Source organism: Mya arenaria, chromosome 12 (genome assembly GCF_026914265.1).
Source record: "Mya arenaria isolate MELC-2E11 chromosome 12, ASM2691426v1".
Lineage (NCBI taxonomy): Eukaryota > Metazoa > Mollusca > Bivalvia > Myida > Myidae > Mya > Mya arenaria.
Window position 1 is genome coordinate 713,259 of NC_069133.1, and position 72,089 is coordinate 785,347.

A 72,089-nucleotide genomic window follows, 5' to 3' on the forward strand; every position below is an offset into this window, starting at 1 on the left:
AGTGTCATAAGGTAGAAATACAGTGTTTTCTGCACATTTATTTCAAATAAAACTCGTTATCCTTCATAAGAACCATCGTTTTCGACCTATATCTATCCGTTAGGTATATTAAAACAATCGTTTTAATTGTGGTCAATCTTATTTGGGAGTAATAGTACATTTACAACATATTCCTTAAGGACGGAGATGGACAAAGGTCACGAAGTAGGTATGATTCTTTATAACCTCCAAAAGACTTTCGACACAATGGACCACTCGATCCTTCTTATGAAGCGTCGAACAGCAGGACTTGTTGATGACATTTAGGATGGTTTTAATCTTATCTTTCAGATAAAAAGCAACTAGTCTCTAGTATACAGTCTGCTACTGCTCCTACTACATGTGGAGTTCCTCAGGGCTCCAAACTAGGCCCACTTTTATTTTTGATTTAAGTTAACGATATATCAGCCGTGGTTTACAAGGTCTTGTTATGTGCTGATAATTCTGGCATAATTATTTCAGGTAAATGTAAGTTTTCTGTGGCCACATCCCTGTAAGATGACCTGCATCTTGTCGGTTAGTTTATAATAAGTTGTCACTTCATTTAGGTAAAACTGAGTTAGTTTTATTTAGGTCTAAACATGAAAAAAGGTTAAACTCAACATTTGATAGTACATGGAATGATACCACTATTGAACAAGTTTGTGCTGATTAATATATTGGCGCAAAATTGATCAGACCCTATTTTTTTAATTTAAGGCTCATTCCATATTAAACAAGCTAATGTTAAGTTAAAATATATTTATATCGGAGGAAAGGTTACCTTACAAAACACACCAAGAAACTCCTTGTCATGGCCTTAATTCTGTTTAATTTTGATTATGTCTGTTCTATTTGGTATCATGGTCTGATCAATTTACTTTAAGCCAGGCTCCAAACCCAAAATAAAATAATGAAGTATGTCTTGGATCTTGATGCAAGGTCGCACATTGTCCCCGAACACCCGAACTCACTGAACTAGTTACCTGTCGACAAATTGGCATAGTCCCGGACTACATGGGAGACAATCTCCCAAGACACTGTCGTTCACATAGGACAAGATTAAGTCAGAAAGGGGTTTTTGCTATTCCAAAAGTTAAAATCCTTCTACTTTTCTGATATTTCCCTATTTTGATTTAATTCTTCTTTTTCTTCTTCTACTTCTTCTTCTTCGAAGGGGATGATGCTGATACTGATGCTAATGCTGATGATGAAAAAGAAGCTAACGTTGCAACATGGACTGTTACTAGAGCTACTGTTTTATAGTGAAGTATTAATAGTATAATGAGGAAATATTGCACATCGATAGCATGACAGATGCGTGAAATCGTAAACAACCGACTCGTTTAGGCATTTATACCGTAATGTACTGCATCATAAGGAGTTTCCTGTCCATTGTATAAAATGAACAATAACTTTCTTCGCTGATTATGATCTTAAAAGCCTAGTTCACTTAAGCATCAGACCGCCTAATTAATGACAATATTCGTCCATATAATGGAATTAAAACAAAGTCCTGGGTTATGTTTTTTGTGTATATATATGTTTGGTACAACTGACAACTGGCAATTTGTGACAATAATTATTGATATACATTCCTTACCTTCGTATGGTATGTAAATTATGCAGTTATTCGCAAAAAAAGCTCGACAAACACCCTTGAGGTTTCATATAACTATATCCTAAACGCAAATCAGGACGCAATTAATCCTACACAACATTACTACTTAACGTGTCATTCTATTCACAAGAGATTACTATTTTGTTCGTTTAATGATTAAATTTAAGAACTATTGTCGATGCAGCCAATAAAATCACGACTTGCTTAATCATATTTTACTCTTTTTTTTTCTATTTAGCACAAGGTGACATGAAAGTCATGGTTCCTATTCGTCATCTACATAAACGTGCATAGACTTTATTCAAACGTCACATTGCGTGACGTTTGTTTTCCGACATTTGATTTTGGCATCGTTGTTTGTTCTTTCCCATAAACAGCATGGTGAATATATACAAACCGTCAACCGTCATGCAATATCCACCTTCTATGAAAGAAAAGAGATATCAAAATGATACCTGTTAAACAAATCGTATTGATCAAGTGATTGTGATAACTACGAGGAATTTCTTCTCAAAGACTGAGCGTATGATGTATGCTCGGTATTAAGGTATTTAATTGTAACTCAGTGAAAGGGTTCTAAATTCAGAGATCTGTTTTGACACGACGTAAAATAAAAATTGTAGATCAGTCTGCATCAAGAAAAGAATCATTCTATGTTATTGTTCAGTCTTTCGTCAGGGAATCTTTGACGAAACCTATCTTCACGGCAACCGCCTTAACAATGTCAACATTTTATGATGCAAGAGACTAAAATACTCAAGCACGCCTCGAACATGCTGATTAAGGACACCGTAAGAAGATTTTTGGCTCTTACCATAATCTAGCATAGTAAAGTGCGGCATGAGAAAAAACATTATTCTTTAACAAGTGGAATAAGACTTACCATTCTTAATATCGAGGCAGAATTGTTACTTTAAACAAAACTGATGTGTACATCATTCAAATGGATCATACTCAAATGATCCGTTATACTGCTCTTCGTTGCCAGATTCAAATCTATGATATCTCTGGCATGTTTTTTCTATGTTCAAACCGAAACTCGTCCTGCTTTCTAACTTTCCGTTTAACTAGTTTTTGGAGTGCAAGAACAGAAAAGATAATATTTAGAATACATGTTGAGAATAGCTAACGACAAGCGAAATATTTGCCTTGCACTGTCTTGAAAAAAGAGGGGAACAAGTTAAACTGTAACCATATAAGACAAACGATATAAAGCAATCACAATTGCAACGGTGATATAAGAAATATATATGTTACCATCTGACTCAAATTTAAATAAAACAAATAATCAATTTCCTTTTTTTTATTCTTACACTATTTTGACTTGAATCAGATATATCGATTTAGATATGGAACGAACAAGATTTTTTGAGTTAAGTATAGACTGAGATTAATAGCGAGGTTGCTGGTGTGTTTGTCGTTTTTGTTGTTGCTGCTGTTGTTTTTCTTGTAAAATACTCTTATTTCAAGCAAAAGTGAATGCACAATGATCACCGTATACTTTATTCAGAGATGGAGTATGTATCTTAACCACCATCTCACACCACAATCAATAACATCTGTTTCAATATTATTGAAGAAGGTTGAATACAAATACATGTGTATAGATAAAAAACTTTATTTCAAATTTATAAATAAAATACATTAGATAAATGTTGATACAAGGCATAAACGAAACACACCACATATCAGTCTAAACATTAACACAACTACATGTACATACACATTTTTAGTTCACTTTTTAAAGTAGTCCGTATATTAAATAAATGTTGATGCATAGCATTAACAAAACACACCACAGATCAGTCTGCACATTTACACAACTACATGTGCATACACATTTCCCGTAATTTTACTCCGTCTTTTTGCCTTTGGATTTCCATTGCTTTCATATTCCTCCACAATTTCACGCTTACGCTTAAGTAAGAAATTGATTTGAGTCCGTCCACAGTTAAAATCCATGGCAACATTCTTTCATTACGGCCGTTTTCTAATAACTTTACACACTCGACACGTTCTTTTAGAGTCAAACACTTTCGATTAGTCTTTTTTTCAGCCATAATGAAAGTTAAAAAAAATATCAAGAACAATGCATTGTAAAAATCTGTTCGTAGAAATATAAATCCGTGCACTTAGAAAAAATAATATTGAAGTGAATAAAAATCGTAACTCGTTTCACGCCGTCGAATGACAATGCACACTGTGAATTCATAATAAACCGTTGTTTTTGTCTTTATTTAATAATTAACTTCTTATCTTAATTATTTAATTATCGTATTAATTGTGTCATTAATTGTGTCAATTCTGATCAAAACATTCGCCGACGTGTTATAAACATGATTTCTCGATGAGTAAACACGCATGGCAATCGTGTGATGCAATATTCATTTTCATTGGATGACGGAGATACCCGAGGCCGTCGTTCTTTTCCGTAAACTTCTATGCGCAATTAAAGCTGTATATTGGAAAAAATTATAAGCGGAAGTGTCAGTGACAAGGGATTAGTGGCCGCTAATTAGTGATTATATGGCTTCATGGGGACAAAAATTAGTGGCCGTGGCCGCGTTAGACAGTTGGCCGCTTAATGCACGTACATTATATAGTAAAAACGTACGGGGGGAATTTGGAGTGGCCCGTTAAGGCAGGTGGCCATTTAAAGCAGGTGACCGTTCAACCAGGTTTGACTGTACATAGAATATAAACATAAATTGTTTTCCATTTTGTTCGTACCGGTATAACGACCAATGTTATGTTGTTGTTTTTACGCACTATGTGAGGCGAATCAACATTCTACACATGTGCTTAATGTTCATATTGATGTGGATACAATAAATATAACGTGCTATTTCATAATTTGTCACATTATGACTTTCTACGCGATGTATCATGAACTTAATTGTTTTGGTCGAGTTTCTGGTCAACAACTTATTAATGTCCAACAACGTAATAGATATGTGTTAATGTTAAATATTGACCGAATATTGACCGAAACTATTAAATGTAGTGGTTTTGTTCGGTTTTAAATGAATTATTCGACTTTAAAATTGCAACAATGAAGAACTATTACTATATAACAAGAATTTAAAAATAAAAAAGGTAGGAAAAATGTGGACATCGATCCTTGATTGTTCTTCACACATAATTTTAAGGTAACTCAATATTATTCACGTACATGCTTTTGACTAGTATTCTTTATTCATTCTTTAAAAATAATATTAGCATTATTGTTGGATTGTTTATAACTTTGGTGATATCGTGTTGGATAGTTTTATAAAACTTTTGTGTTCTTCATTACTTATTTCATTGAATGTGTTATCATTGTATAAATTAATTTATTTTATACATCTGATTAACAAGCACCTATTCAAAGTCACGGACATCCGGATTTATCAATTTGCTTGTTTAATATGTTCTTTTTTATGTTAAGGTCAAAACATAGCTCTTTTAGTTATATACAATTGTTCCAGAATTTATTTAGTTATCACAAAAAATATTTGTTTTATAAATTGCATGATATAGTGTAGCATCCGGTATCGGGGTGCACAACAAATATTTAAAATATTGACGTAGCTTTTGCATCAACAGATTTGGAAATAGTTGCTAAGTATTCTCATTATTTTAAGCATTTCTTAAGACCGACTAGCCTTCAGCTAGATCAGATACCACAATCAACCTCTGTGCTATGCGAATATCACAATAATACTTATAATCAATATCAAATGTTGAACTTTGTCAATCATTTATTTTCTATTTAAAATATTTTTTCAGAGGAATTAGACAACGAATGCCATTGAAACTTATTATTAAAAATGATCGAACTCATATTTTTAGATGTATGGATTAATTTAATTGTGTTTTATAAATTTGATATTTTACAATACCAAATTGACGATTACATGATCGATAATTAAATCACTATAATTCTATTTTGAAACTGACGAAATTGTTATATGAAAATTAACCAATTACGGAATCATATTTAAGGCATTTCTGCAACACATTTCTTTGCCAATACACAATAAAACATTACAATTACAATGCTTTGTTAAAACGTCAAGTAAAACCCTTTATTAGAGAAATGAAACACGAAGAGAAAGATACCACAGTGAAATAGTAAAGAAAAGTTGTGTGACGTTTTACGATGTAAAAGAATTGTTTTATTACTCCAAATATAAAAAGGCATTTAAAATAACAAGCTGCGCGAGATTTGTTATAAAATATGTGCTATTTTTTGAGAGGCTGTTTTGCATGTCGTATACACTTCAAAGCTGATCTTTTTCATCAATCACAGTGAAATTTCTTACTATCAATAATAAAATCTAAAGGTAACATGATACAATTTAGAAATAAATATCGAAATAATGATTTCAGGTTGTTATTAGATTGTAACCCTAATTATCTAATATAGAGAATACTTAGCAGAATGTTGTTTGTTGTTACTTTTTACTTTTCTAACGCTTTATTTCGAGTATTTATGTTTGACATGTGTTTGATTTTATATGTGACCGACATTGTTGCCTTTAAATTGAATGTTTAAATTGAATAAATGTGTTTAATTTTTAAAATCTAATATAAAAAGAGGACCTTTTTATTATAGTAGGAGGGAGGTGATACGAAGTTAGAATTTAAGACAATATACTTAATTAATACAATTTATACAAAAACTTGAAATGATTTAAATTCAATTCAAGTTACAGTCAAACTGCGGTCGTTCGAGAACTGGCGGTTGTTCGAGAACTGGCGGTCACTCGGTCCCGAACATTTTTCTTTCTTTTTTCATATAAAGTATACTGACGCTGCATCGAACCTAAATAGGTCGAGGAGTCGAGCCGGTCCCAAATACACAAATCATGCACAAAACCTTATGGCTCCCTTGAGGTCATAATTTCACACTTTATCCCGAATGCGTGTTCCAAAATAAATAAACAATTGCTAGGTGTTTTCGCAAGGTGTAGAAATTGCAATGACAATTAAAAGAAAATTCGATAAGGTGTGAAAAACCGTGTATCACTGTTTACGCATGACCGATGAGAGTTGATAATGAAATTTGAGAAGATAATTATGAGTTTGGACAGTTATGACTGATGCCATAAAATGAAGTGTCATATTTAAATATTGGCTTGTTTCGAAAATGTGTTTTTTGTACAAGTAAACATAACTCTTATTCATTTATAATTGTATTTTTTCTTTTACATTTCGTATACCACAGCCTTTGAACATATGAGAGATTTATACAACGCAACACATAATCGGTGTCGTAGTAAACAGATGGTGAAATCCATTATATTTGCTTCATTTATAAATGCCAGTCTTGACATTAAATTTAATTTATATGAATTGGGAAAATGTTTGTATTTGCTCCATTTATATATGCCAGTCTTAACACGTTACACGTTCCTTGTTAGGACACGGATCAACATCAATGTGTTATTTTAATAATATGTCATTATTGATTTACCATTAACTTTTTGTATGTTCATGTTTAATAAAATAGGTTTTTCTTGTTAATCTTGAAGTTGTATCTTCCCGCCAACGGTTACGGATTGTAATACAATTCCGGTACGTCTTAAATGACGTAAACCAACACTAACATCTGGGTAAACCAAGCGTAACAGATATATCCAATTGAATTAGGAAGGTTTTTTAAATGAAATGGAAATACCGCTAAATTAATTGAAGAGCTTTCTAATATAGTTAATTTTGAGGTATCTTTAATTGAATTGGAGATATCTTTTATCAATTGATGCTATCATTAATTCGATTGGAGCTGTCTGTAATTGAATTGAAGACGTCTACAGGTATTTTAAAAGCTCGTCAATAACTTGTGTTTATGTAGGATTGGCGCACATTCAATATACATGGTTACTTTACTCAACTAAAGCTAGGCGTTCAAGAAAACCGAGATGTTTTGATAATAAGATACGCTGCTTAGCAACGTTTTTCAAGGGGAAATCTATGAATTGTATTGAGCTTACCGGTAATCCTATGTCCGAGTCTGTAGCAAGATTTCTCTTTCTTATCCATGGCCGATTGAAAAGGCATAGTCATCTCACATTCAGTTATAATTCTTACGTGGAGAAGGATCTTTATAATTTCCATCTCAAAGCAAATCACAGATAATGAGCAAAATTGGTATCCGCGATATACAACAGTTGTTTCACTTACACGGCAAAAGAAAAAAAAATCCAATTATGAGACATTAAAATAAACTTGTAATCTATACCTCCTATTCGGAAAACCTCGGCAATTATCCATCAGAAACAACCTGGGATGTATATGGACGGCTCACAATGTAAGAAATATTTACATTTAACTACGCTGCAAGTAGATCACGTAGTAATTTGAATTTAGCATATACACTCAATGACTTTACTCTATGGAAGCTTAATTATTAATGCAAAAGTTGAAATATGCAAAACGTATGCAAAACTTCACTGACAATTAATTCAATCTTAGTTATCTAAAATAACAGTTAAAACATTACAATAAATCAATATTATTATTAAAAAGTTACGAACTACTACTAATGATGTACCGGCATACATCCGAGTTTGTTTTCGATGGAAAATGGCCGATAAGTTCCAAATGAATACCTCCAACTAACCAGTAATATTCTATTTTCTTTTAGATAATGCGTCAAGAAGTTTGTAATTTTAGGACCCCTTCTTAGTTTCTATTCATATGACCAGTATTGAATGACGGAAGTCCTACATGAGAAAGCCTTAACAGATTCATGCAAAAACTCGATAGGACTTCAGATTTTTCAAATTCTAATGATTTTCATTTAGATGTTCATCAATGGTTATGAGTTTGACGTTTACTTAAAACAATACGATGAATACCAATACATTATCAAATATAAATATCTAAATATAATAAATATCATCTCCTTGTAAGAGGAAGGCTGTAAATCTCTTAAAGGGACTGTACACCAGATTGGCACCATTTTTTTTATTTTCTGTAACGAATCTCCGGTCAGTTATTAATAGAATGTTTTACCCTTTGATATCATAATTGTAAAAAAACATACCAACATTAAAAAAATCGAGTCGGAGATCGGGTTCGACCGGTGTCGCCAAAATTGCAGTTCAGTGCTGTATCCACTGTGCTATGTAGGCTTACTCTAAACACTTGGAATATTTAAGGTATATACCTAACATGGTCATATCACGTGATAACATCGACTAGCCAATTACGCATAAAGAATGAATTCTACAATTTAGACATACCTAGAAATATTTTTAATGGAAAAATACTGCGAAAAATTAATTAATTGTAATTTCATGTATATCAGTTAGTAAGTTCCAATTTATTGTACACATCGATACCAAGTTTATGTCAGTTTTCGAAAATTTTCTCTTTTTTTTCGCTGTTTTATCATACGGAGTACAGACCCTTTAAAACAGGTAACAGGTAAAATATGTGTTATATCTTTAACGCTTCAAATTATCTTAATAAGTTGAATTGTGTCTTTTGTACCTTGCAGTGTATGAATGTCACCCAAGTAATTCAATACTTTTGCAATTTAATACTACAACGGATACGATTCGCGTTTTAAATGTGCATTATGGGATAGCCTCACTGTGTTTTAATGGAGCGATTTAAAATGTCGTTGATTCACACATCAAAGAAAATCATTGCCGTCGGCTTGCTCTTGACCAGTTTAACCTTTGTGATAATGTTTGAATACATTGACCGGGTTCATGTAATACGTTTACACGTACATATGCCGCCTAGCCGACCATTTCGACCCGTCGACAACATTTTGGCAGTCATAAGAACCTTAACAGTAACACCGGAACACCTAAGGACCATATCATCAAATCCGGACCTGATCGACAAAATCAACGCATCATCGGGTGTCCATTATCCAGTGACTTTTAAAAGACCCTATCTGATTGAAAATACAAAATTATGTTCATTTGTGCCTAATTTGGCTGTGTTAATCATTGTTCATACCGCTCCAAACCATTTTGAATTAAGAAATGCAATGAGAAGAACTTGGGCTAATGATACGCATTATGAATCTCTAGGAAAGGTAAGAAAATTGTTCCTTCTTGGTACAGTCAATAACCAAACGCTTCAGACAGAATTGGAAAAGGAATTTAAAGAAAACCAAGACCTCTTACAAGGAGATATCGTCGATGCTGACAGTAATCTTACACATAAAGGTGTTATGGGGTACATTTGGGTTTCTGAGCGGTGCCAGAATGCTAAATACATCCTGAAAGTTGACGATGATATCGTTGTTGATATGTACAGACTATTTACTAAAGTTATACCAAACTTTAAAAACAAAACAAAACAAATCCTTTGCAGTTATATAACACCAGGAACTATGCTTATTACTCGGAAAAAGAAAAACAAGTGGTATGTAAATGAAAACCATTTTCAGGGACAACAATTTTATCCTGAATATTGCAGCGGATTACTGGTCCTCTTTACTAATGACGTCATACCAGCAATATTTAAATCTGCATCGGTGTCGCCATTTTTCTGGGTGGATGACGTAAATTTGTACGGCCTTGTGTCAAACCATCTTCTAAGAAATAATATCAACGGCTTAGTGGAAAAGGACCACCTGCTGGACGGACAGAAGGCCTTAAAGTGTTATAGAAACGAAACAATGAATCGGCAGCATAAATGTAATTATCTTGTTACCGGGTCCCGAAAAATACAAGTTTTAGTAGACATATGGTCGGAAATGACTAAACAGTACGAAAATGAAAAAGTAGAAAAAATTGAAGAAGCCGTGACATCGACAATTACTTCCAAAACGATGATTCGGCCAGCCGGAGACTTGGCAGCCATAGGGACTTTTACAGTAGACACTAAAGACCTAAGGGCTATATCACCAAATCCGGACCTGATCGCCAAAATTAACGCCTCATCGGATGTCAAATATCCAGTGACATTTAAAGGATCATATCTGATTGAGAATCCAGAATTATGTTCATCTGTGCCTAATTTGGCTGTGTTAATCATTGTTCATACCGCTCCAAACCATTTTGAATTAAGAAATGCAATGAGAAGAACTTGGGCTAATGATAGGCATTATGAATCTCTAGGAAAAGTTAGAAAATTGTTCCTTCTTGGTACAGTCAATAACCAAACGGTTCAGACAGAGTTGAAAAAGGAATTTAACGAACACAAAGACCTCTTACAAGGAGATTTTGTCGATGCTTACAGGAATCTTACTCATAAAGGTGTGATGGGGTACCGTTGGGTTTCCGAGCGGTGCCGGAACGCTAAATTCATCCTTAAAGTTGACGATGATATCGTTGTTAATATGTACAGATTATTTACTAAAGTTATACCAAAAATTAGAAACAAAACAAAACAAATTCTCTGCCATTATATACTTCCAGGAACAATGCGTATTTTACGGGAAAAGAAGAGCAAGTGGTATGTAAATGAAAACCATTTTAAGGGACAGAAATTTTATCCTGAATATTGCAGCGGGTTTCTGGTCCTCTTCTCTAATGACGCCATACCGGCAATGTTCAAAGCCGCATCGGTAACACCATTTTTCTGGGTAGATGACGTGTATCTGTACGGCCTTGTTCCAAGCCATGTACCAGGTATTACATACACTAGTTTAGAACAAGAGGCCCACATGCTAAACGGCGATAAAGCCTTAAAGTGTTATAGAAACGAAACAATGAATCGCCTGCACAAATGTAATTATCTAGTAACTGGTTCCCGAACAATGCAAGTTTCAGTGGATATATGGTCGGAAATGACTAAACAGTACGAAAAGGTAAAAGAAAATGAAAAAGCTGTGAGTTCGACAATCAATCATGAAACGATAATTCGCCCAGCCGACAAACTTTTGGCAGTCAAAAGGAACCGTACAGTAGCCCCCGAAGACCTGAGAGCCATATCACCAAATCCGGACCTGATCGCCAAAATCAACGCCTCATCGGATGTCCAATATCCAGTGACTTTAAAAGGATTTTATCTGATTGAAAATCCAGAATTATGTTCATCTGTGCCCGATTTGACCGTCTTAATCATTGTTCATACCGCTCCAATCCATTTTGAAAGGCGCAATGTAATGAGAAAAACTTGGACTAATGATACGCATTATAAATCCTTAGGAAATGTAAGAACATTATTCCTTCTCGGTACCGTAAATGACAAAACGGTTCAGACAGAATTGGAAAAGGAATTCAAAAAACACCAAGACATCTTACAAGGAGATTTCGTCGATGCTTTCAAGAATCTTACACATAAAGGTGTGATGGGGTACCGTTGGGTTTCCGAGTGGTGCCGGAACGCTAAATACATCCTGAAAGTTGACGATAATATCGTTGTTCATATGTTCAGATTATTTACTAAAGTTATACCAAAATATACAAACAAAACGAAACAAATCCTATGCAATCATATTTTTCCAGGAACTATGCTCATCATTCGGGAAAAGAAAAGCCAGTGGTATGTAAATGAAAACCATTTTAAGGGACAGAAATTTTATCCTGAATATTGCAGCGGGTTTCTGGTCCTCTTTTCTAATGACGTTATTCCAGCAATATTCAAAGCCGCATCGGTGACGCCCTTTTTCTGGGTGGATAACGTGTATTTGTACGGCCTTGCGCCAAGCCATGTACCAGGAATTACATACAATGGTTTAGATAAAAAAGACCACATGCTTGACGGCGACAAGGCCCTGAAGTGCTATAGAAACAAAACATTGAATAACCAGCATAATTGTAATTTTCTTGTTACTGGTTCCCGAACAGTACAAGTGTCAGTCGAAATATGGTCGGAAATGACTAAACAGTACAAACAAGAGAAAGTAGAACATTTTGAAGTAGCTTTGCCTTCGACAATCAAATACAAAACGACGAAGGATTCGGAATGACGGTTCGTACTTGTGTTATGTGGAATGTTTACTCTTGAGTCTCTAATTCAGTGACGTTTTGGTCCCTTGCATTGTGTCTCTAAACAGGGCTTATATTTGAATTTTTGACTTCTTGCCTTGTTCTTTTAGTTTTCATTGCATCGTAACGTAAGTCATGAACACATTCAGAACATAACTCTTTGATATGATTTCGTTGGATAACCGTTTTATACCATGATGTAAAATGGAAAAGGTGTTAAAATGTTCGTATGTTTTAGATTTTAGGAGATTAAGACTGGTGAAACTATTTTTATGAGAGCACCCAATGCTTTACTTTAATGAAAGATGCATACTTACCCAATTTGAAGGAAAAAATAAAAGAAAATATAAATAAACATGCATGCAGCCTAATGTAATTGCTCGATTTGTCGGTTGCTTTTACTTTTGTACAAAAACTTAAAATCTCAAAACTGTAGTAACAAACACCTTTTTTTACAATTGCCCAGTTATTTTATATATTTATCTGAGATATTTGTATTTTCAGAATTGTTCCATACTTATCTCAGACTGTTTTTTGAACCCAGTTACTGAAGGGATGGACTTTTGTTTCAAAGGGAAATACTTTTCTAAGAAGGGAATATCAAATTTAAAGAATTTTTTCGCAACCCTTACAGTGCAAACATACCATTTTTGAATAAACATGAGTTAACATAACCTTGCTAACTTAAAATATTTAGTGTCTTTTTTAAAAGACTAGCATTCACTTATCGATCATTTTAGGTAGAGGGAATATGAATAAATGTCCATCAATTTAATATCATATTTGACATTAATTGAGCATGCTCAATATATATACCCATCTGTTTCTTATGTCAGTGTTTTTTCCTAAATTAATTTGGTTAAAGCTCTGTATAATTATGTAGACACTTTTTGTTTTAGCCTTTCTAATTCAATATTAACTGTATTGTTTGTCTGGCTGTGGTAATGGTATTCAAGATAGCTTACATAACACCGATTAACACATTTTTGATATGCATAAATATAAACTTTTATCTCTCATTTATATACTGAGGCCCTACAATAAATCTAACAATATAGCACATGGCGTTATGTTACCTTTTTGGGGGAGAAAACATTTCTGTATTGAAAAAGTCAGGAGTCAGAAATTACCAAATAGCAATTAACCCCAAAACAGTTATTTACTTAACGAATTGTAATCATTCGGACACTAGTCATCCTGCTGGTTTACCCCAGTTTTGTATCTGTTTAACAGTACTTTTTTTTTCATTAGTAATGATATATGCATACTATTAAAAACACATTTGTAGATTAAAATAACCGATTAGTTGTATGCAGTTTTGATTTTGCTAACTTGTCTTAACTTAGTTGTATTTATATAAAATCCTTCTACTTTTCTGATATTTCCCTATTTTGATTTAATTCTTCTTTTTCTTCTTCTACTTCTTCTTCTTCGAAGGGGATGATGCTGATACTGATGCTAATGCTGATGATGAAAAAGAAGCTAACGTTGCAACATGGACTGTTACTAGAGCTACTGTTTTATAGTGAAGTATTAATAGTATAATGAGGAAATATTGCACATCGATAGCATGACAGATGCGTGAAATCGTAAACAACCGACTCGTTTAGGCATTTATACCGTAATGTACTGCATCATAAGGAGTTTCCTGTCCATTGTATAAAATGAACAATAACTTTCTTCGCTGATTATGATCTTAAAAGCCTAGTTCACTTAAGCATCAGACCGCCTAATTAATGACAATATTCGTCCATATAATGGAATTAAAACAAAGTCCTGGGTTATGTTTTTTGTGTATATATATGTTTGGTACAACTGACAACTGGCAATTTGTGACAATAATTATTGATATACATTCCTTACCTTCGTATGGTATGTAAATTATGCAGTTATTCGCAAAAAAAGCTCGACAAACACCCTTGAGGTTTCATATAACTATATCCTAAACGCAAATCAGGACGCAATTAATCCTACACAACATTACTACTTAACGTGTCATTCTATTCACAAGAGATTACTATTTTGTTCGTTTAATGATTAAATTTAAGAACTATTGTCGATGCAGCCAATAAAATCACGACTTGCTTAATCATATTTTACTCTTTTTTTTCTATTTAGCACAAGGTGACATGAAAGTCATGGTTCCTATTCGTCATCTACATAAACGTGCATAGACTTTATTCAAACGTCACATTGCGTGACGTTTGTTTTCCGACATTTGATTTTGGCATCGTTGTTTGTTCTTTCCCATAAACAGCATGGTGAATATATACAAACCGTCAACCGTCATGCAATATCCACCTTCTATGAAAGAAAAGAGATATCAAAATGATACCTGTTAAACAAATCGTATTGATCAAGTGATTGTGATAACTACGAGGAATTTCTTCTCAAAGACTGAGCGTATGATGTATGCTCGGTATTAAGGTATTTAATTGTAACTCAGTGAAAGGGTTCTAAATTCAGAGATCTGTTTTGACACGACGTAAAATAAAAATTGTAGATCAGTCTGCATCAAGAAAAGAATCATTCTATGTTATTGTTCAGTCTTTCGTCAGGGAATCTTTGACGAAACCTATCTTCACGGCAACCGCCTTAACAATGTCAACATTTTATGATGCAAGAGACTAAAATACTCAAGCACGCCTCGAACATGCTGATTAAGGACACCGTAAGAAGATTTTTGGCTCTTACCATAATCTAGCATAGTAAAGTGCGGCATGAGAAAAAACATTATTCTTCAACAAGTGGAATAAGACTTACCATTCTTAATATCGAGGCAGAATTGTTACTTTAAACAAAACTGATGTGTACATCATTCAAATGGATCATACTCAAATGATCCGTTATACTGCTCTTCGTTGCCAGATTCAAATCTATGATATCTCTGGCATGTTTTTTCTATGTTCAAACCGAAACTCGTCCTGCTTTCTAACTTTCCGTTTAACTAGTTTTTGGAGTGCAAGAACAGAAAAGATAATATTTAGAATACATGTTGAGAATAGCTAACGACAAGCGAAATATTTGCCTTGCACTGTCTTGAAAAAAGAGGGGAACAAGTTAAACTGTAACCATATAAGACAAACGATATAAAGCAATCACAATTGCAACGGTGATATAAGAAATATATATGTTACCATCTGACTCAAATTTAAATAAAACAAATAATCAATTTCCTTTTTTTTATTCTTACACTATTTTGACTTGAATCAGATATATCGATTTAGATATGGAACGAACAAGATTTTTTGAGTTAAGTATAGACTGAGATTAATAGCGAGGTTGCTGGTGTGTTTGTCGTTTTTGTTGTTGCTGCTGTTGTTTTTCTTGTAAAATACTCTTATTTCAAGCAAAAGTGAATGCACAATGATCACCGTATACTTTATTCAGAGATGGAGTATGTATCTTAACCACCATCTCACACCACAATCAATAACATCTGTTTCAATATTATTGAAGAAGGTTGAATACAAATACATGTGTATAGATAAAAAACTTTATTTCAAATTTATAAATAAAATACATTAGATAAATGTTGATACAAGGCATAAACGAAACACACCACATATCAGTCTACACATTAACACAACTACATGTACATACACATTTTTAGTTCACTTTTTAAAGTAGTCCGTATATTAAATAAATGTTGATGCATAGCATTAACAAAACACACCACAGATCAGTCTGCACATTTACACAACTACATGTGCATACACATTTCCCGTAATTTTACTCCGTCTTTTTGCCTTTGGATTTCCATTGCTTTCATATTCCTCCACAATTTCACGCTTACGCTTAAGTAAGAAATTGATTTGAGTCCGTCCACAGTTAAAATCCATGGCAACATTATTTCATTACGGCCGTTTTCTAATAACTTTACACACTCGACACGTTCTTTTAGAGTCAAACACTTTCGATTAGTCTTTTTTTCAGCCATAATGAAAGTTAAAAAAAATATCAAGAACAATGCATTGTAAAAATCTGTTCGTAGAAATATAAATCCGTGCACTTAGAAAAAATAATATTGAAGTGAATAAAAATCGTAACTCGTTTCACGCCGTCGAATGACAATGCACACTGTGAATTCATAATAAACCGTTGTTTTTGTCTTTATTTAATAATTAACTTCTTATCTTAATTATTTAATTATCGTATTAATTGTGTCATTAATTGTGTCAATTCTGATCAAAACATTCGCCGACGTGTTATAAACATGATTTCTCGATGAGTAAACACGCATGGCAATCGTGTGATGCAATATTCATTTTCATTGGATGACGGAGATACCCGAGGCCGTCGTTCTTTTCCGTAAACTTCTATGCGCAATTAAAGCTGTATATTGGAAAAAATTATAAGCGGAAGTGTCAGTGACAAGGGATTAGTGGCCGCTAATTAGTGATTATATGGCTTCATGGGGACAAAAATAGTGGCCGTGGCCGCGTTAGACAGTTGGCCGCTTAATGCACGTACATTATATAGTAAAAACGTACGGGGGGAATTTGGAGTGGCCCGTTAAGGCAGGTGGCCATTTAAAGCAGGTGACCGTTCAACCAGGTTTGACTGTACATAGAATATAAACATAAATTGTTTTCCATTTTGTTCGTACCGGTATAACGACCAATGTTATGTTGTTGTTTTTACGCACTATGTGAGGCGAATCAACATTCTACACATGTGCTTAATGTTCATATTGATGTGGATACAATAAATATAACGTGCTATTTCATAATTTGTCACATTATGACTTTCTACGCGATGTATCATGAACTTAATTGTTTTGGTCGAGTTTCTGGTCAACAACTTATTAATGTCCAACAACGTAATAGATATGTGTTAATGTTAAATATTGACCGAATATTGACCGAAACTATTAAATGTAGTGGTTTTGTTCGGTTTTAAATGAATTATTCGACTTTAAAATTGCAACAATGAAGAACTATTACTATATAACAAGAATTTAAAAATAAAAAAGGTAGGAAAAATGTGGACATCGATCCTTGATTGTTCTTCACACATAATTTTAAGGTAACTCAATATTATTCACGTACATGCTTTTGACTAGTATTCTTTATTCATTCTTTAAAAATAATATTAGCATTATTGTTGGATTGTTTATAACTTTGGTGATATCGTGTTGGATAGTTTTATAAAACTTTTGTGTTCTTCATTACTTATTTCATTGAATGTGTTATCATTGTATAAATTAATTTATTTTATACATCTGATTAACAAGCACCTATTCAAAGTCACGGACATCCGGATTTATCAATTTGCTTGTTTAATATGTTCTTTTTTATGTTAAGGTCAAAACATAGCTCTTTTAGTTATATACAATTGTTCCAGAATTTATTTAGTTATCACAAAAAATATTTGTTTTATAAATTGCATGATATAGTGTAGCATCCGGTATCGGGGTGCACAACAAATATTTAAAATATTGACGTAGCTTTTGCATCAACAGATTTGGAAATAGTTGCTAAGTATTCTCATTATTTTAAGCATTTCTTAAGACCGACTAGCCTTCAGCTAGATCAGATACCACAATCAACCTCTGTGCTATGCGAATATCACAATAATACTTATAATCAATATCAAATGTTGAACTTTGTCAATCATTTATTTTCTATTTAAAATATTTTTTCAGAGGAATTAGACAACGAATGCCATTGAAACTTATTATTAAAAATGATCGAACTCATATTTTTAGATGTATGGATTAATTTAATTGTGTTTTATAAATTTGATATTTTACAATACCAAATTGACGATTACATGATCGATAATTAAATCACTATAATTCTATTTTGAAACTGACGAAATTGTTATATGAAAATTAACCAATTACGGAATCATATTTAAGGCATTTCTGCAACACATTTCTTTGCCAATACACAATAAAACATTACAATTACAATGCTTTGTTAAAACGTCAAGTAAAACCCTTTATTAGAGAAATGAAACACGAAGAGAAAGATACCACAGTGAAATAGTAAAGAAAAGTTGTGTGACGTTTTACGATGTAAAAGAATTGTTTTATTACTCCAAATATAAAAAGGCATTTAAAATAACAAGCTGCGCGAGATTTGTTATAAAATATGTGCTATTTTTTGAGAGGCTGTTTTGCATGTCGTACACACTTCAAAGCTGATCTTTTTCATCAATCACAGTGAAATTTCTTACTATCAATAATAAAATCTAAAGGTAACATGATACAATTTAGAAACAAATATCGAAATAATGATTTCAGGTTGTTATTAGATTGTAACCCTAATTATCTAATATAGAGAATACTTAGCAGAATGTTGTTTGTTGTTACTTTTTACTTTTCTAACGCTTTATTTCGAGTATTTATGTTTGACATGTGTTTGATTTTATATGTGACCGACATTGTTGCCTTTAAATTGAATGTTTAAATTGAATAAATGTGTTTAATTTTTAAAATCTAATATAAAAAGAGGACCTTTTATTATAGAAGGAGGGAGGTGATACGAAGTTAGAATTTAAGACAATATACTTAATTAATACAATTTATACAAAAACTTGAAATGATTTAAATTCAATTCAAGTTACAGTCAAACTGCGGTCGTTCGAGAACTGGCGGTTGTTCGAGAACTGGCGGTCACTCGGTCCCGAACATTTTTCTTTCTTTTTTCATATAAAGTATACTGACGCTGCATCGAACCTAAATAGGTCGAGGAGTCGAGCCGGTCCCAAATACACAAATCATGCACAAAACCTTATGGCTCCCTTGAGGTCATAATTTCACACTTTATCCCGAATGCGTGTTCCAAAATAAATAAACAATTGCTAGGTGTTTTCGCAAGGTGTAGAAATTGCAATGACAATTAAAAGAAAATTCGATAAGGTGTGAAAAACCGTGTATCACTGTTTACGCATGACCGATGAGAGTTGATAATGAAATTTGAGAAGATAATTATGAGTTTGGACAGTTATGACTGATGCCATAAAATGAAGTGTCATATTTAAATATTGGCTTGTTTCGAAAATGTGTTTTTTGTACAAGTAAACATAACTCTTATTCATTTATAATTGTATTTTTTCTTTTACATTTCGTATACCACAGCCTTTGAACATATGAGAGATTTATACAACGCAACACATAATCGGTGTCGTAGTAAACAGATGGTGAAATCCATTATATTTGCTTCATTTATAAATGCCAGTCTTGACATTAAATTTAATTTATATGAATTGGGAAAATGTTTGTATTTGCTCCATTTATATATGCCAGTCTTAACACGTTACACGTTCCTTGTTAGGACACGGATCAACATCAATGTGTTATTTTAATAATATGTCATTATTGATTTACCATTAACTTTTTGTATGTTCATGTTTAATAAAATAGGTTTTTCTTGTTAATCTTGAAGTTGTATCTTCCCGCCAACGGTTACGGATTGTAATACAATTCCGGTACGTCTTAAATGACGTAAACCAACACTAACATCTGGGTAAACCAAGCGTAACAGATATATCCAATTGAATTAGGAAGGTTTTTTAAATGAAATGGAAATACCGCTAAATTAATTGAAGAGCTTTCTAATATAGTTAATTTTGAGGTATCTTTAATTGAATTGGAGATATCTTTTATCAATTGATGCTATCATTAATTCGATTGGAGCTGTCTGTAATTGAATTGAAGACGTCTACAGGTATTTTAAAAGCTCGTCAATAACTTGTGTTTATGTAGGATTGGCGCACATTCAATATACATGGTTACTTTACTCAACTAAAGCTAGGCGTTCAAGAAAACCGAGATGTTTTGATAATAAGATACGCTGCTTAGCAACGTTTTTTCAAGGGGAAATCTATGAATTGTATTGAGCTTACCGGTAATCCTATGTCCGAGTCTGTAGCAAGATTTCTCTTTCTTATCCATGGCCGATTGAAAAGGCATAGTCATCTCACATTCAGTTATAATTCTTACGTGGAGAAGGATCTTTATAATTTCCATCTCAAAGCAAATCACAGATAATGAGCAAAATTGGTATCCGCGATATACAACAGTTGTTTCACTTACACGGCAAAAGAAAAAAAAAATCCAATTATGAGACATTAAAATAAACTTGTAATCTATACCTCCTATTCGGAAAACCTCGGCAATTATCCATCAGAAACAACCTGGGATGTATATGGACGGCTTACAATGTAAGAAATATTTACATTTAACTACGCTGCAAGTAGATCACGTAGTAATTTGAATTTAGCATATACACTCAATGACTTTACTCTATGGAAGCTTAATTATTAATGCAAAAGTTGAAATATGCAAAACGTATGCAAAACTTCACTGACAATTAATTCAATCTTAGTTATCTAAAATAACAGTTAAAACATTACAATAAATCAATATTATTATTAAAAAGTTCGAACTACTACTACTGATGTACCGGCATACATCCGAGTTTGTTTTCGATGGAAAATGGCCGATAAGTTCCAAATGAATACCTCCAACTAACCAGTAATATTCTATTTTCTTTTAGATAATGCGTCAAGAAGTTTGTAATTTTAGGACCCCTTCTTAGTTTCTATTCATATGACCAGTATTGAATGACGGAAGTCCTACATGAGAAAGCCTTAACAGATTCATGCAAAAACTCGATAGGACTTCAGATTTTTCAAATTCTAATGATTTTCATTTAGATGTTCATCAATGGTTATGAGTTTGACGTTTACTTAAAACAATACGATGAATACCAATACATTATCAAATATAAATATCTAAATATAATAAATATCATCTCCTTGTAAGAGGAAGGCTGTAAATCTCTTAAAGGGACTGTACACCAGATTGGCACCATTTTTTTTATTTTCTGTAACGAATCTCCGGTCAGTTATTAATAGAATGTTTTACCCTTTGATATCATAATTGTAAAAAAACATACCAACATTAAAAAAATCGAGTCGGAGATCGGGTTCGACCGGTGTCGCCAAAATTGCAGTTCAGTGCTGTATCCACTGTGCTATGTAGGCTTACTCTAAACACTTGGAATATTTAAGGTATATACCTAACATGGTCATATCACGTGATAACATCGACTAGCCAATTACGCATAAAGAATGAATTCTACAATTTAGACATACCTAGAAATATTTTTAATGGAAAAATACTGCGAAAAATTAATTAATTGTAATTTCATGTATATCAGTTAGTAAGTTCCAATTTATTGTACACATCGATACCAAGTTTATGTCAGTTTTCGAAAATTTTCTCTTTTTTTTCGCTGTTTTATCATACGGAGTACAGACCCTTTAAAACAGGTAACAGGTAAAATATGTGTTATATCTTTAACGCTTCAAATTATCTTAATAAGTTGAATTGTGTCTTTTGTACCTTGCAGTGTATGAATGTCACCCAAGAAATTCAATACTTTTGCAATTTAATACTACAACGGATACGATTCGCGTTTAAAATGTGCATTATGGGATAGCCTCACTGTGTTTTAATGGAGCGATTTAAAATGTCGTTGATTCACACATCAAAGAAAATCATTGCCGTCGGCTTGCTCTTGACCAGTTTAACCTTTGTGATAATGTTTGAATACATTGACCGGGTTCATGTAATACGTTTACACGTACATATGCCGCCTAGCCGACCATTTCGACCCGTCGACAACATTTTGGCAGTCATAAGAACCTTAACAGTAACACCGGAACACCTAAGGACCATATCATCAAATCCGGACCTGATCGACAAAATCAACGCATCATCGGGTGTCCATTATCCAGTGACTTTTAAAAGACCCTATCTGATTGAAAATACAAAATTATGTTCATTTGTGCCTAATTTGGCTGTGTTAATCATTGTTCATACCGCTCCAAACCATTTTGAATTAAGAAATGCAATGAGAAGAACTTGGGCTAATGATACGCATTATGAATCTCTAGGAAAGGTAAGAAAATTGTTCCTTCTTGGTACAGTCAATAACCAAACGCTTCAGACAGAATTGGAAAAGGAATTTAAAGAAAACCAAGACCTCTTACAAGGAGATATCGTCGATGCTGACAGTAATCTTACACATAAAGGTGTTATGGGGTACATTTGGGTTTCTGAGCGGTGCCAGAATGCTAAATACATCCTGAAAGTTGACGATGATATCGTTGTTGATATGTACAGACTATTTACTAAAGTTATACCAAACTTTAAAAACAAAACAAAACAAATCCTTTGCAGTTATATAACACCAGGAACTATGCTTATTACTCGGAAAAAGAAAAACAAGTGGTATGTAAATGAAAACCATTTTCAGGGACAACAATTTTATCCTGAATATTGCAGCGGATTACTGGTCCTCTTTACTAATGACGTCATACCAGCAATATTTAAATCTGCATCGGTGTCGCCATTTTTCTGGGTGGATGACGTAAATTTGTACGGCCTTGTGTCAAACCATCTTCTAAGAAATAATATCAACGGCTTAGTGGAAAAGGACCACCTGCTGGACGGACAGAAGGCCTTAAAGTGTTATAGAAACGAAACAATGAATCGGCAGCATAAATGTAATTATCTTGTTACCGGGTCCCGAAAAATACAAGTTTTAGTAGACATATGGTCGGAAATGACTAAACAGTACGAAAATGAAAAAGTAGAAAAAATTGAAGAAGCCGTGACATCGACAATTACTTCCAAAACGATGATTCGGCCAGCCGGAGACTTGGCAGCCATAGGGACTTTTACAGTAGACACTAAAGACCTAAGGGCCATATCACCAAATCCGGACCTGATCGCCAAAATTAACGCCTCATCGGATGTCAAATATCCAGTGACATTTAAAGGATCATATCTGATTGAGAATCCAGAATTATGTTCATCTGTGCCTAATTTGGCTGTGTTAATCATTGTTCATACCGCTCCAAACCATTTTGAATTAAGAAATGCAATGAGAAGAACTTGGGCTAATGATAGGCATTATGAATCTCTAGGAAAAGTTAGAAAATTGTTCCTTCTTGGTACAGTCAATAACCAAACGGTTCAGACAGAGTTGAAAAAGGAATTTAACGAACACAAAGACCTCTTACAAGGAGATTTTGTCGATGCTTACAGGAATCTTACTCATAAAGGTGTGATGGGGTACCGTTGGGTTTCCGAGCGGTGCCGGAACGCTAAATTCATCCTTAAAGTTGACGATGATATCGTTGTTAATATGTACAGATTATTTACTAAAGTTATACCAAAAATTAGAAACAAAACAAAACAAATTCTCTGCCATTATATACTTCCAGGAACAATGCGTATTTTACGGGAAAAGAAGAGCAAGTGGTATGTAAATGAAAACCATTTTAAGGGACAGAAATTTTATCCTGAATATTGCAGCGGGTTTCTGGTCCTCTTCTCTAATGACGCCATACCGGCAATGTTCAAAGCCGCATCGGTAACACCATTTTTCTGGGTAGATGACGTGTATCTGTACGGCCTTGTTCCAAGCCATGTACCAGGTATTACATACACTAGTTTAGAACAAGAGGCCCACATGCTAAACGGCGATAAAGCCTTAAAGTGTTATAGAAACGAAACAATGAATCGCCTGCACAAATGTAATTATCTAGTAACTGGTTCCCGAACAATGCAAGTTTCAGTGGATATATGGTCGGAAATGACTAAACAGTACGAAAAGGTAAAAGAAAATGAAAAAGCTGTGAGTTCGACAATCAATCATGAAACGATAATTCGCCCAGCCGACAAACTTTTGGCAGTCAAAGGGAACCGTACAGTAGCCCCCGAAGACCTGAGAGCCATATCACCAAATCCGGACCTGATCGCCAAAATCAACGCCTCATCGGATGTCCAATATCCAGTGACTTTAAAAGGATTTTATCTGATTGAAAATCCAGAATTATGTTCATCTGTGCCCGATTTGACCGTCTTAATCATTGTTCATACCGCTCCAATCCATTTAGAAAGGCGCAAAGTAATGAGAAAAACTTGGACTAATGATACGCATTATAAATCCTTAGGAAATGTAAGAACATTATTCCTTCTCGGTACCGTAAATGACAAAACGGTTCAGACAGAATTGGAAAAGGAATTCAAAAAACACCAAGACATCTTACAAGGAGATTTCGTCGATGCTTTCAAGAATCTTACACATAAAGGTGTGATGGGGTACCGTTGGGTTTCCGAGTGGTGCCGGAACGCTAAATACATCCTGAAAGTTGACGATAATATCGTTGTTCATATGTTCAGATTATTTACTAAAGTTATACCAAAATATACAAACAAAACGAAACAAATCCTATGCAATCATATTTTTCCAGGAACTATGCTCATCATTCGGGAAAAGAAAAGCCAGTGGTATGTAAATGAAAACCATTTTAAGGGACAGAAATTTTATCCTGAATATTGCAGCGGGTTTCTGGTCCTCTTTTCTAATGACGTTATTCCAGCAATATTCAAAGCCGCATCGGTGACGCCCTTTTTCTGGGTGGATAACGTGTATTTGTACGGCCTTGCGCCAAGCCATGTACCAGGAATTACATACAATGGTTTAGATAAAAAAGACCACATGCTTGACGGCGACAAGGCCCTGAAGTGCTATAGAAACAAAACATTGAATAACCAGCATAATTGTAATTTTCTTGTTACTGGTTCCCGAACAGTACAAGTGTCAGTCGAAATATGGTCGGAAATGACTAAACAGTACAAACAAGAGAAAGTAGAACATTTTGAAGTAGCTTTGCCTTCGACAATCAAATACAAAACGACGAAGGATTCGGAATGACGGTTCGTACTTGTGTTATGTGGAATGTTTACTCTTGAGTCTCTAATTCAGTGACGTTTTGGTCCCTTGCATTGTGTCTCTAAACAGGGCTTATATTTGAATTTTTGACTTCTTGCCTTGTTCTTTTAGTTTTCATTGCATCGTAACGTAAGTCATGAACACATTCAGAACATAACTCTTTGATATGATTTCGTTGGATAACCGTTTTATACCATGATGTAAAATGGAAAAGGTGTTAAAATGTTCGTATGTTTTAGATTTTAGGAGATTAAGACTGGTGAAACTATTTTTATGAGAGCACCCAATGCTTTACTTTAATGAAAGATGCATACTTACCCAATTTGAAGGAAAAAATAAAAGAAAATATCAATTAACATGCATGCAGCCTAATGTAATTGCTCGATTTGTCGGTTGCTTTTACTTTTGTACAAAAACTTAAAATCTCAAAACTGTAGTAACAAACACCTTTTTTTACAATTGCCCAGTTATTTTATATATTTATCTGAGATATTTGTATTTTCAGAATTGTTCCATACTTATCTCAGACTGTTTTTTGAACCCAGTTACTGAAGGGATGGACTTTTGTTTCAAAGGGAAATACTTTTCTAAGAAGGGAATATCAAATTTAAAGAATTTTTTCGCAACCCTTACAGTGCAAATATACCATTTTTGAATAAACATGAGTTAACATAACCTTGCTAACTTAAAATATTTAGTGTCTTTTTTAAAAGACTAGCATTCACTTATCGATCATTTTAGGTAGAGGGAATATGAATAAATGTCCATCAATTTAATATCATATTTGACATTAATTGAGCATGCTCAATATATATACCCATCTGTTTCTTATGTCAGTGTTTTTTCCTAAATTAATTTGATTAAAGCTCTGTATAATTATGTAGACACTTTTTGTTTTAACCTTTCTAATTCAATATTAACTGTATTGTTTGTCTGGCTGTGGTAATGGTATTCAAGATAGCTTACATAACACCGATTAACACATTTTTGATATGCATAAATATAAACTTTTATCTCTCATTTATATACTGAGGCCCTACAATAAATCTAACAATATAGCACATGGCGTTATGTTACCTTTTTGGGGGAGAAAACATTTCTGTATTGAAAAAGTCAGGAGTCAGAAATTACCAAATAGCAATTAACCCCAAAACAGTTATTTACTTAACGAATTGTAATCATTCGGACACTAGTCATCCTGCTGGTTTACCACAGTCTTGTATCTGTTTAACAGTACTTTTTTTTTCATTAGTAACGATATATGCATACTATTAAAAACACATTTGTAGATTAAAATAACCGATTAGTTGTATGCAGTTTTGATTTTGCTAACTTGTCTTAACTTAGTTGTATTTATTGGGTTGTCTAGGAAGTTGCCCCCTCTTTCCATTGGTTTATCTTCTTTTTGGGTTTTGAGTCCCCTTTGGCCTCATTTGGTTTGCCTTGGTTTAAGGTTGTTGAGTCATAAAGTCGCTCAGGTCTTGAAGGTGGCTAATGGGGGTAGTTTTGTTATGACATCAACGTGACCCTTGAAAGTAGAGAGCTGATTGGCTGATGGCAGACCCTTGGCTGGATACCCGGAGGACCCGTAGATCCAGGTATCAGACCAGTTCCTGTACGTAGCTTTAACTTACTAGATTCCAGTCAACATGGACGGTGAGATTTTGGTCACATACCATTGTATTACGCTCAATTGAACTGCTATTCATAACCTCATTTGTACATTATTTTTATTAGTGCTATCAAAATATATAGGTCTACATAAAGCAGTTATCACACAGTTTCAAAAAGCTATGTTGTACATGTGATAAAGTATTGCCTAATGTTAAACAAGCCGTTTTGCTTTCATGGAACACTTTCGCTGTAGTGTTAAGGTAGTGTTCAGTAACTTAAAGGTGACATATTCATGCTGGTTTAAGCTGCTCAATATACTTCAATATCAGCTCCTTACCTGAACTTAAATAAGAAAAATAACCATATATCAGTTCTGTTTACCAATTTAAGCCAGTGTTTTCCAGTGGAAAAGCTGGCTGTTTATCGGTACGCATCATATGTATAGTTTATATTTATCGTCCATAAAACTAGTATAATTATATTTACTTACAATATACGAAGGTCATTCAATAAATATGTAGACCTACAAAGTTATTTAGTCTTTAACAATGTATGAACATTTTTGGTTATTAAATTCATCAACACATTCTTTTGAAGAGACCTATATTGACATTTGGTATTTCGATGAGTGTTTAACAATAAATGAGTAATCGACTCTGATGACGTCGGAATGAGTACGGCAAAGCAATCTTTTACAATGTTCATAAAATAGTAATTTCTGTAAAGTTTTCTGTTAAGTAGTGCTAAAAATACATGTAGGTGCAGCAATACTAGTTAATATTATTTAAATATTGCAATTTGAATATTTTTGCAAATGGCATGCACTTTGACATCAACAATGCGAACAAATCTCAATTGCAACATACACAACATAAAGTTACCAGTTTATCCCAGCGTGCTGTGCTTCATATACAAACATACTTTTTTAACGAAAGGAACTGCAATGGTTTTGTTTATAAAGCGACTAGACTTCAGATGATACAATTAGACGAAAAAAGTATATGTATACATCTAAAATATAAATCCGTTTAAGATTCTTTTTATATTTTTCCTGAGAATAAAATGCATATGAACGCAGATGAAAACTTGTACAAACTATAAAAACAAGCAATATCTGAACAAACTTTTCAAGTTGTAGCAGTATTTACATATGTACAAATTTCTATTTCAAGCGGGGTTCCTTTATTATAGATATAAAAATGATAATCAATGATTTTGAAATGCAAATACAATAATAAGCATGATCAAATTAAAAAAGGAATGGAATTTCTTAACAAAAGAATGTTTTTTCTCAGCTTATTTAAGGGTTGTATTTTCATATTTGGGGGATGGGGTCGGGCCCTTCATTAAGTCATTATTTTTTCTAAAAGGCGAATTATACAAGTTGACAGGGATAGCAACACAAAAATGATATTGAAAGCAAATTCATGTAATCAAATTATTTTAAAACAAATTAAATATATTGAAATGCCAATAATAAATGAATAAAATTGTTCTTTTCAATTGACTTGCAGTTGCAATTAGATAAAGCGTGACATTTTGACTACATCTCTAACTTGCATATGGTGCAAATTAAATTGCCCTTTTTAAATTGGACTTTCTGATTAATTCTGATTAAGATTTTGCATGTAATCTAATTTTACAGTGATCCAGGCATGTTTCACCAAAGCTTGCCAAAGGCTGTTCCAGTAAATAACATAAGAGTGGAGTCACTTAGGGGGTGTTACCTTTAAACTGCTACCTAATTTAAAATTTAATTGCTGTTGTTATGGAGTTATATTATGTACACATATATCTTGAAGACATTGAAATATACACTCTCATCGTGTTTAAGTTATAATCTACTTTAGAAACACATCAATCAATCAAACATATTATTATGTAAATAGATACATTGAGCGCGAGTAACTGTTTTCTAACTAGTCCAAAACACTCTTGATAACGATAAAGTTCATATGTTAACCACCAACCCTTCTATAACTTGAAACTGTATGGCTTACATTTGATAAAGAAGAAAGACATCTTATAAAGAATTCTTGGTCACGATCACTTAAATATGCTTCATCGGTGACCCTTCTGTAACTTGAAACTATATGGCATATATGACATATCAAAGTGAGAGCTTGAATAACGTGAAAATTGATACTTTTAGCAAACATTTATACAATATGATCTGTTTGCTTCTCTCACTAATCTGATATATATTAAAACACTTTTGGCACATGTATGACGATTAAAGCATGAACCTTATTAGTTAGAGTCTGGTTCTCATTATTCAAATATGTAGTATGTGTTATATTGGTATTCAATTTAAATAACACTAATATTTACACATCAAGCCATAACGGCACTTGACGATGACATTTTAAGTATATGATACAAATACATTTACATAACACAGGGATTTATTTTAAATAGAATTATATTAATTATTGTATGATAATTCAATACTATACAAAATGACAATAAAGATAAGGTAAATATAACACCTTAGATAAGGTAATCTTGACAATAAAGATATTGTAAGTATTTCATGTTTTTTTTTTTAATATATGATCTAATGTCATTACTGAAAAGGAAAGAATTACTTCAAAAGAAACAAAGATCTGCAGCAGAAAATAAATAATTTGGTAAAAATATAACATTTAATTTAAACAAGGCGCTAGTCTGACATATAGGAAAAGTTAGCGTCTTATCGTCTTAACAGTTTAATCGATCAAAATGTGAAAATTGAATTTTATCAATTGACATTCCTCAATAAGTTAGTCAAAATAAACTTATTGCTAAAATCAAGGTGACCTTCGTATTAAATAAAAGAGTTGATTATAATTTGATTGATTTAAACAAAAAACACACATAATTCATAAGGGATAATGAAATATACATGAATTCCTAAATTTTGGGGCAATTACTGAGGACGAACAGCAAGAGCGTTACATAAATATTTTGATAATAAATAATGAGAGTATAGTGCATCAAAGAAAAAAAGTGTGTATTTACAAAAAAATAACAGATTGATGGAAAAGTCTGCGTATGCTTTTTGTGGATAACATAAACTAAGTTGGATTAGAATGAATAATAAAGGCGGTCAGAACGGTAATAATAAAGAAGTTAAATAGCCACTCATTTGGCGATGTTGCCATTTCTTCCACAAAAGGGAAACACACTCCCAGGTTCATGTCATGTCAATGACCCAATTATAAATCATTTTGTGATAAAACAATTAATATAAATGAATACTAAGTCAGAAAAATCTTTTAGACAAATCTTTGCAAAGCATTTAATTGCTAAACCTGTAACTTGTGCAGTATATGAGGTTTAGTGTAAAAACCTCTAGTGTGTAGTTACGCAAACTTAAGTCTAAAGCTTAAATTCTTGTCATGTAGGAATTATTGCAAATAAGATTTATACTCTTTCACGATTGTAGTTAAGCGCTCAACAATTGCGAAGATCTCATACTAAAACAATTTAAATATACTTGTACAGTGTTTTGTATAGATTTATAGATACTTTATTTAATAAAAAGGTAACAACAAAATATTGCAAACATATTTAAATGAAAATGTCAAAATGCATATCTCATAAGGAAATTTAGTCACATATTGTTCAGATATTTAAAGCGATAGAAAGATAATACACATTGTCATAATGCAATTTTTGAAACTATTGTTGACATTTTCTCAACGTTCGATGCAGCGAAGTTCGATTTTGATCGTAAAATTTTGTTTGTTGCAACAGTTCCATTTTAATATGACCATCAATACATAGCTTATAAAGGATAGTGCTGCCTGCTTAGGAAATAAGTGGATGCCTAGTTATTTAATGATAGCTATCGTTTATTGTAGAGATATCAAGGCATTGTCTGTTGTTTGTTTCCATTGAGAAACTGGAATTCGACTAATATGGAAGTCAATGGTTGTCAAAGAAGTAATTGCTTGCTGTGGATACAATTTGTCATTAAAGAGATGTAAAAAGTACAGGTATGACTCAAACTTTATCAAATGCCTTTAAAAAATATGCATTTATTTTACTTAGAACAGTTTCGCGGTCAGAATTGACGAAAACATCTCCATTCTGGAAGAAACTGTTCTATATGACATTTTTTTACAGAATGGTTTATTTTGCGTTTCCACTATTTACAGATACTTCATACTTTTATACACAAAATAGTTGTGAATATTTGTCACTTCAAGAAAAAAAGCTAACTACTTTAAGAAATAAAATTTATTGCAAAGCTGTCCTACTTGAAAATTTCAAAATAACCTCCATACGTCAATAAGGGTTTTGAACAGATTAAACGTCTATGATATATATGACTTTAAACTCAAACTATTTTTCAAAATGGAATATTTATATAAAAAAACTCCAGAAACAAGGTCAGAAGCCGAAAGTTTAAAAATAAAACTAGAAAACTGAAGTAAATAGTTGAAATGAAATATCACATAAATTTAGGAAGATTTGTAGGGAAAACATATATATCTTAATAAACATTTTTCCTAAGTCGAATGAACAAATAATATAAAATAATTACTTTCTTGAACCTTCAAAAACCAACTCTGCACTTTATACGGTTCTATTTAAGTTTTCAGGTGACAAGTATTTTGTCCATAATCCACTCCTTCTGGCTACCATGATATTGCACATTGCATGACTATTCCAAATACTAACCGTTTGTATCTTCAAAATCTTATGTTAATTATCAATAATTCTGAGCAGTTTTCTTTCATCTTGGTCTGCCAAACAGGTATCTTATGTTTTCTCCTTGACTCCATGACATAACGCCTTCAACTGTTTTCATCAGAAGTTATTGTATGAGTATTGCGATGGTATGTTTTCTGAATCAAAAAAACATTTCTTTCGAATGTGTCATGTTGACAATGATTGCGTAGCTTATCCATTCTGAGGGCTCAGTTTTACAAACACTGATTCTGTTTAATTCCATACTATACAGACAGTCTTGAAGAACTAATCTTAGTTTTACTGGAACGTTTTACATAACATCAATGCGGGTCATATGTTTCCCGGGCAGACACTAAATGCCCTCAAAACGTCCTTTTTTGTGATGTCACTGTTGTTTTTGTTTATTAATCACTTTTAGACCAGTCAGTCCGATGTTAATACATGTAATTGTTTCAAGAATTGTGGATACTTCAGATTGATCAGTTGAATTATTTTAGTGAGTTTGTGATCTGTTGTTGGTGTTCATTTTTGTTTTGGCCCTTGCCTTGTGTCCATAATCAGAGTGTATATTTAAAAGTACGACTACTGCAGGAATTTATGATTCTGGTAAGCTTATCAATGTTATTGTCCGTCTCCGTGTATGAGCCGCACATGGATTTATTCCATGTTCTTGACTTTTTTTGTTGTTATTATGGAATATAATTGATGCTTATAAAAGACGTATATGTTTTCGTCAAGACAAAACATAACAAGCGTGTAAAACGTGATTTGGCAAACAAAATATGTATACCCTAAAATATCGATGGAAAACAACAAAGTTCTATTTAGCAGTGCGAACATTTTCTGAAAACCATAAAATATTTTTTTTCTAAATCTATGTTTATCGTTTCTACATCAATACGAACATTTAGCCAATGCAAATGAAATAAATTAGGCCCTTATACTCCGTAAAACAATACAACCTGATAGAACCACTACAATAATCTATATTGAAGTACTTACAAATGTGAAAACAATTACAAAACTGTTGAGAAAATGACATGAGGTTTGTATTCGAGTTTTTCGTCAAGCCAAACGCTTAAATGTGTTTCAAAAGATAATTGTAATGCGCAGTATGTTATTCCTTACAATTGAATAAAAAGTTTTATTAAGCGCGTAAAATATGAAATATATCCCTTATTATATGTTTATATACACAAAATAGCATATTAAATGAACAGTAAGGTACATTTGTTAATCCAAATAATTCGATGACCAAAAAATTCAGACATTTTCGCTGTACGAGAAAAGTCACAAATATTTTTGTTTTCGTTATTTTAGTGTCTTAGTCAAAACCTTCACAATTAACACGTGTGCAGGTAAGGTTTTTTTGGCAATCACCGTGAGTACAGCAACAAAAGATGACTGTCAAACAACAGAGGTATGTTTTGCATCTCCAAAAAAGTTTAACACACTTGATTAATTTTATTTGTTATGTATCGATTCAAACACAAAATATTGGAATTGAAATCAACAAATTACTATTAGTTAAAAAAATTAGAACAGAAAATGCAGCTTGTAAAAACACACAAATCTAAAAACAAAAAAGCGAACCGTTCTGTTCCAACTCATACAAAATCCGCTTTAAAGTGATCAGAATAAAACTAGTTCACCGTCAACCCTTCTGTAACTTGAAACTATATGACATATTTTTAATACAAAAGAGAGTGCCTAAATTACGAAAATTTGATACTCTATACAAATGTTAAAACAATAAAAAGTTTGTTTTCCTTACTATTTATATTTAATGAAATTCTTTAGAAATGTGCTGCAAGAGTAAAGTATATATACTACTAGTAAATGAATGTGTTTCATTTGTTTTCATTGTTCGAATATTTGTTTATAGATAGATTGGTTTTGAAGGCACAAATACTAACATATCTAACCTAATGGTTTTTGACAATAATGCGTTATAAGCTATTGTCGCTTATTTATAAACAAAACCAAGGATATGTTTTTAATTATTGCTATAAATAATTGGAAAACAAAATTATAACAAGTATAAAGTAAAAATGGACTAAAGTGGAAAAGTTCTCGGAATAAGAAATGGACGTTTCCTATATTCTGTTATGGGGGTATTAGGTAAGTTTGATTTGGAAAAGATGTTCAAGTTTGATAGAAGTAGCAAAAACGCCAGAACATCTGTATGTATTGAAATTGATATTTTTCCAACCACTGTGTATCTGATATCTTATGAACTTTTTTTGTTTTATTGAGATGCTACTATATACTGACGTGATATATTTTGACGACATTTGGCATTTGACATTTGCATTCTCTGTTGGTTTTGGTTAAAATGAAAGTCCTGTTTGTTTACTTATATTGACTGAAATGTTTTAAAGCCATGCGAAGGTCAGGACTAAATAATAAAACGTGTGTAACCAGTTGTTTTGTCATAAATAGTTTGTAAACCGACACACACGCCTACTAAACGCAAACTCCAAGGTGTTCATATTATCGGTGTTGCAAATAAAATGAGCTGGCAATACTTCTATGGTGCAGCTCCGGCTTTTGTTTTTGCACACACGTGAGTATATCTTATAATTTTATTTATCTTATTTTTTTTTATCTGGACATAGTTCGAAATTCGGAAAATATTTTTCCTTGTATGATCATTTTTATTTTAGATTTGCTGCGATTTCGTTTCAATATTGTCCGAACTGTGGTGCATTTAAACACGTGTATAATTGGATACCTGTTTGCATTTTAAATACACTTCGGTGCATAAAAACGGCGTAAAACATTCTGAGACAAGGACATAAGCACTTTTATTTATAGTTCTTACGCCAGAACATATACAATCTTAAAGAAAATATGCAAGTATAAAAAGTGATGGTGCTGTTACTTTGGCAAAAGTGCTGTGAAGATGTGATGGCGCTATCGAGTATGATTTGTGCTCAGGGCCCTTTTAAATCCCGAAATACCATAGTTCGTTTTGGAGACTTTGTGTCTGAAAGAAAAGGTATTTTATAGTAAAAGATACCGACACGCAGACGTCTGTTTTCAGAATGGTATTCACGTTACTTAAGGTATTTGAATAGCCTAATGTTTTCGCAACAAAAGCAAACCTTAATAACGATGCATGTAAAAAAGTAAAAATGCTTTTTGTATTCATAAAAAGGCAACGAATCATAAACTGTTAGTGCAAATCCTAGTTCAAGTTAGAGTTTGTAATGATGATGCTAAACTTGATTCGATTGTTATCGTACCTTCCGTTTACTGTTTAAAACTGTGTGATCATAGAGTTTCATAATAAAAAGCAACATTGAATTAAAACTGGGAACAAATAAAGAAAACATTATTAAAAATAAAAGCGACATGTATTAGAGAATATTTCCTTCCAAATTATTTGAAAATGTAAAATAATTGAAGAAAATTAAGTCACATGCCAAACACTCCGAGTCAGCCAAAAAAGGTTTTAAAGATCTTCATAAAGTCAAAGGACTGAAAGCTTGGTTATGTAAGGATGCTATATATGTAGTTGCATTTTGAAAAAAAAATATAAACGTGTCTAAATGCTTATAGATTTCACATACAATTTATAAATATAACGCTGTTGTTACTTGTCAAGGTGCCGATTAATTCTTGATTTGTGACATCCGCATCACGATATACGTTTTCTTTTTCTGAATTATTTCGATAACGTCAATATTTGTCCTGAACCTTTCTTGACTTTACAAACTGTGAATTAGACCTGAGAAGACTATACTATTGTGCGGCTTGAATGATCAAGTGTTATAAGTGTAGTTACAAATGTGTATACTTACTTCTTGTCGGATTCTACATGTTAGTTTAAACATATTTTATTCATCAACGTATACACACATATTATAAAGACAAAGAGAAAACAAATGTACAATCTAGAAAAGGATTAGAACGAAAGATAAATATATCTTAAAAAGTTCTTCTCCAAACTTTAGCAGAAGTACATATTTAATGACGGACATTTGTACAGCTTACAATGTAGATGACACAATGATATTGATATTGTTGGATTAGATCAGATAGTAGTGTTTAATGTGATTTGGCTTCATTTCCTTTTATTAAAGATTTAAAGATTTTTTACCTACGATGTACTCAGACAAGATAGTAGTTAAAAGTTAAACATTTTGTCTTATTATATGATCCTACATGTTGAATTTCATCATTATATCTTGAACTGACTGGTTCATTCAACGTCTAATGGAACTGCTTGAAAAAAATTTGGAAAAATTAAAGTGTGCTGAAATTGCTTACCTCTTAATCCTTTCCAGAGTTCTAGCATTACATTTATATTCGCACGCTACCGAATTTCAATGCTATTTACTTGTTTATTTTTTCTGAACTTCAAGGTAGAACAAACATTAACACAAGAAGAACAATAAGGCCATTGATTTCTATGAATTAAACACTAACCTGTTCTTACGGAGGACTAATGGTATATTACATGAAAGGGAAAGTAACTGATAATTATGTTCTCTACATACGAAAATGCAATTTTTTTTCTTTATCTTAGTTAAAGTTTTTTTGTGTTAAATCGTATTAGAAAAAAACAACAACAAGTAGCGAATCTTTCTTCGGGATTTGTATGGATTACGAATAACCATATCTGGACATTAATGTGATTTGCCTTACAATAATTTGAAGAGAAGAAATTTAAAAATGACCGACCTAAAATTTCAACAGGAAATATATGAGATTACCCCATATAAGTACAGTAAGTACCTTATGTATGATTTTCATAACAATTAATTTTTAATGAAATATGATAGAGATATTGTAAATTTCCTTTTTACAGACACTGACTGTCTTTGTTATGTGATACAAACAAACGTACATGGTGTATATGAGGATTTGTTGTAATATAAAGACATTTTTAATAACAGAAATTACCCAATCATATCAAAAACCACTCGCATCATAAAAAAAACTTATTTGGGGTAACGAAGGATGAGGCAACCGGTATTCCTATAACTGAATATGCTGGACATCGGTCATAGATGGTATGACAAAGGTATCAAACACCACTATCATTAATCAGCTTCTGCACAGACGGTCACGACTTTTCGATAAGTAACCTTTTTATTGTTTTGATGACATTTTACACCGTTGGTTAAAAGAACAGAAAAACAATACCAAATTGTATCATATGGATGACCTTATGAAGAAAACTTTATTGCAGTAAAAAATAATAAATAATCACTATACTTTCTAAGCAAACTTGATCGTGCTTGCGCAAACAACTATTGCGTTTCTCTCCGTTTCTACTCTTTATTTGTATAGTATTAAATTATCAATCAATTATTTATATCATATATTTAAAGGATTTATTTATGTAAATGTATTTGTATCATATACTAAAATGTTATGGTCAAGTACCGTTATGGTTTGATGTGTCACTATCAGTGTTATTTAAATTAAATACCAATATATCATTTTGCAAATATTTGAATAATGAGAACTAGGGTCTAACTAATAAGGTTCACGCTTTAATCGTCATACATGTGACAAACGTGTTTTAGTGAGCATAGTGAGAGAAGCAAACAGATCATTCTGTATAATTTTTTGCTAGAAGTATCAATTTTCACGTTATTCAAGCTTTTACTTTGATAGTGCATATATGCCATATAGTTTCAAGTTACAGATAGGTCACCGATGATACATAGTTTATTTATTGTTATGAAGAGTACTTGACAAGATGACATTCTTCTTTATTAAATGTTAACCATACAAATTCCATTTATAGAAGAGTTGGCGGTAAACAAATGAACTCTATCGTTATCAAGAGTCTTTCGTATTAGTTAGTAAACAGTTACTCGAGCTCAATTAATCTATTAACATAATTATGTGTTCGATTGATTGACGAGTTTTTAGAGTAGATTATTACCTAACTTGAAAATGATCAGAGTTTATACTCCAATGTCTTCAAAACATAATATAGCTCCTTAAAAACAGCAATATATAAGTGACTCTTGCATGAAATGGTGTTGTTACAAGAAAATAATGTTAACATAAAGGAAATGTTTAGTTTTTTCAATAAAATTTTATTTAAAAGTTATTTACCTGCTGTTTTTCTTTTTGGGAAAGATGTTTATTGCATAATTTTATTTTATACTTAGGCCAAATAAATACCTTTATTTCCGGTTATATGGCAAAAATAATAGGGTCGGTCGGTCGGATTTATTTTCAGTTTCGATTTCAAATTGCAGGATCATGCATTATTCTGCTGCATCGTATTAACTATGTTATATGTAAGCGTTTCAAAATTTACAAAAAGTCAGTAAAACAGGATTGTTTAATGTCTGAAATCATTATTTTTTTTCCTTTGACTACCGTTTTACATCGCCTATTTTGCCCATGGAATCTGGTGTTTTTGTATGGATTCGTTTAATAGACTTGGTCGATTTTTAAAGCAAGTCCAGCGCTTCACTTACTCCAAAACTGTGATAATGTTCAAGCCAAACAGTCAATTATCACCTATTTTGTTAATTTGCTTGAAGAAAATCGCCGATTTTCTTCTTAACTGTGAGCGAGGTTAATAATCGAACAAGGTAACGCGGTTATGGATTTATTTTACGTATCTTATTTTCGTACAATCAAAGGTTCATTCATAATAATAGTAAATTCAAACATTTCCGTCATGACTTGAAAGGTCTCGGTTATTGATTATTACTGATTCTTTTTCGATCGAATGGCATTTTCTAACCAGTCTAGACGAACTCTTGGAAGTAAAATGGGATAAAACAGTATCCGACTGACCGATTTAAATACAAACCATTTACGCGCGCCTTTCATCTAAACACCACTCGTGCTCAGGCGTCACAAATTGTACTGTTTGATCTACAGCCGACTCATTCCAAAACATGTGTTAATAAGTTTACTTTAGCAGTTGTTTGTTTTAATTTCAGTTGATGGGACTTTAATTAGGCGAAATAAATAGAAATTGATAATTGCGGATAAATTATGGTAACGATTAATGAAATGTGTATTGCAACCTGGTAGTTAGCCTGCATGATACACACAAAGCCTAATCGTTAGAAAGAAGTTAGTGTATTTCGGACATGGATAAATAACACCGCGAACAATATCCGAAAATTTCAAGATAACGGCAGCAAAATGTGTCTTCTATGATAAATAATGCGTCTGGACCGATAACAAGCGTTTGCCTATTATAAGATATCGGACAGGGTGAAATGTTCGCCGACCTCCGCTTAAAAGTTCAATGCTGTTGAGAAAAGATCTTAAGCATACATGCCCGAAAAATGCGGACATTCCACAGACAGTATTCACTCCGCCCTTTTGTTTTGCTGTTGACAAAGCGTCTCTGTCATACATATCAGGAATGAAAGTTTATTCTCCGATCGCATAGGATCCATCCAGAGAAACAACGAACATAACGACGATATATATAGTTTTGAAATTTTAACCTTTATGCCTAAAAAAAATAGGGTCGGCGAGGAAAAAAATAAGGTCGGTCGGGTTATCGGAAACACAGGGGGGGGGGGTGGCCTTCAGTAATGGGCAGTATCAAAAAAAGGCATGCCATAAGTCCATTTGATTGTTTCTAAACAAGGCTGACAAAGGTATCAGTCACAGTTTAAACAATTGCAAGTTGTATGCAAACGGACATATCACTTAAGCATCATTTAAAACAGCTTTTGCGCAGAAAAGAAAATATTCACAATAACATGAATATACATAAAAGACAGGATTTCTGGCATACAAATCGAAATAAGGATGATCAGTTAATGACATTTTAGCAATCAAGGACAGTTCAAATTTGTATTTGGAAAACAAGTCATATACAATAATATACATAAACATGACATGGTCATTATGTTTTAATATCATTTTACTTTAACATTTTAAAAATGATTAGAGATCCTTGATAGTTTATGCAGTAGTTGTGTTCATCGACTGAACCCGACCTGGCACAAAGCCTGTGCTTTGTCCATTTGGATCAGGGAAATTTTCCCGGATTCTCCATACACCACATGAGGGAATTCTCTCTTGTCACCAGCCCCAAAATAACCATGCGTCAACAATATAAATTATCTGTGAGCCTGATGGTGGTTGGATCATCGCAGGTCCTCCCCTTCAGTGAACATGAGGATATCTCGCCTCATCAAACGGGTTAGGGCTAGAACCCCCTTGTTCAAAACAAGGAGGTCAAAGTCCTTTAAGAGGAAAGGTATATCATAAGCCACTGGCATTAATCGAAGATACTTAGGCTAAGATTTTAAATAAGAAATATTCAGGGATGAGCTAATTAACATCATTCTTACTTCAGTACAAATTTTCAAGCAAGTACTCAGCAATACTCAGTACTCACCTTAACAATAGTATCGGTATTTTTAATTACTTGGTATAGAGACAAACTGTGCCAGCATTTAAAATATCTTACAACTGTTTAATACAAGAAAACTGCCCATATTTCATATCGTCCAATTCAATTTGTTCTATCTGTGTGTGACTACATGCATGTTAAGATATTTAAAGCCCTATGATGATACTCAGAATGCTGTTCTTTGAAACTTCACAAGACTACGTTAGCAGTAATCAGTAGAAAATGAGTTATAAGGTATCCATTTCTCAGTAAATATCTCAAGAACTGACCAGCAGTATTAAATAATGTACAATTATTTTCTAATGACACATGACATTTAATAAAATTGTTTATCTATAACTACTTTACTTAACGTTTAGTTACACTAGTGTCTTAGATACATGTTGAATTTTAGTTTCGATAAGATTTTAAAAGCAGTATAAGAAAGACGAACTTCCCAAAAACTCTTTCTCTTTGTGTTGGCATGTCCCGGCAGTTGCCGCACACATACCAGCGTGGAGTTTAATCCTTTTCTCGGTCTCGTGGGCACCATCTCCAGGTTGATTGCCCGGGGCTGCTAAAACAAGCAGCACACGCACTGGCTTTGTCACACTCTCTGGCACACTAATTGCTGCCTGAAGTTGCGGCTTTGTCAGTTTGCTCACTTGTTTCTAAAGATAATTTAACAATATAACACGTACAAAATTGCAAATAAAATAGGCGACTGACTGACTTGCATTATTGCTCAGCTTATAAACAATTATTTCAAAATAATGCTACCATGGTCATATTTCGATCGCAAATTCGGACTCTATTTGACCTATATTGTAAAGAACCCTAAACACAAAACAAAGTCGTTTTTGTTAAAAGAAGCAAAAAGATTTTGAATTATAACTATTCAAGTACAAATAGCATACTGTCACCCATTCTTTCTGTTTCGCTAGAACTTTTCAGCTGTCCTCTCCGATCGCTGGTTTTTTTGGACCGGCGAGTACCAGTTGCTGGGTTTCTTTCTTTTGTAGGCAGCTCTTCCGGAACTTCTCTCTTTGTAACGCCTAGCAACAGTACCTGATTATATCCATGAATATTAAATACTTACTTTTGATATAATAATGGATAAATAATAAAGGGGACCATAATGAGTAAAAGTATGAAAAATCTGATCTTGTTTCACCAGTTTGATTTCACATCATGTATAGTGACATTGAAGAGGCAAAATCAAAATTGTGTCATCTTTACATCAGATTTAATTCATCAAAAACACTATTGATAACAATAAATTAATTATGTTTCACCACAAACCATTCTGTTATATATGGCGCATATTCATCACCAAAAGAGGTATTCCTAAGTATTATTGTTAACGATCATTTATTACGATGCATAGGTGACGGAAGCTATGTGGCATAAATTCAATATCAAAGAAAGAGCTTGAATTACGTGCAATTTGATACTTTAAGCAAATATTAGTACAATATGATATTTTTTGTTTCTCTTACTATGTTCCTAATAGTAAAAATGCTTTTGGAACATGTACATGGCGATTAAAGCATACATTGCATATTTCAGAGGCTGTTTAGGTTCTCATTATTCATTTTTGTTGTAAAATGACGTGTCGGTATTAACTTTGAATAACACTGATACGAACACATCAAACAATTGCAGTACTTGACCAGATGGAAAGTAATAAATTACTACAAATACATTTACAAAAGGCAAGGATTTATTTTAAATAAATGTCATTATTTAAATTGAATATACTTCGATACTATGGAAAAGAAAGTAGAGATGGAGGGACAACTAATAGTTCTCGAGAGATAAAATAAACGATGGTTGTAGTCGTATGGGCAGGTACTGATAAGTGAGATTATAAATAAGTATAGTGGTTATGTGTAATTTATTAGTGCAATATAGTTTACTTAATAAGTAGCAATAACTGCATGACCTTGTATTTTACGCTTTCATACTGCACAATGTTAATACGATCCCTCACTCCAATGGATATAACTCCCGCAAACATTTATACTAACTGCTGAAAACGGTACCAAAATAATAATTTCATTCTGCGAGTCAATATAAAATGGGTCTAAGTTTTACAAGCATTTTTATTTTAATTTGCCGTTTCCTGACGGTCTTGGGACATTTTGACTGATATTTTATACTTCCGTTTTCGGCTATTTTAAGAACCGTTTTGATCGTCAATGACTTAACAAGCATACATTGACGTCTCCTGCATCGGTGGGTATAACTTTTATGAACTATTATGTAGTGTTTCGGTTTTTATTTTTTCTAAACTAAATCTCGGGATCAAACATGCTGATTTACATGTCCAAATCGAAAGAGAACACCAATGCATCATCGAAATTCTGAAAATTCAATCATTTTATCTACAAAGTGAAAGCATCCAATTGATTCAGTAATCTATCGCATTCTCCCGCAACGGTTATTTATAAACTCATCGTTTCTGAGAGTGGCCAAAAGTAAGAACAATTTTATGACTCATAAGGCATGCAAACTTACAAGCCGAGAGCATCCGAATTAAACCAAGGAAGTAATTCTTGTTTACTTAAAATGCCAACCTCTGTAAATAGTAAATCATTTTGAGTAAAGATTGGGGTAGGTTTATGCATATCATGCTTTTTCTTTCGTGTTGTCAATTCTTGTGCATGCAATTTGGTCTAATTTTTTATAACTCAGGTACATTAGTCAATTGCAATTGTTTATATTTTCAAATTGGATATTGTGATCGGTTTTAAAGAAATCAACAGACTGGGTTCTTTATCTATCTGGTCACTTTCAGTTTTAAAAAAAGTTTCTGCTTCAATTTCAAAAAATGATCAGGCATATTATGATGAAAAGTGAACAATTTTATCATATTACAATTTTAAAACAACAATCAGGTGACTGTGCAAATGTTTTTAATGATAGACAGGATGTGTGCTTGAATGCTTAAATACTAATTAATGACTAAATGGAAATTTGACAGTTATTTTTATGTGTTCCATTCTAAAACATAGATAAACATCTTTTAAGTTATAGTTAATTTGTTCAGCTCCATGCCTCCTCCAATGATCCCAATGCCAGGACTTGTGCTTGAACTGCTCAAAAATAAACTAATGACTTTATGAAGATTTATTCATTTTTATTTTTTATTAAAGCCATTCCAAATAACTAATTAAAAATATGTCAAGCTGAAGTTCTTCTGTGTTTATGCGCATGTTTCTGTCAATGGTATTGCCCGACAAATCCATTTTTATTAATTTAAAAGAGCTCGACAACCAAAACTCTATTCAACAAATTACAACGCCAAGTTTCCATTAAGTGTTTTATTGGTTATATCAATTAAGTGGGTTAATAAAATAATTCAGGCTGCCTTACATATAGGCATTTCACATTTAAAATTAAGAAAGTAAGCATTTTTTTAATCTTCGAAACAGTTAATTGGATGCCTTCCCATTGTAATTGGATATAATTCAAAATTGATCATTAAGTAACTTATACTTTGATAATGATGGGACAAATTCAAATCTCAACACATCAATGATTTAACATATTACTTTCAGGAAACATTTTTATGTTCATTATACTTTCATTCTACAATCACTCTCTGTAAATATTATTCAACTTTTCAAACATCATTACTCTTTTCAAATTGATTGGAATTCCTGTTATGATATCAGTTCAATTGCTGTCATTTCTTTTCAACTCTGCTGTCATTTTTTTTCCAACTCAATGTTGTGTTTGAAATGATTTGAAACTTCATATTTAATTGGCTGTTGTAACTTTTTCAACAAAATCTTGTGAGTATATATTTTAACAATTTATTAAGTCTGTAAATTCATGCATGGTGAGTTTTGTTATTTATCGGTATTTTTCCCTTCTTTTTATTTGATCTTTTCTTCCTTTCAGTGAGATATAAAGCCATATCATACATTCATTTCATTCAAATTCAGCCACTCAGAGAGATGGAAAGGATTGCAAAGCTGAGTTTTACTTTCAGTTTTACTCTCACCTGACTGATGCAGATACAGTAACCTACTTGCATGTTCAAATTGTATATTTTTTGTCCTATCAAAAATATAATATGGTCCTTTATGAGGAATTAGTTGGAAAGAACAGATAAATTATAAATATCATAAAAGTAATTTGCTATACAAAAAGTGGACAAAAATGTTGAACAGAATGAAGTTTTGAATTAGAAAATCCCTACTTATCTCTGTATGTATGTCAACTGTATTATGATCATATGTGATAACATGATGTATTCCCTTAATTAATTGTGTTAAAACCTTTTTACACTGTATGTTTACATTTTTATATGTATGTTGCCATATACACTGAATTCATGTAGTTCCTTTTGTATACATGTGTATTGAAATCAAAACATTCCTTTGTTATATCTTTAGGTTCATGAAAAAAGGCCAAAAAAAATCCAACATGGAGCCTTACTAAATCAACTTGGTGTAATTTGACAATTAAAATTCTTCAGAATTCGACGGTGGTTGTACCATGCAGCACTCAAGTGTATAAAATTTGGTTTGAAACAGAAATGTCGTCCTGTAGTTTGTTTCTAAACAATTAGTAGTATGTATTCGTGTTGATAGTTACCATGTCAATTCAGAAAATGAGTCAATTTTTAAACAGTTACCATGGTAGCCAGAGTCTAGTGTTCTAGGGAAACTGTCAATGTTGTCTTAAATTTATTTACTTTTAAAATTTGCTGATAATGTCATTCTTATATTTAATTGTTAAGAATTGCTTAGTGGTGATAAGTTCACGTTTTTAACAATTGTCAGGAAAATCAATACAAGATATACTTACAGAATTTTCCTGTTTAACATAAAATGATGTTTCTTAGCATTTTTTTATTTTTATTGAATGGTTACCATAGCAACTATTTTTTTGTTTGCCTTAAACCTTCCTATTTATAATACTATTCATTGTGAAAATGCAAATGTTCATCAGTGAATGTAAGAAAATAAATGTTCTGTAACTTTTACTTTATTGTTAGCTCATGCTTCAAAATATGCGGCATTTTTAAAATTTCCTAAAAATAACAAAAATAATTATCGTGAAATGTTCTGCTTAAAACATTATTTTAACTCTGTTTTTAGAAATTTGTATTAAATTTAAAGAAAATAAAGAAAATATTTTGTTTACATTTCTTATTTCATTTAAATTCAGAGGTTGTGAATTTGACCTATTTGGCAGAAAAAAAATATAAAAATGTAAAATTAAAAGAGCCATAATTCTGTCAAACTCTGATGGATTTTTAAAAGATATGCATATTTGAGTTTGTAATGACCAAACCTTTAAAATGGTATATCACTTGACTATACCACATGAAATTATTTATTTACGTTGTTATTGCTATCAATAGTTTATATAGTGAATAACATTTGATATTGTTTTCCTGTACGTTGAATTAACGATGAATAATGTATTTAATGCAACAACCAGGTTACTTATCGCAATGAGTTATTTGTGACTGTCTATATGTGCATTAATATAACCATTTTTAAGAATCTATTACATCAATTACATAATGGTTGAACTTTCGGACAGCCTTAAAACAAATGCCTATTTGTAACAATAATACTTTAATAAAGTCCTATAGACTTTCGAACGTCAGATTATATACATATTTTCTTTTCCATATCATTTGATTTACATGGGTTTGTAGTCACTGTAAGGGTTTTCAGAGAAACTTGCAACAAATTGCGCTTCAACCAAAACAAAATGATGAAAATAATAACTAAATTGCAAAGCGGAAAACGTGAAAGAAAAACACACAAATATATAATAAAGTCAGAAAAAATCTATGTCCTTTAATTTATCGTATTTGGTCAGTACACAAATTGAACATACTTGTAGTTAGTTATTTGAGAAGACAGAGAGCAAAACCACACAGTTTGATAAAACCTAACACATTTCTGGGTTTCAGAGCGAAACAGTTTGTAAATAGTCCCAACAATTGCACAGTAATGATAGAACATTTCGTGTCTTGGTCAAAAATAAAAAATAGCATGTGCTTGATCAGATAACTAGCATACATAGTATGTAACAACTTAAGATTCAATTATAGATATCTTTATCGAAACGTCGTAAATGTGAATACATATCACAAAACAAAAGACTATTAGTAAATAGGGGTATAGTAAGTTCTATGTGACAGACATAGTTTGTAACATCAAATCATTCGATGACAAATGGACAATGTCGTTTTGTTTTCGCAATGCTTGTGGCTAAGGCAAGACCTTTAGTTGACTCGTGTGTAATGAATTAATTTATCGTTAACAAAACAAACTCATATAATGGAAGAACGAAGGTTTTAATTGTAGCTCGAACATTGTGAAACACAACCACAAACTAATCGAGTTAAGATGATAAGTCGTATATAATATGCAAAAGAAAGCCTTATATCAGAACCTAAACATTTGCGAAAGGTTTCAACAAAAAAAGGAAATATCAACACATAATTCGAGGAAAAAAAGCTATTTTTAAACATAAAAAGCATATCAAAATCTGTTACTTACACCTTTTTCGTATTTATTTCAAAACCAAAAGTCATCATGTTTAAATATTTATAATATCAGTGAAAAAAACAATAGTTTTATTGCAGCAATTAACAACACAATAACAAACAGAATAGAAGTGACAAAATAATCGAATATAGGACTTTATACTAGTATAAAGAGCAACGCCTTAATCACGATAAATAAGTATTCAATGACCAGTTACATTAATCTTCTGTAAATTTATGAATTGAGCCTGGACTCATTTAAAGCACGCTTGTTAACAACGACGAACTGTATATGCTAAAATGAACAGCAAGTTTTCTGATCTGTTCTGCTGTGCTCTTTTCTGATAAAGATATTTTAAATACAATACATACGCAGAAATTGCATGTAATAAAATACGTTTAAGCAAAACTCTCTAGTACAGTCTTTTTTTCTTACCTTTTCGAAGTATATTAATGCTTCTTTAATTAATTTATTTTTGGTTTAAGCATTGCTTTTTGTTTGTCTTGTCATTTTACATCTTATTTTATCTGTTTCTCTATCAATATAAAACTCTCTCATTTTTATGTACTCCCACTTCTTAAATAGGATTACATGATAACACCATATTTTTACATTTAGTGTGTATATGATTTACTGTGTTGTGTAATGCGGAATATTTAATAATAGTAAAAAAAGTATATAAAATAGTTTTCATCGTTGACCCTTCTGTTACCTTCAACTATATGGCATTCATTTAATATCAATGGAAGAGCTTAAACACATGAAATTTTACAAGGTAGGCAAATGTTTGTAAACTATGATGTTTGTTTTTTAATAATATAGGTTTTATTTGCATTTTAGCATAACATTTTGTAAAGATTTCAAGAGTGTAGGTTCGTACTTATTAGGCCCATACTATTTAAGAATGGTGATTTAATTCAGAGTCGAAAGCTGTGTTTTCTCTTTCTAAAATATTAGCTTTTGTATTTGTAACAATTGAAACTCCATTACTGTGTGTAGTATTTCCACTGAAAAAAAAACAGGTTATAATAGGTAGGTTTGAATGATGTATTTCTTATAACAATATGATATCATACTTATTACTAAAAGTCCATTTGAGTATTTGATTTGTTTCTGTTTGTCTATGTTACCTTAACCTGGAACATAACTGATACATGTATTTGTGTTTCCATTTTACAAACTTATAAAGATATCTGAATCCTACGACAGTTTCTAGTCATAACAGAAAAGGGTAAACATGTATGAAACAAAAGCGAATGACATTTGCAAAAATGTGTGTAGTGGCAAAGAAATTAGATCGATAGTTGTGTTCATTTTTTAAATTGTGCTATACATATATGATGTTTTTGGAAGTATGATGTATGTGTAATAACATTCATTAATGAACATAGTATTTTTGTCATAATTTTGACAATGGTAATAAAATACAAGCTTACACACATTTATATTTTGTCCGTAACAATGCAATAGGGAATTAGTAATATTTATATTCAACAAAACGAAAATTGTTGTTAACTATTGGGGAAAAAACATTTTCACTTTTCAATTAACTATCAAATTGTTTAAATTGTTTACATTCATATACAAATTCATAGGCTAATGTTTATAACATCTGATTTATATTTCTCTCTTTTTGATAACAAATTAAAAGCTCCTGCAATTTATTACGAATAACGCATATACATCACAAGTAACGGACATTCTTTGATTAATTTAATAAATTGAATATTGTGTGTTTTTACAGATATTGATAAGGCAAGTTGACATACCATGGTCAAACTGAAAAACCATCATCAAAATTAATGAATAAACAACATAAGAAAATGGTATAGTTAGAAATGCGTTTCATCTATTTAAATGAAACATGATTAGGATATGTGACTAGGTCTAGGTAAAGTCCGGTCGTGAATAATTATTGATTTAATTTATTCGGAAAAACTCTAACAAATACATAGTTAAAAGCTATGAAGTCTCAATTATTACAATAATTGAAGATACATGACTGTAAAATCGCTGAAAACAGAACTTGTATTGAAAATGTTGATCAATTTGTAAGGTAAAAAATAATTAGTGGACAAATAATCTAATTCGTTTTTAAAATATTACACATAAAATAATGTCACAAAATTGCATATTGATCGAATTTTAACTTTGGATAAACCGTTTGATTTTGCAGGTTTGAAAATTGAAAATCCAGAACAATCGGTTACAAAATAAAAAGGTGATATGATTGCAGCAATGTAAAAATGAAAGCAATCCAAAACTGTATAATGTTTTCGCGAAAATATTTTTGAAGACTTTGAAGTGTTCAAGATTGTACAATATTTAAAAATATAATCAATTTAAGTACTCACTCATCAGTCGCAGACATTTTATGCAAATGAATGAAGTTAGCCCGAGCAACCGATGTTATTCATCCAAAACATCCGTGATAACGATAAAGTAAGCATTTTTCAACGACAACTTTTCTTTAACTTGAAACTATATGGCGTTCAGTCAGTATCAAAGAAAGGGCTTGAATAACGTGAAATTTGATACCTTTAGCAAATGTTTACACAATTTAACTTTGCTCCTGTCATCATGTTTGTATGAATCAAAATACCTTTGGAACATGTATATGACGATTAAAGCATAAAATTCATACGTAGGGGGCTTTTTATGTGCTAATTTTTTAAATGTTTGTAAATTAATGAATTGGTATAAGTACAGCAGATTTGATAGTAAATCTGACACCATATCGGTATGTATCTATTAACACAGACTTCTATATATCAAAAGAAAGGCTTAGTCTGTAGTTTATAAAGATGCATGTTGTAGTTTGTGAATACCGTGGTACAACATTGCTTTCCAAGATGATGTCTAACACGGCCGCTAAAACTTATGCGAAGCTTTAATTATTGCCTACATATTCATAATGACTATAAAATGCAATTAATACAGTCAGAACAACATAATAAGATGCATTTATGCATACAATTACGCTAATTGCATGAGTGCTCAAGTTCTGAATATGACCAGACTATCAAGGGAGGTGGACTATATACAGGGCTTATTTACAACAAAATTTTCGAGTGGCAAATTTAACGATATCAGGCTGGACTACACTCTGGAAGCTACAGAAAATAGTTTAAAGGACACAGGCGGAATCATTGGTCTAAGATTTAAAGAAGGTGCTTTGGCACATTGGTTTCTCTCAGCATCATTAGCATCCAGATACTAAACTATGTGCCGCAATGATTTCTGTCATCAAATTGAAAAGAATAGACCACATCATGCAGACACCATGGCGAAAAAAACTAAAATAGAAACGTGAGCACAATTGTATCAGTGTTTGACTGTTAGTTTGTTTAAGACAAAACGTTTACTCGAAGCGGCGTGTTGTCGGAAATCAATAGCATATATGAACCCTAAGGCTTAATTGTTCTTGTAGTATTGCTAGGAAGACTCATTCTCAAAGAACTTATGCAAAAGACGATTGATTGGGATAAACCTCTCTCGGACACCAAAACGACGCAATAGGAAAACTTGAAAGTATCTACCGAGAGTTTACAGAACATAGAAATACCTTGGATGTACTTACCTGTTTCTCTGAGTGTTACCAGGACAAAGGAGCTGCTACATGTTAACTCTTATGCTTCAGAAAAACTTATGCTGCAGCTGTCTACTTGTTAGCGATGTCAGATGACGGTACATGGTCTCATTATTTTGTTCTTGGAAAACCCAAGGTTGCTCCAAAAGGTGGACATAACAATTCCCTGATTGAAACTTTGTGCGGTAGTTTGGGCTGTAGAAGTATTTGATATTGTTTCTGTAAATGTGTCCGTCCACTTTGATATTGTCTGATTTTTCACTGACAGCAAGGTTGTTCTCGGATACATTCAAAACAAGACTCGTTGACATATGTTGGCAATAGCGTTGACAGGATTCTGGAGTTGTTTTTATAGCAAACCTGATAGTAACCCAGTAGACTGTGCTACTACAAACTTTGAGACTTCAGGAATTATAGTTGATAGTTTATGGTTTCGTGGTCCAGTTAAAAACAATGCTTAACAGGAAGATGTACCGGATGCTTTCCTTTGATAAATCTTGATGTTAACAAAGAGGTTCGTGCTAAAGTGAACACCTTCGTCACTACCACGTCTGAAAGTTTTTCATTTAGTTCTGGATGTAGCAGAATAGTCGTTGTTATTGCTCTCTTGAAAAATGTAGCTTGTTCTTATCCAAGTCGTATGTCACCTAGTGTTCAAACTCGTGACTTCACGATAGACACAGAAAAGTTCATTTAACAGCAAGTACAGAACAATGTAAATAAGGAAAGGTTATATTGCTTCATAAACATTAGACAAATTCAGAAGGATAGTTCTATTATTATGGTTTTTGAAGGTGGGTGTTAGGTTAAGAAAAAATAACCTGTCGAACCTTGAAAAAGATCCAGTGATTCTTCCAATAAAATATCATATTTCAAAACTTAAAGTGTATTATTTTCATAATCAAGTCAATCATAAAGGGAGAAATATAACCGAAAGAGCGCTACGGTCTGCCGGTCTCAAGGTTGTAGGTTCCAAAAAGTTGGTTTCTTCCATAACATCTTGTTACCGTCAGATCGCCTTTCTCCCGGTCCACCCCGTCCTTATATTGTTGTAGATGCGTTGGGACCTTGGGAAGTTGTGATTCGTCGGACGAGAGGAGGCCATGCTTGTAGTATACGTTGGGTTAATATGTTCACAAACCTTGTGATAAGAAGTTGCATATAGAGGTTGTCGAGTCCATGAGTGCTTCTTCTTTCATAAATGCAATGCGTAGATTGATTACAATCAGAGGTAGAGGAACAAGTTTTGTTTATGGACAATAAATTAGTTCGATTTTCCTAATTCCTTCTTCCTTATTCAAAATAAATAATTGTTGATATGCATAAAAAAGATTTCTTTGTTATATGTTTCGTATTTTCATAACAATTAAACAACTTTGTGAATAAAATAATGCACAAAAAATAGAAATAAATCGAATAAGGAACTAGTTCCCTATTCCTAATTCAAACCCGAATAAGGAATAAAAACTTTTCAAGTAATGCATTTTTATCAAATAACTATGAATTGTCTATTCCAGAGAGTTTTAGTGCTTAAAGTGCTTTTAAAACGCTCCAAAATCCGAATAAGTAACGAAAAATACTCAATTTCAAAGTGCTCTTGAAAAGACAATGCATTTCTTTAAACGTTTTAATAGACCACTCCTGCACAGTTACTTTATCAAAAAGTGATAAAACGAGTAAGTGATTTTCTTTACGTTTTCAAGATTTATGTTCCTTATTTTGAGTTTGGTACGTTTTTAAAGCACTTTAAGTACTAAAACTGTCTTAAATAGAAATTATATTTCTGTAAACTTTTTATGTAGACCACTTCTGCATATTTATTATTATTTATATAAAATATGTCTTACTTTAAAAGTTGAAAAATCACCGTTTCTGTTCCTTATTTGAGTTTGAATAAGAAATAATGAACTAGTTCCTAATTCCTTATTCGACTTAGTGTGCGTTATGAAGTACTTGGAACACTCCATCCCGCTCAATAAGACAACGCATTTATTCAAATTATTTGATAAGATCAATGTGCAATTGATATTTCGTCAACAAATAGCATATGAAGCACTTAGAAATTGAGTATTTATTCGTAAATCCTGTTCTTTATTCGTTTTTGAGCGTTTTTATAGCACTTTAAGTGCTTAAACTCTCTTGAATGGACAGTGTATTTCTTAAAAAAAATATAAATACAACTTCTGCAAACTGTTTTTGTCAAAAAGTGATAAAACGAGTTAGTTAATTTTTTGACGTTTTCAAAATTTCTGTTTCTTATTCGGAGGTCGGTACATGATTAAAGCACTTTAAGTACTAACACTCTCTTGAATAGACACTGCATTTCTTTAAATTTTTTATGAAGACCACTTCTGCATAGTTATTTGATCAAAAAATGTCTTTCTTAAAAAGTTGAAAATTCACCGTTTCTGTTCTTCATTCCTTATTCAACTTACTGTGCGGTTTAAGTACTGAAACACTCTATCCCTTTAAATAAGTTAATGCATTTATTCAAATTGTTAAATAAGATCATTGTTTATATTTCGTCAAAAAACGAATAAATTAAGCACATTGAAATCGAGTTTTTTTCTTAAATTATGTTACTTATTCGGATTTCGGAGCGTTTTCAAAGCACTTTAAGCACTAAATTCTCTTGAATAGACAATGTATTTCTGTAAACTATTTATGTAGACCACTTCTGCATTGTTATTTGCAAAAAAATGTATTACTTAAAACATTTTTATTCCTTATTCGAGTTTGAATAAAGAATAGGGAACAAGTTCTTTATTCCTTATTCGATTTTTTTTCGTGCATTTTATTTACAAAGCTGTTTAATTGTTATGAAAATACGAAACACATAACAAAGAAGTGATTTGATGCATATCTACAATTATTTATTTTGAATAAGGAATAAGAAATTAGTTACCTATTCCTTATTCGAAAAAGGAATAAGGAATAAGGTGTAAGGAACTAACTTATCGTCCATGTTTTGTTTGAGCAGTGGAGGAGTTGTCTTTATAAATTGAGTATTTCTGTGTCGAAGATGTTATTTTCAAGAAGTTTCTTTCTGAAAAAGGTTGTCTGCGGTTGTTCAATTTTTCACAACCGCCCCCCCCCCCCACTTGCCACTTGGGAGGCGTCTGGGAATTGATGATAATGATTATCAGAACTATTTTAAATGCCATGTTGATATGTGTTTCTGCTTAAAGCTGGTGACTTGTTATCTTGAAAGATAAAGACGTTCATAGATCATAGAAACAATTGGCCTCTTTGTGTTGTTTTGAGGGGGTTTCCAAGTAGTGCTCACAAGGTAAGAAAGGTAGAAGTTAAGACTTTCAAAGAAGGCAGGTGTCAGACATATCTACGCCCTATTTCTGACTTTATTAAGCTGGTTTCAGAGTAATGAGTATACTGTGGCAACCCTTTAAGATATTTCTTTGAAAGAATCATGACATTTACACCTGTTTTAATATGAGACTGTATTGTGGAAATATTGATAAAAGACCATTGATCATATTTGTGCAAAGATCTTGAAAGGTTTGTAAAGACGATTTCAAATTTTTACGACCAGAAATTGTTTTTGTTGTTTAGTCGTCCATTTGATTGGTATTACTCCCTGTGATTGCAATTTGTTTGACAATCGAGTTATGCTTTGCTCGTGTCATTGAAGTTACTACTACCATCGTTCAAAATGAAACACGTACTATTCTAACCACCCTCTTTGTCAGTGTTGCCTCTGTCGTCTCTGTTACCACTACCAACGCCGCTGTTAAAGCTATCGTCATAATCGTTACCTCGTCTTCTCGCAGTTCCTATCGGTCGGTTAAATAATTGAACAAGTAAACTATTTATTTCATCAATTGCATACATTAAAATCTCTGGTATAGTGCAATCAAGTCGCGCTGCTCTTTCGTTTTGTCAGTATTAAATATAATATTCTTTTATCTCATCCAAGTCTTCATCTGTTTCAACATCTATCAAATGTTCATTTATGTCCGCCGCTTTATTAGTATTTAATAAAGTGCCTTACCAATTCTTTGGTCGATATGTTGTTATGGTTTTCTCGACATTGTTTTAAACCATCAAAGTCGATAACCTGACATCATTATAGTAGGAAATATCTAAAAAAAATCATATCCTAAAAGAAATGGATATCTTACAGCCTCAGGTGACAATAATGCGTGAACTCGTGTGTATAAAATGAATTGGGAAGATATAATATGTCAACTATCAAATTGTTATTTTAAAAGTGTTAAATATGTGGGTAAAATCACAAAACTCATAAAAAAAATTGTTGAAAAAAAGGATAAATGCCGAAAGTTATCCGAGAACAAAAACATCACAAAGAGCTCGAAAAATGTCACAACGCTGCCTATATGTCGAACCTAAGTCGAAAATCAAATTTAACATTGGTCTGGAAATCATAACTTGAAAACAATCGATGTCAGAACAAAAGTTGCTTTAATTTAAGTAATAAAAAAGGTTAAATCAATCACCAGCAAAACCAATTAGTCAACATGATAATTTTAAAGACATTGAATCATGACGTCGAATCAGTTTTAAAAGCTATAATCAATTTAATAAACTTATCAATCAGTCCTACACATTGTCTGTAAATGTACGAATTGAGCATAAGCAACTGTTCTAATTTATCAAAACACGCTTGATAACCAGAAATCAAATATGGTTCACCGGTCCATAGCATGAAACTATATAGTGTACATTCAATAACAAAGAAAGAGATGTGCGAAGTACTCTTGATGACGATCAATTAAATATAATTCATAATAGTCCAGTGACCCTGTGGCTGAAAATGCAAATAAAGGAGAGAAAAATGCACTGAAATAATTCTTGCACATTTGTATTGTTTGATATCTGCTGTGTGCGGAAAAAAGTGCAAAATGCTATTAAGTCACAACATAATGTTGTTAAACGTGATTTTGCATGTTAAAAACCTCTCTATTTAATAGATATTATACAGCAGCATAACATACCTATTATTAAGTCACATCATAATGTTGCTAAACGTGATACAGCATCAAAGTTAAAAACTGTTAACATAAGTATGAATTTCTAGAATTTGTCTGTATCAAATGTGGATTTAGCAATACAAAAACCAAAACAACTCTATTTAATAGATATTATACAGCATAATAGCATACCTTATATTAAGTCACATCATAATAACTCTATTTAAAGGAGAAAAAAATGCACTAAATTAATTTTGGCACATTTGTGTTGTTTGATATCTGCTGTGTGTGGACAAAAGTGAAAAATGCTATTTTTGGGGTAAAAAAGTTAAAAATTGTAAACATAAGTATGAATTTCTGGAATTTGTTTGTATCTAATGTGGATTTAGCAATAAAAAACCCCAAAATACTCTATTTAATAGATATTATACGGCATCGTAACATACCTAATATTAAGTCACATCATAACGTTGTTAAACGTGATTTTGCACGTTAATTTTTTTTGTTATTTGTCTTTATCAAAATATCATCTAGCAATAGAAAAATCAGAATAACTATATTTGTTAGATAGTTAACAACACCATATCATATCTAATGTTTAGACTCATCATATTTTGTTAATTTGGATTTTTGTGGTAAAAAGTTAAAAAATGTAAACAAAAGTATGAATTTCTGGGATTTGTCTCTATCAAAATTGGATCTAGCGATAGAAATATCAGAATAACTATACTAATTAGATATTGCACAACACCATAACATATCTAATGTGTAGACTCAGCATAGTTTATATTGTTAAAGGTGATTTTTGGGGTAAAATGGTAAAAAAAGTAAAGTATGAATTTCAGGGATTTGTCTATATCAAAATTAGATATACATATATAGATAACAGACAAAAATATATGTATTAGATAGTTTACAGCAACATAATATATTTAATGTATAGACACATCATCTGCTGGGAAAAAGGACGTAAGAAGTTAAAATATGTAAGCAAAAGTATACATTTCTGGTAATTTTCTACATTGAAGTTCATTTTAGCAATAAACTGTAACTAATAAATAGTATACGCACCATAACATACCTTATACATTGACATTAATTAAATATGAGTTTTGGGGAAAAATGTTTGAAAACAAAATAAAGTGGGAATTTCTTGAGTATGCCAAGAACTGGACGAAATTATACTGAAAGGGTACCTAAGTCACTGTATCAAACTGCTCTACAACAAACTTAAGTTACAGATTATCATAATATGAGAAAGGTGATTATTTGGTTAAAGTGTCATATACTAACTATAAATTAGCGTGAGAATTGTTTGAATTTGCCAAAAGTCATAATGGAATTTAGCGTTGAAATATCAGCTCAGTTAAAATTATAAACAGAAGCTAAATTTTCTGGAATTATTATTATTATTATTATTATTATTATTATTATTATTATTATTATTATTATTATTATTATTATTATTATTATTGTTGTTGTTTTTATTATTATTACTATTATTATTTTTATTATTTAAACTTATTCATCGTTAGATGTATAATCAATCTTGGCAAGGAATTGAAGTCAACGTCATACAATGTTTAATATATAACGGCGTCTCGTTTTGCATCAAAACCAATGACGTTGATATAAACAGAAATATGATATACACACAACAAATTGGACTAATAAACTTTTATATGATATTTAATCACGAGGACTTAGTTATTGCGCAGATGCTCATGTGGAATGAGCATATGTTAATGTGAAGTCTGAACATGTTAGAGGTTTGACAAGTGGTCGGGGTATGAATAAGACTTTAAATGCTGTTGGGATTCTGTCGTGACCTTCATGCTGTGACAAAAACAAAGATAAGAGATTGTTACACTGAACTTGCAAGAAACATAATGTGAAGCAGATACGTAGAGTATAGCCAGTGTAGTTGCATTATATCAGGGCAATGACGCAAAACAGATTTGTGAAAATGTGGTAGCTAGAGTGGTTGGCAAAACTATGAAAGAACTCACGTTTAGAAAGAAAGACACCGTTGTGCTTATGAATGACAATGCTTGGGTCAAAAGGATGATGAAGTAGTATGTGTTAAGTATAACAGTTTGGGGGTATTTCTACAATATGTATGCGTAAAGCTACAGAAACAAGCTCAGTAGTAAAAACATTAACCTGGTTTAATGGCACTGGGTAAACGCCAAAGACATAGAACAAGTTCAAACGGGAAAGGAAACACTGTTTAGAACCCGTTCAAAAGGGTTTGGGAAGAAGTGAGTCACAAAGTACTATATCCAATGACAACTGATACAGCACCAGTTCAGGCTCATATTATGAAAGTCGTACAGTGCGCTTGTCAAACTGTCTGCCATACAGTAGCATACAGCTGCAAGAGGGTTGGATTAGATTGTGTTAGGCCTGCTTCGCATGCAAATGTTGTGGGAATGCCATCGGCGTTTTAGGTTGTGCATAGCTTATGTTACAATAAGCCACTTACATTGCTACTCTAATAAATTAAACACAAAGATCAATGTATGTAAAAATTAACCAATTATGTTACAAAATATTTACAAATTCATTTTTAGAATAAAACATTAAATGTAAAAAGTTACATATTTGAGGCTTATATTCATTGTTTGTGATCAAATTACAGAAATCAACATTTTCGTTTTTGCTTTCATTGCTTTTTATCTAATTATAACATGTCCTGTTTGATCTGATAGCATACAGGTTTCCAATGTTATTTTCCACAAAATGCAGCTCATGTCAGTTCTGATAAAAAGTCATTTTTGTGATATAATTGTTCAGTCGTTGATCCAGGTCGATACTAGGCAAATAACAGAACTTCGCAAATATATTTCTTCTTTTCTCATTTCTTATTTGGTTAATATTTCACATAATATTCAGCCATATGAGCTGTTTTTATATTTTAAAGTAAATAATTTTTCCATACTTGGCAATTGAACATGTAATTGATAGATTTAAAATAGTCCATGTTTTGTCATGTTTTGCACTGCTTATAACACGATGATTTCATACTTTGGGTATGTTATACTTTAATATAATAATATAAAAATCAGTAATTCTGGTAATTTTGTTGAAAATTTGACCAAATTATTGACAAATCCAGAAATTGTCATTTTATCTAATGTTTTAAACTTTCACACAATACGATCTTTCTATACTTAAGATTTACTATTATGTAATATTACACCATTTAAATAAGTGAACGCAATAGTTCTCGAAAGATGAAATGAACTAAGCTTCTAGTCGGTTGATGTGGTCAAGATTGATTAGATAAAATAGTTATTTATTATGTATAAATGCAATAAAGCTTTCTTCATAAGGTCATAGAATGGATAGCATTTGGTACTGTTTTCCTATACCTGAACCAACCGTGTAGGATGTCATCAACCCAACAAAAAGTTACTTATCCCAATGTGTTTTCATTATTGTCTGTTTCGTAGCTGATAAATAGTAATGTTCCGTATGCTCGAATATAACCATTTTTTTAAGAGTGGTGTCCCCTTGACAAATACACACATTTTTGTAAACAAATCTGTTTTGGTGATTTAATAATGAAAAATAGAATGGAGTTCTTTTCTTTTTTTAAATAAAAAGGACACTTAGTTACAAGGTAACAATACAATCAAAATATTGCTTTGAAAACAGTAAAATAATGACTTTGTAAAGCATTTCGTTAGACATTAGATCGAAGCCACTGATGCGAATCGATGTTGTAAAACAGCTTACGTAGCAATTGGTTATCGATAAAGTTCAGTCTAGCAATATTATACTATAAAAATAAGAGAGGGTGAAAGCAGCGTGAGTGAATTCGATAATAGCAAAAATAGTATCGAACATTGTCGACAAAACGACGCAAAAAGAAAGGGAAGAAAGAAAGAAGCAGACACGGGAATACTGGTGAGATAGACAAAGCCTCAGAAATGACGGAAAAAACCCAGAAAAGTCCACAGAAACACAAGAAATAGAAACTGTTTTAGAAGACGACGATTATGGAAATCTTACGGATTTACAACCGATCTTTCTATTAATAAAAGTCAAGAAGAGCTGAAACATAAAACTGAGAGATTGAATGAAGTTGTATGGAAAAAAAACCAGGCGTTTAAAGATATTATTAAAGAGATAGTGAGTGAGGAAAAATCGGAACTCACCAAAGCGTCCGACGACAAGATCGATAGATTAGAGTCCATATTATTTGATATCGAAAATGAAATGACAATCTTCGAAAACAACTTCAATCTGACAAGAAAAATCAAATAGTTGTTGGCTTATTGCTGGAATAAGAGTGAGGTTGTGCACACAAACTGCTTTAAACCACTAGTAAGTTACATTTTACCGTTCCAAGGCGGTACCTAACAATACTTGATAAACATACCTGGTTTTATATATATATAAATATGGGCGTCTACCCAGTGCCACCGGGTTTATGTTTAAACTGTTTGCTACTGAGCTTGTTTCTGTAGTTTTTCGCATAAATATTAAGAACGGTGTTTACACAAGAAGGTAAAATAAACGAACTTGAACAATACTCTAGAAGAAACTATGTTGTCATTACGGGCATTTAAGAAAGCAATGAACCTGAAACTCCAAAAACAACAACAACATCGGTAGTAAAACCTTTAAATGAGAAACTTGAAGGTTTAAATTTACATGAAAACGATATTAATATGTGCCACCGACTTTGTAGACCTGGACCAAAACCAAGGCATGTTATTGTAAAGTACGTCTCAAAAATAAAACGCAATACCCTCATCAAGCGCAGAAAAGAATTCAAAAGGACGCTTAATTTTATAAACGAGGACCTCACAAGCCTGAATAGACACGTCTTGGGTACTATTAGGAAAACCCTACAAAACCTTAAAGGTGCGACAGAAAGAGCATGGGCATGGGCACGGAAACTCTTTCATAAAAGACAAGACGGGAATATTCGCCAGATACAACACCGTGGTTACAACCGTTGGATGGGTATCAAGTAGACAACACGCGTGAGGAAAAGTATTGGGAGACACTATCTGTGACGCTCAGTGTACTCAAACAGAAACTGGAGGCTATCGATTGACTATCAAGAGCAGTATGCTTATAAATACATGTGATTTAAACTACTTTATATATTGAATACCTTTTGATGTTTTAATATAATGTTATTAATGAGGTGATTTCATATTGGCCTAGTTATTTGTCCATGGTTAGCTGACCGAGGACAAATAACTGGGCCAATATAAAATCACTTAATTAATAAATATTTTATTATTTAACTATTACTATTTTGGATAAAAACATTCTCATAACTTACCTTAAGTCCACATTGAAGCCGTATTTATCCCTTATTCATTTATGGTGTCTGCACATACTTATGAATAAAGCATTGTACATTGTAAGGAAGCATGTCTTTTCGTCTTAATTTCGTAAATCGTTTGCCAAAACGTCAAATGTTTCACCTTCGTCGTCCAATTTGTCGCTGTACAAACTCATGATACTATCAAAACAGTAGGAAAACTGAAACAAAATGGCTATCTTTAAAAATATTTTCCAGCATATTTCTCATATAAGGCGAGTTTCTACAGCCAATGAAAATGGCTAATTTTTCAAATTCTATATTAGGCAAGTTTTGTAGCCAATCTAATCAGAGGAAACTCATATTATCCGAGTTTCGTTGATATTGGCCGAGTTTGGTCGATATTGAGCGAGTTCTGGCATATATTGCCTTCAATTGCCTAGTATTGGTACCGCACTTGTCTCGGTATCTCGTCAGAAAAGTGATACTTATATTTGATTAGTAATATACAATACAATGAATGTGCAAAAGAATTGTACGCGTACACAACTTAAACAGCGTATTCAAAAATGCATGTTAGCATGTAAATATATACAAGAATAGAAATTAAAAAATAACTTAACAGTTTAATATAAATATTTCGATACTTATGTTTCTACCCATTATTGCTTAACAAATATGTATTGTGCAATGTTACTAGCACAGCTTTAACTTTCCCTTTTTGAAAGGTCATGCTTAACTTAAATGAATATAGAATACGCTTATTTACTGACTGCAATTGACTTTCCAAATATACCACATTACAAATGCATGTGGAGGAAAAGTGCACGAATAATTTGCTAACCTTGAGCAGAAACGCGCTGAAGGAAAATCAATAAATACTCAAAAGGTTAAAAATGAGAGAATAACAGGTATAGAAAAAATCTTAAACGAGAAAGTGAGATGTGATACACAATTATACTCTAAAGATAAAAAAATAAAAAATACGACATGAAACCCGTTAAAGAAGATTTAAAGAAGATAAAAAAACATGCATGTGAAGGCCTTTTGACCAGCAAAGAACTAGCCCTAAAAGATATGCAAAACAATAAAAGTAAGGGGTTCTGATGCATTAACTGAAGAATTTTATCAAACCTTTTGGAAAGATATACAACAATACTTTATTAAATTACTTAAGTCTTCATTTACTACAGGACAATTAACACAACTCCAGAAACAGGGGCTAAAAACACTCTTACCGAAACTGAATAAGGACCTTGATGAATTTACTAATTGGAGATCCATTACTTTACTAAAGGTAGATTATGAAATAGCAACTAAACCCATAAAAAGTCGAATATAAAAAGTTTTACCATCAATTATAAGTCATAAACAATCTGGGTTTGTTAAGGGAAGATATATAGGAGAATAATAGGAGGGTAATTTTTGAAATCATAGAATATTAACAAGAAAACAAAAAACCAGGACTCTTATTTTTGGCCGACTTTGCAAAAGCTTTTGACAGCTTAAACCACAGTTTTATCATTGAATGCATAAAATCATTGAAGTTTGGACCAGATATTTTAAAATGGGTAATCCTATTCTACAACAACATTCAGAGTCTGATAAATAATAATGGACATATATAGCAGTCATTATTACTAGAAAAAGGCGTTTGACAGGGCTGCCCATTGTCGGCGACATTGTTTATAATTTGCTTTCAAACATTATTTAACTATATTGTACTAAACTATGACATAAAAGGAATTCAAAGTAATGCCAAAATTATAAAGCAAACCTTTCTTGCCGATGAGTCAACATTTTTCAATAATGGTGACAAGAAATTCTTTGAAACACTTTTACAAACCTTAGAAATGTTCTCAAAATGCTCAGGCCTAAACCTGAACACCAATAAATCAATCATTATGAGGTAGGGATCTTAAAAAAAACTCAAATACACAATTGTGTAATACCAAAAAAATTGTATGGACATCCGCTTATGCTACCACTTTAGGAATGACTCTTACAAATGATAAAAATGCAAATATTTCAAGAAATATTGATAAAAAAATTCAAGAGTTTAGAAACATATTAAAATAATGGCATCACAGAAAACTGTCACTGATCGGAAAAGTTATGGTAATTAAAACATTTGCTTTACCTAAGCTCATTTATCCATTTACTGTACTAGCTTATCCAACTAAACAAATGATAGATGATATAGAAAAAATCATATTTGATTTTATGTAGGCTGGGAAACTCGATAAAATAAAAAAGAAATATCCTTTACCAAGACTATGAACACAGTGGACTTAAGCATGCAGATATAGAATCATTTTTAAACTCAATTAAAGCATTATGGATGAAAAGATATATAGACCCTAATCGGATACTGGAAAATATTCTTCCATAGAAAACTAAAGAACTACGGTCATGAAAACCTACTAGAATCAGATTTTGATCAAACAGTTATAAATTATATAACATCAGAAGGATCTTTATTAAATGATGTACTAAAATCTTAGTTGAAAATAAAAACCACGTTTTATGAAGAGATGTCTTGAGAAGAGATAAAACAAAACGGTCATACACTGTATTTTAAAGAATGGTATCAAAAAGGCATACAATTCTTCGAACACATATACGACTACAGGGTAAATGAGTTTTACAGTTTTGAAGAAATAAAACGCTTATACAACATAAATAAAAACGATTTCTTTAAATATCCGACACTAGTTAATTGTATCCCTATTCATTTGAAAACAAGATTAAATCCGAAAATATCAGTCAAAACAGACCCAAAAAATTACAGATAGAATAAAAACATTGAAAAAAACAAATAAGTTTCTATATTCGATGCAACGAAAAAAAAAATCAAGCCATCATCAGAAACTAAATGACAACTTACATTCCCAAATATAGAAAATATCGGAAACCCTAACCCTAGCCCACCTTCGGGCGATTATCGCATAATGGTAAACAGCAACAAATCATTAACCTCTAAATAGTCCTTGTCTACGATTTAAAGAGGCGCAAGTGTTGTCTCGCACCTTGTGAAGCTATTCGGCTAACATTACTCAACAAATATCTTCTCCTTTGTTTTGACCAATTTCATTTCCGAAATAAATGGCCGCTAAATACCTACACCAGTATGATAAAAAACCTGAAATACACCGCTCAAACCACTAGAATATCTGAAGATCTAACATTGAATGTGTTAACGCCCGCCTCTTGTTAGGATGAAAACAACGCCTTCTTGTGAAATATTTCAACATTGGCACCTTCAAGACTTGTAAGATTTTAACATATTTCTCTCAAAACAACAGGGTCTCAAAACTTGTCTGCAAAGTTGTCAATTTTCCACTGGTCGTAAAGTAAACATGACATTTTGGTTACTAGTATGTCATTGTTGCCCATAAATGCCATCCAGTCCGTAGGAGTTCTTGTTTCGGGACCAGATATCAAGAATGTTAGCGCAGTTCTTTTTTGCATTCAACTTACTTGAATAAATCAGGGTAATCGACGAGCTTTCCGAATGAATCAGGTTCTCATGGTAGGCTTTGAAGCGTTTCATTGCCGACAAATAAATGTGAACATCTTCACATGGTTTTAAAAGGCATTCTATCAGCAGTTTCTAAGGACCATGAAACCATAGGAAAAGGGCAGTTTTGTTCACAATTAGATTCTAAATGAACTCTTCCATAGTTGTCTGGCCCGTTCCATGAGCTCAATTTTAAATCTAATTTATATTACAAAATTAAGTTCCCCCTTATTTATCAATTTATATTTATGTTTGTAAACTGCATTTAAATGAATTTCACGCTGTAATGAGAAAGAATTAAAAATATATATTTGAGATACCTTTTTACAATATCTGTTGAACAAATACATATGTTTTTATATTATTGTGCTTTAACCATAAATTGATTGCAACTCTATTTGATCTTACCCATTGTATACCTGAAACTTAACAATAATATTCAAATCTCTGTCTATTAACGTAATCATGGTTACGTAGGTTTTATCACTGGTTCAAATTAGAAATGAAACCAGACTATAAGGTGTGTATAACTAACGTGATTTATTGTGTAAAGAGTATTCATAGTTTACCAGCATCAATCATTATTATGCAAAATATAGCTAAAAGTAACTTAAATTACACTCGCGTTATCTGCACAACCATAAGAAAGTTTAGGGATTTATTGATGAAATTGTCTAATACATATTTAAAATATAGAATACCTCTTTCATAAAGCAAAATATAATGACCTTATTTGTATAAGCACTCTGTGTAACATATCATTTCCAAACAAAAAACGTTGCTTTTATGTTGTGTTTTAACAGTAACGTAACTAACACCAATTCTCTCGGTATGAATTATTAGAAAACCTTCTTAGAACGATGAATTACCAATTTTAATCTTATAAACGATCATAATACATGGAAATAGTACAGATAAAACTTAAAAGTAAATCCTTAGGGTAACGCAGTCAAATAGTCCGTTACTCACTTATGCTCGCTCCACCAGAGCGTAAACATATCTCATTGTGTGGCGTTTTGCTTAAGCTTTAAGAAAATATCCCTGGGGGAAGCAGAATCAATTGGCAGCTTAGGGTCTTAATCTTTTTATGATTTATAATCAAACGCATTTACCAATTACAGAAAAATATAAACTGTTCAACACATTAGTCGCAACTATACTAAACCATGGCGCTGAAATAATTGGATATCACGAACGTAAAGACATCAAACTTATCCAAAGGAAATACTGAAAAAAACTATTATGTTTAAAAATCAACAAATATAGGCGCATTAAATGGAGATCTTGGGATACTTCCAATGGAAATACAAATGAAAATCATTCTGAATAAAACTCGTCTAAATGACTTAAAAGAATAACATACATTTATAAACAATCATGGTACTCAAGAATAAACAACTCAAGAAAAACTTGAAACATACTGTCTATTTAAACACAATTTTGTTCTTGGAAATTATCTAGACCGAATTAAATGTAAAATATTCAGAAAAGCATGAACAAAATTTAGAGCCAGTTCTCACACACTGCAAATAGAAACGGGGAGATATAACAATATACCAAGAACACAGAGAATTTGTACAAACTGCAGTCAAACCAAGTATAATCGGAATACCATTTTTTTTAAGTATTCCCAAAATTCCGGGATATACGTAAACAATTTATTTAAATCATACTATTGACACTGGCCTAATATACACAAGTTTGCAAAATTAATATGCGAAGAAACCATTGACACAATCATAAATATGGCAAAATATATATACCATGCAAATAACCTCAGAACTTATATGACAAGACAAGACAAGACATTTATTTTGTGATTAAGGCCTCCAGCCCCTGACACAGTTATGCACAATATTACAAATATAAACACAGTACAGTGTTTTAAGTGAACATTTACACAAACATATATATATATATATATATACATGAATGTACATGAACATGCATGACACACCTTTTAGGTTTTACACTAAGACAGGACATCAAGTATATACTGTCGTCTCTTAAATGCAAGATATAAATAAAGAGCAATATCTTGAATAATCCTCTCATTTCTAGATGCTAGTTAGATATGCATCTTATGGATATTTGTGTTGGTCCTGTATTTACTCGGTATAAGTGACACTCGTAAATCATCATACACCGGACACGAGAAGAAAAAGTGGTACTCATCTTCTACCTCCTGTTTATTACATAATTTACATAGTCTCTGGTTTCGAGGGGTGCCAGAGTAACGTCCTCTTTCGATTTCTAGCATATGGACACCACTACGAAATTGAGCATAAGCATGTCTGTATTTTCTTAGCAAAAGTATATTACAATATGTCTCTCTTTCATAGTTGCATTTGATGTTTTTATACAATATAAGCTTTGGTGACATTTCTAGATTACTGAACCATCTCTGAAGATAGGTGTCTTTTAATCGTTCGGTGAACTGATGCAGAAACAACTTTTCATTTACAACATCTTGGTTTATCCATATAAAGTTAAAACCATTATTTTGCAAAAGCTGCCGCACACAGGATATGAAATTGGGTAAGCTAAGTTATATAATTGTAATAACATATAATAGCATTTCTATGGATATCTCTCATTTGGCATTCGAGGTAATCGGAGCCAGTATTTAACAGTCCTTTTCATACTCTCAATCCACATTGGAAACCTACCACAATCCCCTAGCACAGCTGCATTACATGACTTTATGTAAGTACAAAGAAAATTATTACAGGCAAAAAGCAAAACATTTTCAATAGCATGTCGTTCACAAAATCCCCACAATTCCGAGCCATACAACATAATTGGGGAAATTTTTACATCAAATATTTAAAAAAAGGTACTACTGGAAAGCTGACCATACTTATACAAACTAGAAAGGATAGAATTGAGGGGACGTTTCCCCTTTATTGCCTGCTCTGAAGCCATACAGTCAAATGAAAGTTTAGGTGTGAATACTGCACCCACATATGTAAATTTATTCACAACCTCAATGACAGTTCCACGGTAAGTCCAGCTTTCTGCCCTTGAGAGATGCCCGCCATTTTTAAAAACCATGTCTTTTGTCTTCTCTGTGTTAACACACATACTATACTCAATACAAAAATTAGACAATATTTTCTAGTTTTCTAGTTTTCTGCAACTAATTCACTATATATCCACGGTTGAAATGTCATTTGAAAATTTATAAAACTTTTAATTCATAGCAAGTTGACCTGTTGTAGTAATAAACACGAACAAACATAAACACGAATTAGCTTATGATATTCACGATTGGATAAATACTACTCCTTCTAACATCTGTAAAACAAACATTCGGACTTTGGTGAATATTTTGTATAAATTTTTGTTCGAGCAAATTGCTAATGACAAAATGATTTTATATAAGCATTCTATATTTACCTTTAATTGCAAAATAGTTCACTTCTACTGATTAACAATCATTTACCTTTTTTCTACATTTTATTATTATGCTTTTGCTAAATTTACCTGTTTTCTCGTCAACTATTTTTATGCTTTAGGCATAATTGCCTGAATGCATTAAAAGTTGTTGTTGTTGTTGTTGTTGTTGTTGTTGTTGTTGTTGTTGTTGTATATAAATAGTTCAATGCTTTGCATATTAACATCTTTAATAATTATGTGAAATAATAATTTATGAATTATGAGTCTTAATTAACATATATGATTATTTCAATCAGCCTTTTAGTGTACTAAGTATTTCCATCAAACTGCTTGATCATACTTTGTCTTTATGAATCGTTCAAACACGTCAAGTTAAAAGATTAATATATAAACTGCGCTATATATTTTTCGTTTTGAAATACGGTATTTTTAAACCATGCTGTTATATTATACATGTTGTAAACTCAGTCGCCAACAAGTAGATAGCTGTATACGTTTTAGTGATTGCATATAAAGTAACTTTTTGGCATTTTGGGAAAACACTCTATTTAATAGTTTTGGAGTTTTTTCGATTGGAAGGAATTCTTGTTATTGTCATAGATTGGGAAAAGAACATACATTTAACTATCTCCTCTTACAACAGTGAAAGTTATCAAACATAATATTAATATCGTACCCCGATATCACTTTCAGCAAATTCAACAAATTGAATATGTTTCCGGTGTGGCTCGCTATTTCAGAGATCGTTATGTACGTTATTTATTGCATTTGCGAAATATTTCCTATTTCTAAAAAGGACAGGAAATAAACATTTAGCATCGAAAGAGAGCTAAACTGTGTGGAAAAGGCAACATATCCTAAGGCATTGAGTTATGATCAACACATTACAAATTTCTTTTCACATGGTTTTATCAATATCACATTGCATTTAGCCCCAATGTCCACTCACATATGTACGTTTTAGCATAATGCTATGTACCAGGTTGTAATCTACGATGCCCTCTCTATATCTAAGATTGCGAATGCTTCTTCAGATTGATATTTTGCTAAATTCTGAGTGATGCACAATAGTTTATAGTTGTTATACTTTTAAATCAATCCAATACCTGCACTCTGAGAAAAGAATTCCATTTGTATATCAGAGATATTACAATATATAAATATTTTCTGCTTGACTAGAAAATTGCTGTCGTTCGGACTGATGCAGCAAGGATTCCTTGCCAATTTGCGGTGCGGTGCTAATCTTTAAAGTGAGTGAATTGTTTTAGGACAAACATGACATACCTTTTTCATTGTTAAAATCAAATATGTTTGAGTTTTGAGAAATGTATGGTTGTCTTATGCCTGAAAAATTAGTCATAACATTTCTTCAATTCTAAAGTGTTGCATATTTGCCTCTTTTCATACAATATGCAGGCACGGGTTTACTCGAAGGTATTCTTATATTACCACTTTTTAAAATATCACTCGAATCTGATTCCACTGAATGTACTATACGTTTTCTGAGTTGTTTTGAGGTTCAAGGCCTAATCATTTGTACATTTCGTTGCAAAATGGTCGTTACGAAACGTTTCATGATACATTTTTCGTATGCCGGACACTTCATCAACTCGTGATTTGTCCCAATTGATGGCATTTCATTATCGCCTTTTTCTCTCTTTTTGTTGACACACTTCAAATACATGTCTTACAAAGTTACTTTCATTGCTTTTACATTAATGTCAGATTATTCCGATACTCTTCATATATCAATAACTCTCTCAAATGTGATATTTTTCTTAACACGTGCATGGTCACCTTTGACGCCGCAGACGATCCGATCTCTTATTGCTGAAACTCTCACTTAACCAAATCCACTTTGGCTAAAATCTGGTTTATCAATTCGATTAAGAAAATTCAACAGTCTATAAAATCATCACAAGCAGGTCAACAATGTAACATTATATGACAGTTTTCGTATTTAAGTGAATATCAAAAGTTAATAATAGTTAAATAAGTTAACTTGGCAAATACAGCTTGTAAAACCACAACAATCGGTGACAACACAACCAGGGCTTTTAATGCAGCACGAACAATGTGAAAAAAGCACAAACAGAATACAATTGTCACCAAAATCAACTAAAGAATATTAGTGTATACTGTAAAAACTATTCGTATAATTTTTAAGTTAAAGTAAGTAAACGAGGAGACATTTGTTATTGTTATTACAGAGCTAAAGTTACAAGGAATTTTATAATGTTGGCGAAATATTGTATACAATGTGACATATGGTTTTCTATCATTTTGTTATATAGGAATCAGCGAGACGAGAAATGTTTTGAATATCGAATCTTATTCAGCATTACGCTACATAAATATTTGTGCTTATCAATAATATTACTTTTCAGTTATTTTTAGGCTTTTATGAAATAGAAGATACTTTTGTTGAATATAGTCTAAGATCGTAATTTGGGGGTTTGATGAATTTTACTTTAATGCATTGGATTGTGTTTATTATTGTTTTATATTAAAACGTATCTTCAGGCACAAATTGGGCATATTCAATAAGTAAGTCAAGTATCCTCAGATATGTCATTATGCTTTTTTTAATTATTAATGAGTTGTTAACCTTTGTGCAATATGTAAGAAAATTGTTAATATAATTACTACGTTTTAACTTTGGAGGCAATTATGTTGTTTGTTCTATAGATATAGAAGCCTTTGTCCAATCGTCACCGTATTAAGTCAATAGTTTTATTGGCAGAATATCTCAGTCAGGTTCGATAACCATCAACGTCTTCATAGTCACTACAGTAGACAAATTGGCAAAAAAAATGTATTTACACTTCCCGTCTCTAAACTTGGCCGACATATAGCTTGGTGCCCTAGTATTTTGCGTCAGTTGATGCTCTTGTTTATTTTATTTTTAAACTAATCTATGAAAGGTCTCGTTTTGAATTGACATACGTGTCATCACAACTAAAAGTGACCTTAAACACCATAATGTAACCGCAACGTCCAGTCTCATCTAGATAACGCCTGCCATAAACAGCATGACATACAAGCCGATCTGGATGCGATATCCAATCTCTTATCGAATAGACTCCTTGAGTGTAAAGCATATATACACGAAAAACAAGTGTCCGATGCAATGGATAGGCAATAAAATCTTGACGCCAGTCAATAAAGTACCTTTTTCAGCGTCGTTCGGTATGACGCAGTCGGTATAACGGAGTCGGTATAACGGAGTCGGGGTTTTTAAATTCGGTACCTACCGGAACCAAGTGGGCGTCTAAGTCACATTTTAACTGGATGAACTGCCGTATACAAAAATGTAGTTTTCATATCTCCCTAATTAAATATATCAGTATTAGTAATGCGCATCGAATTAATACACAGTTGACAACAAGTGTCTGTTTTAATTTTTAAATAAAATTTAATTAAAGAGCTAGAATATAATGCACGAGCACCCCAACGAGCTATTGGTACTACATCACATTTGTATGCACCACAACTTGCCTAAAATCGAGTCTTGTGCAAAAGAAAAATTAGACTTATATTAACTATAAGCTTACAGTCCATGAGTAACATATAATATAAACATGTACATTATATTAACATTTCCAGTATTTATGCAAAAAGCTACAGAACCAAGCTCAGTAGCAAAAATTTAAAAATAAACCTGGTTTAGTGACACTGGGTAAACGCCAAAGACATATAAAATAAAATCACAAACAAGAATCATGGAAAAACAGCGCAATACTCCACAAGCAGCACAGTGCATACATACTATATATAAAAAAATAGGTATGTTTATCAAGGATTGTTAGGTACCGCCTTGGAACGGTCAGTAAAATGTAAATTTGCTGGGGATTTAAACCAGTTTAATTGCACAAACCTCACTCTTATCTCAACAATCTTTAATGAAAATAAATGCAAATGGTAAATCTTATTAAAGTTAACTTGAGGAAACTCAACAATAAAACAAATAATAAACTTATAGGTAAACCCAAAGTACTTCTATGATTAGAGATCCCAACTCTTTCTGCAGACGGAGGAATACAATTCAGAACCCCTGAAATAACTTTCAAAATAAATCACATTGTACGTTCGTTGAATGTTTGGATAATTTATGAGTCCAAAATATAGCATATTGTATAAAAGTCTTATTTCATTGTATCATGGACATTCTTACAAACATTTGTATTGCACGAAAGTAAATGTTCGAACATTGAACTTCAATTTGCAGAGCACGTATGAAAAGAAGGATTTATTTAAATATTAAATTATTATTTTGGGCAGCATTTTGGCAACATTTACTTGTCGAAAATGTATGAGTTTAGGTTTCATCAAGGAGAAAATAACTATCCTTGATTTAAACAATACTTTCTCAAGTCAAGGGTATTGTAAGATGAATTTTATTTTGTTTTGGAAGGCGATAGTTATAACGATATCAGGAAAACATGTATAAACAACTACATTTGGCGTAATCCTAGTTTCTTCAAATTTATGCATTTGATTGATAGTCGAATTAAAAAACCTTGCCATATTTACTTTCAAGGCCTTTAGGCGCCACTTAGTATATATCTGACGTGCTTTTACCTGTATGTTTTGAATCGAATACATGTTGTCTCTCCCGTGCGACATGAAAATCTTTATTCAAGTACGCCTCATATTGCTATTTGAATATATTATGTAAACTTACTATGCCAGATGACATCTTGCTGTAGCAGTATATTATTATACTTGTTATTTAGGTAATTATGCTATGCTATGGATCTTGTCTTTGTTTGCATAATAAAATCTTCTTCATCTTCGTAAATTTATTTGTACTTTGGCCAACAAAATACCTGTGTTTCCGGTCACATGGCGAAAATAATAGGGTCGATCGGTCGGATTATTTTTTCAGTTTCGATTTCAA

General features: G+C 32.2%; 2 protein-coding genes and 1 long non-coding RNA gene across 3 annotated transcripts; 2 read left to right on the forward strand and 1 right to left on the reverse strand.

Annotated features, from left to right (window-relative positions):
• Positions 1 to 9,192: 9,192 nt before the first annotated feature.
• LOC128210367 (uncharacterized) lies at positions 9,193 to 13,687 on the forward strand. Its single transcript, XM_052914681.1, has one exon. It carries the CDS (start codon positions 9,231 to 9,233, stop codon positions 12,501 to 12,503), a length of 3,273 nt encoding a protein of 1,090 aa, XP_052770641.1. The 5' UTR covers positions 9,193 to 9,230; the 3' UTR covers positions 12,504 to 13,687.
• Positions 13,688 to 21,950: 8,263 nt separating this feature from the next.
• Positions 21,951 to 26,426, forward strand: LOC128210399 (uncharacterized). The gene has a single exon (XM_052914743.1). It carries the CDS (start codon positions 21,993 to 21,995, stop codon positions 25,263 to 25,265), a length of 3,273 nt encoding a protein of 1,090 aa, XP_052770703.1. The 5' UTR covers positions 21,951 to 21,992; the 3' UTR covers positions 25,266 to 26,426.
• Positions 26,427 to 39,363: 12,937 nt separating this feature from the next.
• LOC128211983 (uncharacterized) lies at positions 39,364 to 48,933 on the reverse strand. Its single transcript, XR_008257360.1, has 3 exons — positions 48,800 to 48,933; positions 40,839 to 40,989; positions 39,364 to 40,592 (listed from the first exon to the last, which is right to left on the reverse strand). It is a non-coding gene; the product is annotated as an uncharacterized LOC128211983 (long non-coding RNA).
• Between the last annotated feature and the right edge of the window lie 23,156 nt (positions 48,934 to 72,089).

Bases quoted from the DNA above. Each gene is read 5' to 3' on its own strand.
- LOC128210367 (XM_052914681.1), top strand. From the start codon at position 9,231: ATGGAGCGATTTAAAATGTCGTTGATTCACACATCAAAGAAAATCATT.
- LOC128210399 (XM_052914743.1), top strand. From the start codon at position 21,993: ATGGAGCGATTTAAAATGTCGTTGATTCACACATCAAAGAAAATCATT.